Source organism: Lathamus discolor, chromosome 4 (genome assembly GCF_037157495.1).
Source record: "Lathamus discolor isolate bLatDis1 chromosome 4, bLatDis1.hap1, whole genome shotgun sequence".
In the NCBI taxonomy this organism is placed as follows: domain Eukaryota; kingdom Metazoa; phylum Chordata; class Aves; order Psittaciformes; family Psittacidae; genus Lathamus; species Lathamus discolor.
Genome location: NC_088887.1, coordinates 19,801 through 88,990, shown reverse-complemented (window position 1 = coordinate 88,990; position 69,190 = coordinate 19,801). Strand labels below are relative to the sequence as shown.

The following is a 69,190-nucleotide window of genomic DNA, read 5'->3' as shown; positions in this document are numbered from 1 at the left end:
GACTGACAGGCGCCTCATCCAATGGGAGCCGTGGGGGGGCTGAGCGGAAACGGGGCGGGACGGAGAGTGACTGACAGGCGCCTCAGCCAATGGCAGCCGTGGGGGGGCTTAGCGGAAACGGGGCGGGACGGAGAGTGACTGACAGGCGCCTCAGCCAATGGCAGCCGTGGGGGGGCTGAGCGGAAACGGGGCGGGACGGAGAGTGACTGACAGGCGACTCAGCCAATGGCAGCCGTGGGGGGGCGGCGCGGAAGCGGGGCGGGACGGAGAGTGACTGACAGGCGCCTCAGCCAATGGGAGCCGTGGGGGGGCGGCGCGGAAGCGGGGCGGGACGGAGAGTGACTGACAGGCGCCTCAGCCAATGGGAGCCGTGGGGGGGCGGCGCGGAAACGGGGCGGGACGGAGAGTGACTGACAGGCGCCTGAGCCAATGGGAGCCGTGGGGGGGCGGCGCGGAAGCGGGGCGGGACGGAGAGTGACTGACAGGCGCCTCAGCCAATGGCAGCCGTGGGGGGGCTGAGCGGAAACGGGGCGGGACGGAGAGTGACTGACAGGCGCCTCAGCCAATGGCAGCCGTGGGGGGGCGGCGCGGAAGCGGGGCGGGACGGAGAGTGACTGACAGGCGCCTCAGCCAATGGCAGCCGTGGGGGGGCGGCGCGGAAACGGGGCGGGACGGAGAGTGACTGACAGGCGCCTCAGCCAATGGCAGCCGTGGGGGGGCTGAGCGGAAACGGGGCGGGACGGAGAGTGACTGACAGGCGCCTCAGCCAATGGCAGCCGTGGGGGGGCTGAGCGGAAACGGGGCGGGACGGAGAGTGACTGACAGGCGCCTCAGCCAATGGCAGCCGTGGGGGGGCGGCGCGGAAGCGGGGCGGGACGGAGAGTGACTGACAGGCGCCTCAGCCAATGGGAGCCGTGGGGGGGCGGCGCGGAAACGGGGCGGGACGGAGAGTGACTGACAGGCGCCTCAGCCAATGGGAGCCGTGGGGGGGCTGAGCGGAAACGGGGCGGGACGGAGAGTGACTGACAGGCGCCTCAGCCAATGGGAGCCGTGGGGGGGCGGCGCGGAAGCGGGGCGGGACGGAGAGTGACTGACAGGCGCCTCAGCCAATGGCAGCCGTGGGGGGGCGGTGCGGAAGCGGGGCGGGACGGAGAGTGACTGACAGGCGCCTCAGCCAATGGGAGCCGTGGGGGGGCGGCGCGGAAGCGGGGCGGGACGGAGAGTGACTGACAGGCGCCTTAGCCAATGGGAGCCGTGGGGGGGCGGCGCGGAAGCGGGGCGGGACGGAGAGTGACTGACAGGCGCCTCAGCCAATGGGAGCCGTGGGGGGGCGGCGCGGAAACGGGGCGGGACGGAGAGTGACTGACAGGCGCCTCATCCAATGGGAGCCGTGGGGGGGCTGAGCGGAAACGGGGCGGGACGGAGAGTGACTGACAGGCGCCTCAGCCAATGGCAGCCGTGGGGGGGCTTAGCGGAAACGGGGCGGGACGGAGAGTGACTGACAGGCGCCTCAGCCAATGGCAGCCGTGGGGGGGCTGAGCGGAAACGGGGCGGGACGGAGAGTGACTGACAGGCGACTCAGCCAATGGCAGCCGTGGGGGGGCGGCGCGGAAGCGGGGCGGGACGGAGAGTGACTGACAGGCGCCTCAGCCAATGGGAGCCGTGGGGGGGCGGCGCGGAAGTGGGGCGGGACGGAGAGTGACTGACAGGCGCCTCAGCCAATGGGAGCCGTGGGGGGGCGGCGCGGAAACGGGGCGGGACGGAGAGTGACTGACAGGCGCCTGAGCCAATGGGAGCCGTGGGGGGGCGGCGCGGAAGCGGGGCGGGACGGAGAGTGACTGACAGGCGCCTCAGCCAATGGGAGCCGTGGGGGGGCGGCGCGGAAACGGGGCGGGACGGAGAGTGACTGACAGGCGCCTCAGCCAATGGGAGCCGTGGGGGGGCTGAGCGGAAACGGGGCGGGACGGAGAGTGACTGACAGGCGCCTCAGCCAATGGGAGCCGTGGGGGGGCGGCGCGGAAACGGGGCGGGACGGAGAGTGACTGACAGGCGCCTCAGCCAATGGCAGCCGTGGGGGGGCTGAGCGGAAACGGGGCGGGACGGAGAGTGACTGACAGGCGCCTCAGCCAATGGGAGCCGTGGGGGGGCGGCGCGGAAACGGGGCGGGACGGAGAGTGACTGACAGGCGCCTGAGCCAATGGGAGCCGTGGGGGGGCGGCGCGGAAGCGGGGCGGGACGGAGAGTGACTGACAGGCGCCTCAGCCAATGGCAGCCGTGGGGGGGCTGAGCGGAAACGGGGCGGGACGGAGAGTGACTGACAGGCGCCTCAGCCAATGGCAGCCGTGGGGGGGCGGCGCGGAAACGGGGCGGGACGGAGAGTGACTGACAGGCGCCTCAGCCAATGGCAGCCGTGGGGGGGCGGCGCGGAAGCGGGGCGGGACGGAGAGTGACTGACAGGCGCCTCAGCCAATGGCAGCCGTGGGGGGGCGGCGCGGAAACGGGGCGGGACGGAGAGTGACTGACAGGCGCCTCAGCCAATGGCAGCCGTGGGGGGGCTGAGCGGAAACGGGGCGGGACGGAGAGTGACTGACAGGCGCCTCAGCCAATGGCAGCCGTGGGGGGGCTGAGCGGAAACGGGGCGGGACGGAGAGTGACTGACAGGCGCCTCAGCCAATGGCAGCCGTGGGGGGGCGGCGCGGAAGCGGGGCGGGACGGAGAGTGACTGACAGGCGCCTCAGCCAATGGGAGCCGTGGGGGGGCGGCGCGGAAACGGGGCGGGACGGAGAGTGACTGACAGGCGCCTCAGCCAATGGGAGCCGTGGGGGGGCTGAGCGGAAACGGGGCGGGACGGAGAGTGACTGACAGGCGCCTCAGCCAATGGGAGCCGTGGGGGGGCGGTGCGGAAGCGGGGCGGGACGGAGAGTGACTGACAGGCGCCTCAGCCAATGGCAGCCGTGGGGGGGCGGTGCGGAAGCGGGGCGGGACGGAGAGTGACTGACAGGCGCCTCAGCCAATGGGAGCCGTGGGGGGGCGGCGCGGAAGCGGGGCGGGACGGAGAGTGACTGACAGGCGCCTTAGCCAATGGGAGCCGTGGGGGGGCGGCGCGGAAGCGGGGCGGGACGGAGAGTGACTGACAGGCGCCTCAGCCAATGGGAGCCGTGGGGGGGCGGCGCGGAAACGGGGCGGGACGGAGAGTGACTGACAGGCGCCTCATCCAATGGGAGCCGTGGGGGGGCTGAGCGGAAACGGGGCGGGACGGAGAGTGACTGACAGGCGCCTCAGCCAATGGCAGCCGTGGGGGGGCTTAGCGGAAACGGGGCGGGACGGAGAGTGACTGACAGGCGCCTCAGCCAATGGCAGCCGTGGGGGGGCTGAGCGGAAACGGGGCGGGACGGAGAGTGACTGACAGGCGACTCAGCCAATGGCAGCCGTGGGGGGGCGGCGCGGAAGCGGGGCGGGACGGAGAGTGACTGACAGGCGCCTCAGCCAATGGGAGCCGTGGGGGGGCGGCGCGGAAGCGGGGCGGGACGGAGAGTGACTGACAGGCGCCTCAGCCAATGGGAGCCGTGGGGGGGCGGCGCGGAAACGGGGCGGGACGGAGAGTGACTGACAGGCGCCTGAGCCAATGGGAGCCGTGGGGGGGCGGCGCGGAAGCGGGGCGGGACGGAGAGTGACTGACAGGCGCCTCAGCCAATGGCAGCCGTGGGGGGGCTGAGCGGAAACGGGGCGGGACGGAGAGTGACTGACAGGCGCCTCAGCCAATGGCAGCCGTGGGGGGGCGGCGCGGAAGCGGGGCGGGACGGAGAGTGACTGACAGGCGCCTCAGCCAATGGCAGCCGTGGGGGGGCGGCGCGGAAACGGGGCGGGACGGAGAGTGACTGACAGGCGCCTCAGCCAATGGCAGCCGTGGGGGGGCTGAGCGGAAACGGGGCGGGACGGAGAGTGACTGACAGGCGCCTCAGCCAATGGCAGCCGTGGGGGGGCTGAGCGGAAACGGGGCGGGACGGAGAGTGACTGACAGGCGCCTCAGCCAATGGCAGCCGTGGGGGGGCGGCGCGGAAGCGGGGCGGGACGGAGAGTGACTGACAGGCGCCTCAGCCAATGGGAGCCGTGGGGGGGCGGCGCGGAAACGGGGCGGGACGGAGAGTGACTGACAGGCGCCTCAGCCAATGGGAGCCGTGGGGGGGCTGAGCGGAAACGGGGCGGGACGGAGAGTGACTGACAGGCGCCTCAGCCAATGGGAGCCGTGGGGGGGCGGTGCGGAAGCGGGGCGGGACGGAGAGTGACTGACAGGCGCCTCAGCCAATGGCAGCCGTGGGGGGGCGGTGCGGAAGCGGGGCGGGACGGAGAGTGACTGACAGGCGCCTCAGCCAATGGGAGCCGTGGGGGGGCGGCGCGGAAGCGGGGCGGGACGGAGAGTGACTGACAGGCGCCTCAGCCAATGGCAGCCGTGGGGGGGCGGCGCGGAAACGGGGCGGGACGGAGAGTGACTGACAGGCGCCTCAGCCAATGGGAGCCGTGGGGGGGCGGCGCGGAAGCGGGGCGGGACGGAGAGTGACTGACAGGCGCCTCAGCCAATGGCAGCCGTGGGGGGGCTGAGCGGAAACGGGGCGGGACGGAGAGTGACTGACAGGCGCCTGAGCCAATGGGAGCCGTGGGGGGGCGGCGCGGAAGCGGGGCGGGACGGAGAGTGACTGACAGGCGCCTCAGCCAATGGCAGCCGTGGGGGGGCTGAGCGGAAACGGGGCGGGACGGAGAGTGACTGACAGGCGCCTCAGCCAATGGGAGCCGTGGGGGGGCTGAGCGGAAACGGGGCGGGACGGAGAGTGACTGACAGGCGCCTCAGCCAATGGGAGCCGTGGGGGGGCTTAGCGGAAACGGGGCGGGACGGAGAGTGACTGACAGGCGCCTCAGCCAATGGGAGCCGTGGGGGGGCGGCGCGGAAACGGGGCGGGACGGAGAGTGACTGACAGGCGCCTCAGCCAATGGGAGCCGTGGGGGGGCTGAGCGGAAACGGGGCGGGACGGAGAGTGACTGACAGGCGCCTCAGCCAATGGGAGCCGTGGGGGGGCGGCGCGGAAACGGGGCGGGACGGAGAGTGACTGACAGGCGCCTCAGCCAATGGGAGCCGTGGGGGGGCTGAGCGGAAACGGGGCGGGACGGAGAGTGACTGACAGGCGCCTCAGCCAATGGGAGCCGTGGGGGGGCGGCGCGGAAGCGGGGCGGGACGGAGAGTGACTGACAGGCGCCTCAGCCAATGGCAGCCGTGGGGGGTCTGAGCGGAAACGGGGCGGGACGGAGAGTGACTGACAGGCGCCTCAGCCAATGGGAGCCGTGGGGGGGCTTAGCGGAAACGGGGCGGGACGGAGAGTGACTGACAAGCGCCTCAGCCAATGGGAGCCGTGGGGGGGCGGCGCGGAAGCGGGGCGGGACGGAGAGTGACTGACAGGCGCCTCAGCCAATGGCAGCCGTGGGGGGGCGGTGCGGAAGCGGGGCGGGACGGAGAGTGACTGACAGGCGCCTCAGCCAATGGGAGCCGTGGGGGGGCGGCGCGGAAGCGGGGCGGGACGGAGAGTGACTGACAGGCGCCTCAGCCAATGGCAGCCGTGGGGGGGCTGAGCGGAAACGGGGCGGGACGGAGAGTGACTGACAGGCGCCTTAGCCAATGGGAGCCGTGGGGGGGCGGCGCGGAAACGGGGCGGGACGGAGAGTGACTGACAGGCGCCTCAGCCAATGGCAGCCGTGGGGGGGCGGCGCGGAAACGGGGCGGGACGGAGAGTGACTGACAGGCGCCTCAGCCAATGGCAGCCGTGGGGGGGCTGAGCGGAAACGGGGCGGGACGGAGAGAGACTGACAGGCGCCTCAGCCAATGGGAGCCGTGGGGGGGCGGCGCGGAAGCGGGGCGGGACGGAGAGTGACTGACAGGCGCCTCAGCCAATGGGAGCCGTGGGGGGGCGGCGCGGAAACGGGGCGGGACGGAGAGTGACTGACAGGCGCCTCAGCCAATGGGAGCCGTGGGGGGGCTTAGCGGAAACGGGGCGGGACGGAGAGTGACTGACAGGCGCCTCAGCCAATGGCAGCCGTGGGGAGGCGGCGCGGAAGTGGGGCGGGACGGGGAGTGACTGACAGGCGCCTCAGCCAATGGGAGCCGTGGGGGGGCGGCGCGGAAGCGGGGCGGGACGGAGAGTGACTGACAGGCGCCTCAGCCAATGGCAGCCGTGGGGGGGCTGAGCGGAAACGGGGCGGGACGGAGAGTGACTGACAGGCGCCAGAGCCAATGGGAGCCGTGGGGGGGCGGCGCGGAAGCGGGGCGGGACGGAGAGTGACTGACAGGCGCCTCAGCCAATGGGAGCCGTGGGGGGGCGGCGCGGAACCGGGGCGGGACGGAGAGTGACTGACAGGCGCCTCAGCCAATGGGAGCCGTGGGGGGGCGGCGCGGAACCGGGGCGGGACGGAGAGTGACTGACAGGCGCCTCAGCCAATGGGAGCCGTGGGGGGGCTTAGCGGAAACGGGGCGGGACGGAGAGTGACTGACAGGCGCCTCAGCCAATGGCAGCCGTGGGGGAGCTGAGCGGAAACGGGGCGGGACGGAGAGTGACTGACAGGCGCCTCAGCCAATGGGAGCCGTGGGGGGGCGGCGCGGAAACGGGGAGGGACGGAGAGTGACTGACAGGCGCCTCAGCCAATGGGAGCCGTGGGGGGGCAGAGCGGAAACGGGGCGGGACGCAGAGTGACTGACAGGCGCCTCAGCCAATGGGCGCCGTGGGAGGGGGGGAGAGCGGAAACTGGGCGGGACTGAGTCCCCCCCATAGACTCCTACAGACCCCCATAAACCCATAGAGACCCCCACAGACCCTCATAAGCTCCCTATAGACCCCCCATGGACACCTATAAATCCCCTATAGACCCCCCCCAGACCCCCATAGACCCCCCCAGACCCCCATAAACCCCCTATAGACCCTCCACAGACCCCCATAAACACCCCATAGACCCAAACAGATGCCCCATAGACCCCCAATAGACCCCATAAACCCACTACAGACCCCCCCCAGACCCCCATAGCCCCCCACAAAGTGCCATAGACAGCCTATAGACCCCCATGGACCCCCCCAGACCCCCATAAACCCCAACAGATGCCCCACAGACCCACAATAGACCCCCACAAACCAACTATAGGACCCCACCAGACGCCCATAAACCCCCATAGACACCCTATAGACCCACCAGACCCCCATAAACCCCCTATAGACCCCCCATAGACGCCCATAAATCATCTATAGACCCCCCCAGACCCCCATAAATCCCCTATAGACCCCCCATAGACGCCCATAAACCCCAATAGACCCCCCAGACCACCATAAACCCCCCATAGACCCCAACAGATGCCCCATAGACCCCCAATAGAACCCCATAAACCCACTATAGACCCCCCCCAGACTCCTATAGACCCCCATAAACCCCTATAGACCCCCCACAGATCCCCCCAGACCCCCATAAACCCCCTATAGACCCCCAACAGGTGCTCCATAGACCCACAATAGACCCCCACAAACCCACTATAGACCCCCCCCAGACCCCCATAGCCTGTAGACCCCCATAGACCCCCATAAATCCCCTATAGACCCCACCCCGACCCCATAGACCCCCCCAGACCCCCATAAACCCCCTATAGACCCCCAACAGATGCCCCATAGACCCCCAACAGACCCCCATAAACCCACTATAGACCACCCACAGGCCCCCATAGACCCCTATAGACCTGCATAGACCCCCCCCTTGTCCCTTGACAGGACAAGGGGTAACGGGTTCAAACTGAAACAGGGGAAGTTTACATAGGATCTAAGGAGGAAATTCTCTCCTGTGAGGGTGCTGAGGCACTGGAATGGGTTGCCCAGGGAGGTTGTGAGTGCTCCATCCCTGGCGGTGTTCAAGGCCAGGCTGGATGAGGCCTTGGGTGGGATGGTTTAGTGTGAGGTGTCCCTGCCCACGGCAGGGGTTTGGACCCGGATGATCTGAAGGTTCCATCCAACCGTAACTATTGTATGATTCTATGATATGCATGTCTGTCCGTAATGAATATGTATGCTCAGTGACTACAGAAGGACGGCTTGTTTAGCAGTTCGGAGACACAGGTTCGGAGGAGCTGTCCCCCGTGTCTGCCGGCGCCGCAATAAAGAATACCTGCTTGAACCTTGAACCCTTTGTTGGCGAGTTTGTTCCTGGAGTTTTCTCCGACCCACCATCGACCCCCGTATCTCCCTAATCCCCCCATAGATGCCGACAGACCCCATTATGGGCCTCCAGACCCTCAACTCCCCCCATATCCCCCTCTAAACACCTCATATCCCCCCCATAGACCTCATAGAATCCCATTTACGGAGTCCAGCCATCCATATCGCCCCATAGACACCCTGTCTCCCCCCATATCCCCCAATGAATGCCATGTTGGCACTCCAGACTCCCATAGTCCCCCATAGACCTCCATAATAGGACTCGAGACCCTAAAATTCCCCTCATATTCCCCCATAGACCTCCATGTAGGGACTCCAAATCCCCCCATATCCTCCCATATTCCCCCACAGAACTCCATGAAGGGTCTCTAGAGCACTATAGGCCCCCATCTAGGGACTCCAGACGCCCATGTCCCACTTAATCACCCAACAGACCCCCAGAAAGGGTCTCCAAACCACCACAGAACCCCAAGTAGTGACTCCCGACGGCCGTATGCACCCTAATCCCCCCTCAGACCCCCATGGAGGGACTCCAGATGCCCAAATCCCCCCGTATTCTCCCACAGAACCCCATGGCGAGAATTCAGGGCCACAAATTCCCCCCATATTCCCCCACAGAACCCCATGAAGGGTCCCCAGACCACAATAGGCACCCATGTAGGAACTCCAGCCGCCCATGTCCCCCTTAATCCCCCAATAGACACACCATATCCCCCCACAGACTCCCATGAAGGGTCTCCAAACCAGCACAGAACCCCATGTAGTGACTCCAGACTGCCATATGCCCCCTAATCCCCCCTCAGACCCCCATGCAGGGACTCCAGACCCCCAAATCCCCCCCATCGACACCCATAATGTGACTCCAGACCCCCGTATCCTCCCATATTCCCCCATGGAACCCCATGAAGGATCGCCATCACACTATATACCCCCATGTAGGGTCTCCAGACTCCCAAATCCCCCCATAGATCCCCATAATTGTACTCCAGACCCCCAAAGCCCCATATAGACCCCCATGTAGGGACTCCAGAACCCCATATTCTCCCTAATCCCCCCCCAGAACCCCATGTAGGGTCTCCAGACCCCCAAATCCCCCCATAGATCCCCATAGTGGGACTCCAGACCCTCAAATCCCCCCACAGAATCCCATGTAGGGCAAAGGGGGGGGCCTTAGGGGAGAGCGGGAGGTAAGGGGAGGCAATGGGGAGGTAATAGGGAGTTAATAGAGGACAAGGGTGGAGCCGAGCCGAGCCGTGCCGAGCCGAGCCGAGCCGTGCCGAGCCGTGCCGAGCCGAGCCGAGCCGTGCCGTGCCGAGCCGTGCCGTGCCGTGCCGAGCCGAGCCGTGCCGAGCCGAGCCGTGCCGTGCCGAGCCGAGCCGTGCCGAGCCGTGCCGTGCCGAGCCGTGCCGAGCCGTTCCCAGTTATGGAGGGTAATGGGAGGAAATGGAGGGTGACAAGCGGGCACTGTTAGGTGTCGGCTCCTCTGGGACAACCTCGGAGCCACTCGGACACCAGCGGAGCCGAAGCTTTCCAGAAGGGAGCGGGGCCTCCCGCAGGGACCCGAGCGGAGCCGAAGCTTTCCGAAGGGAGCCGAGGGCGGCAGCGGTCGCCCGTGGAGGGGAGGGCCTCGCGGAGGGACCCGAGCGGAGCCGAACCTTTCCGAAAACAGCCGATGGCGGTAGCGGCCGCCCGCGGGGGGCGGGGCCTCGCGCAGGGACCCGAGCGGAGCCGAAGCTTTCCTGAGTGACTGACAGGCGCCGCAGCTAATGGGAACCGTGGGGGGGCGGCGCGGAAGCGGGGCGGGACAGAGAGTGACTGACAGGCGCCTCAGCCAATGGGAGCCGTGGGGGGGCGGTGCGGAAGCGGGGCGGGACGGAGAGTGACTGACAGGCGCCTCAGCCAATGGCAGCCGTGGGGGGGCGGCGCGGAAGCGGGGCGGGACGGAGAGTGACTGACAGGCGCCTCAGCCAATGGGTGCCATGGGGGGGCAGAGCGGAAACGGGGCGGGACGGAGAGTGACTGACAGGCGCCTCAGCCAATGGGAGCCGAGGGGGGGCGGAGCGGAAACGGGGCGAGACGGAGAGTGAGTTACAGACTCCGGCTCCGCAAGCACAGCCCTTCATGGGAAGGTCTTTGTGGGGGAATCAGCCCCAAATCAGCTGTTACCCCGTTTCTTCAGAGGATTGCCCCCCCAATCCTCTACTCACCTGCTCCTCTCTCGAATCACCGCACCCCAAACAACACCACCCACCCCCCACACTCCCGTTTTTAGTCCCCGCTGAAGGGGGATAAATCCCATAATGCTCCGCGCTAAAAGTGGGAATAGATCCCATAATCCTCTCCGCTAGGGGAATATATCCCATGAACCTCCGCACTAGGGGGTATATCCCATGATCCTCTGCGGTAAAAGGACTATATGTTCTGCTTACCGCAGAGGATTATGGGATATACTCCCCTGTCGCAAAGGCTCATGGGATATATCCCTCCTTTAGTGAGGAGGATTATGGGATATACCCCCCTTTAGCGCGTCTCTAAGCACGTTTCACCCGCTAAGACGCGGGTTCGGGTCCGGAGTGGGACGAATTCTGGACCTCCCCCCCCCCCCCAAAACAGGTCCCAAGCGTTTGGGAACCCCCAAAGCCCCCCCACAAATGTTTGGGGTCCCTCCATCCCAAATAACACCAGCAGGCGGCTGCAGTGATGGGGGTTTATTCCATTCGGGGGGGTCCAATGTACCGCGGGGGGGCGGAGCGGAAACGGGGCGGGACTGAAAGTGACTGACAGGCGCCTCAGCCCATGGGAGCCTGGGGGTGGCGATGCTTAACGGGGCCACTCACGGCCACCCCCCCCTCCGTCTAAAACACCTGCAGTACCGCGTTTTGGCCACAGGATGGCAGCAGCTAGCGCCGCACTGAGCCACTCACCTGCCCCCCCATCTCCAACACCTGCAGTACCGCGTTTTGGCCACAGGATGGCAGCAGCTAGCGCCGCACTGAGCCACTCACCTGCCCCCCCATCTCCAACACCTGCAGTACCGCGTTTTATCCACAGGATGGCAGCAGCGACCCGTGCCCAGTTTAGAAATAGACATAAATGGCTTAAAACAGGTTAGAAATGGGGGAAAGCGGGTTAGAAACAGAAAAAAAAATGGCTTAAAATGGGTAAGAAGTGGGAAATAATGTGTTTGAAGTGGCAAAAAATTGGTTAGAAATGAAGAAAAATGGTTTAGAAAGGGCCAAATGGCTTAAAAGAGGATAGAATCGGACACAAAAGGGTTACAAAGGGCTAAAAATGGCATAAATGATGTTAGAAGTGGCAAGGAATGGGTAAGAAATGGTCAAAACTGGCTTAAAACTGGTGACAAATGGGCAAAAATGCATTAGAAAAAGAAAAAAATGGTTTAAACAGAGTCAGAAACGGGCCAAAAAGAGGCAGAAATTGAAAAAAATGGCATTAAACAGGTTAGAAGTGGCCAAAACTGGGTTAGAAACGGTGAAAACAGTTTAGAAATTGCAAATAAAAGCTCAAAACGGCTTAGAAGTGGGCATAAAAGCGTTAAAATGGGTCAGAATTTGGCAAAAATGGGTTGGAAATGGCCAAAACCACTTCAGAAATACAAACACCCCCCCCCAAACCAACATTAAAATGGGCTAGAAATGGGAAAAATGTGTTTAAAAAAAAAGCCAAAATGTCTTAAAATGGGTTAGAAATTACAAAAAATGGCTCAAAACGGGTTAGAAATGGTCAGAAATCGGTTAGAAGTGGCAAAGAATGGCATAAAATGTGTTAGAAGTGGCCAAATTTGGGTTAGAGATGGCCAAAAATGGTTTAGAAATGGGAAAAAAAAAGTTTAAGATGGGTGAGAAATAGCCAAAAAATGGCTTAAACTGGTGAGAACAGGGCAAAAATGGGATAGAAATGGCCGTAAATGGCTCCTTCTTTCCCTCCCTCCTTCTTTCCTCTCCCTCCTTCCCTCTCTCCTTGCTTCCCTCCTTCCTTTTTTCCTTCCTTCCCTCCCTCCCTCCCTCCCCCCTTCCTTCCTTCGGAATGAGAGTGAATACAAGAGCAGAGGTTCTGAGACAATCTAATGGAAGAGAAGGTAAGAACACAGTTGAATACGGGGAAGAGAATAGAAGGGAAGAGGACCTAAGAGATTACTAGAGAAGAGCATCCGGGGAAAAGAATACCAGGGAACGTAAGAGATCTAACGGAATCTAAGATTAGAGAGCTGAAGAGCATCTCAGAAGAGAATATAGGGGGAAAGAGTATCATTGAATAGAAGAGAATCTAAGATTACAAGAGTAGAGAATCTAAGAGAAGCCAAGAGAGAAAAATTGAAGAGCACACAGGAAAAGGGAAGAGAAATTTAGAGAAGCTAAGAAAAGGAAATGAAGAGACTGTAAGAGTATACCAGCAAATAAAACAGAAGGGAATCTAAGAGAACAATATGTAAGCAAATACAGAAGAGAGACAGGAATAAGTGAAAACACTATACACTGTAAGACAATAGAGGAAAAAATAAGAAAACGTAGGACTACAAAAAAAGGGAAGAGAATATAAAAGAGGGAAGAGACTCTTAAGAGAGCAAAAGAGAAGGGAATAGAAGAGAAAGGAATATCTGAGAAGAGACTATAAGAGAATCTAAGATAAGGGAAGAGAACGTAAGAGGAGAGAATTTAAAAGAAAAGAGAAGGGAATAAAAGAGAAGAGAATATAAGGGAGAGGAAGAGACTAAGAGAATACAGGACAAGAGAAGAGAGTAAAGAGAAGGGAATAGAAGAAAATGCGAAAGGATACAAGAGAAGGGAGAAGAAGAGGATAGAGATTAGAAAAGACTAGGAGAATGGATGGAAAGAGAATATAAAAGAATCTGAGAAAACAGAACCAGAAGGGAAGGGAAGAGACTATAAGAAAATGGAAGAGACTATGAGAATAGAGGAGAACAGGAGAGAAAAGAGTACAAGAGACGGGAAGGGAAGGGAAGACAGACGGGAAGGGAAGAGACTGTAAGAGAGTATTAGAGAAGACAAAAGCAATGTGCTCCTGGCTTGGTAAGGTCTTTATTTTTTCAGGACAACTATCTGACTTCATTAAAAGCAGGAATCTTTAAATATAAATAGTCTTGTCTGTCGTGGAGCTCCAAACCTTTGCAGCAGTCATCCAGCTGTGAGAGGCAGCTGCACAAAGGGAATCCTTTCTCTAAGGCGAGCAGCTGAGCAGCGACCTGTTATAGCCACCCATCAATGTCTAGCTGCGCGGCAACACGAATGCCACCAACGGAGCAGATAAGCTCTGGCACCAGCCCCCGAACAGGAGGGGACGCTGCTGCGTGCACGGAACGCAGAGGCAGAGCGCTTGCTGCGTGTGCACCGAGTAGCAGTAACAAGAGTTTTCCATTCACATCCCCAGTGGCCTTACCTCTTCCTCCCGTGCCACTTTGCCGTGCTTCACTGCGGCACCCGAGGACCCTGTCCCTATACGGCTGGGTTCGTGAGCACACCGCGCACCGGGCAGCCCGCATCACCTGCGGGGCTCTGTGATCACCAGGCTGCGGCAAAGGCAGCAGTAGAGAGGGGTCCCTTGGAAATGTGCTGTCTGCCTGCAGGCACCGCGCTGTTACGGCACCTCCTTGAAATCGGGGGCTAAATACACATCTCTGTCCCTGCGAGTGGTGCCCGGGGCTGCCGGGAAAGCGAATCTGTGGACTAGGCTGCGTGTGCTCTGGTCTGTGAGCCCCCCGTCAGCTGTGGTACAGCGGAAGTCCTGTCACTGTAAAATGTTTGGCAGATAATACCCTTCAGGGAACTAGAAACCCGCACTGATGCTGCGTGCCTGGCAGGCTAGGAAAGGTAGATACATTTGGGGCTACGCACACGAAAGCTCTACACCCTGCTGCGGTTCAAGTGCCATTGTTCCTATAGGCAGATGGCAAAGCAGCCTCAGGCCTCCTGCTGGGCTCAGGGGTCCATCAGCTGCACCGGAGGAGCCTTGCTTTCAGGACGTGACACTCGCTATGCTGGTAAGTGACCAGTTCAAATAGGCTGAAATGCAAGCGAATTTGCCCAGAGCTGGGTGTTACTCCCGCTGGTACCGGTACCTGTGGTAGCAAACATTTAATGAGAACCACACGCTGAGCAGACCTCAGTATTTCAAACAAGCCCGTTTCCCCTCCCTGGCTGCATTACACTATGTTCCTCCAGATGAACCGAACGTCATGCCAGCAAAGCACTTTAGCTCAAGGTACCAAAGACGAGCTTCAGCAAGGGCGCAATCGCACCAGACACGCCAAAGAGCGTGAGGAGGAGAAGCCCCTCCGTAAGAAAGAAGGGTAGCTGTGGCTTTGGGGTTTTAAAGAGACCCTCAGCAGCTGCAGGGAAACACCTGCATGCCCTGGGGTTCTAACCATAGGATCACAGAACGGTTTTGGCTGGAAGGAACCTTTAAAGGTCACCTCGTCCAACCCCTCCCCTGCAACGAGCAGGGACATCTCCAACTACATCGGGGGGCTCAGAACCACATCCAGCCTGGCCTCGGATGTCTCCAGGGATGGTGCATCCACCACCTCTCCGGGCAACCTGTGCCAGTGCTTTACCACCCTCATTACAGAAAAATAATGGGACTGACCTGCAGTGCCCGGCTCGCTCTCCCTCCCTCGGGCCCTTGCCTTCCCCTCAGCAGTGCAGCTCCTCTGCTGCAGAGCTGGGATCCCCCTCAGGAAAATCAACTCTGAGCCCTGAAACTGCCCCACGAGTCTCCGCCCACACAAGCGGGTCAGGATAGCAACGCTTTGTCAAGCTGTCGCGCACATCACCTAGACGGAAGACACCGTAAACAAGGACAGCACACTGGGAGTACTCTGGTGGACTCCCATCGGGTTGGAAAGACTGCATGGGTACTAATTCAACAAAGACAATACCAAGAGCTGTAAACTCTGCTGGCAGTACCCGAACGTCAAGAGGAAACTGGGGAGCTGCATTGTTACAACATCCAACAGGATGATGAGAAAAACAGTGGTAATTCCCCGCAGAGCTGCTGCAAAACAGCCTGCAAGCAAACCGATTGCTGCTTAGGCAAAAAGCAATGCAATGGTCTCAAATCAGGAGAGCAAATCAAGCTGAGATTTCCTGTGACAATGCTTTCAATTACATGAATGTACTTGACTGGAAGGGAAAAAAACTTCTTGAATTAAGCACGCAAGCAAGTTGAACAAAATAATTCCCTCCTTGTTCAAGCAGAGGACGTGGTTTTGCCCCGATTTACCGGCCCCAGGTGTTCCTATAGGAGGATCTAGATCTGTCCAGCTGTTGAAGGGACACTCTGCATTTGTGCCAATGTAAGAGGAAACAAAGTCCTGCATCCAGATCTTGGGCCCCAACTCCAGAGGGACGTGGAGCCGCGCAAGTGAGCCAGAGGAAACCATGGAGATGCTGAGAGGCCTGGAGCACCTCTGCTCCGCAGCCAGGCTGAGAGAGATGGGCTTGTTCGGCCTGGAGAATAACAGGTTCCTTAAGGGGGGGAAACCTTAGAGCAGCTCCAGTGCCTACAGGGGCCACAAGAAACCTGGAGAGGGGCTTTGGACAAGGGCGTGTAGGGACAGGCCAAGGGGGAATGGCTTGAACCTGCCCGAGGGGAGACTGAGACGGGCTCTCAGGCAGAAGCTCTTCCCTGTGAGGGTGCTGAGGCGCTGGCACGGGGTGCCCAGAGAAGCTGTGGCTGCCCCGTCCCCGGCAGTGTTCTAGGCCAGGTAGGACACAGGGGCTTGGAGCAAGCTGCTCTAGTGTGAGGTGTCCCTGCCCGCCCGTGGGCAGGGGTTGGAACTGGATGAGCTTTAAGGTCCCTTCCAACATGAACCATTCCAGGATTCTGTAAAATGCAGAAGCGGGGAGGATAACTACAGGCAAACCACAGACCAATTGGTGAAAGCAGAGGGTAAATGCATTTCCTCTCTTGGCAACGTCCGAGGAGCATCTGCTACAATTACCAGACATACCTCCGCTCTCCTCTGTTGCTTCCCATTAGCAGAAACTTCTCTTTTCTTTCTGGTCTTGCAGCTGAAAGAAAGAGGTAAAAAAATCTTCTGGAGCTCCCGAAAGGGTCTGTTCCGGCACGCACAGTGTCCACGCGAGAGCACGCTGCTCTGAAACAGAAGGGTTCTTTTATTTACCGAACAACAAGAACCGGGTTTTTCTTCAGCTCAAGAAACCGCTGACGTGAGTCCACCACAGCACCAACACTGACGAGGCTGACAGGCTGGTGCGTCTAATACCAGCTATCACATCTTCCACCTCGCTTAGCTTAGGTTTCAGCACAGCTGCTGAGCACCACTGCTCGCCACCAAACACCGGTTTGGGAAGTGCCGAGTGGAAAGTTCTGCCGCCATTTATTTAGCCGGCAGATCGACACTGAAGACCAAACGGGGATAAAATCTGCTACGCAGGAGGAGGAGGTGCCAGAGAAACCCTTAAGTACCAGCAAGCTGGTGGCGCTGGGCACCAGCCCTGTACACGTAGCCTGTGCCCATCCTGCAGCCCCACAGGCTGGCCCTGCTCCTCCCGGCCGGGATGCCGGGCTGCACGGCCCCCACACGTCCTGCCTCTGCTGACACCTGCTGCCGACTCTGTGGCCCTAAACCTACAGGTAATACCACTTGGGGTTCATTCTCTCTTGCTCTCTGTGAACTGCTGCTCAGGGTCCTGCTGGGGCGGGAGGGAGCCATCAGGTACCTGGTTTCTGCGTGGCAGCGCAGCCCCTGCGATGCAGACATCCATGCAGGAGGTCGTCATCTCTTGCAGTTTCTGTGCTTACTCCAGCGTATTCTCTGGGCACTTTACCTGCAAGATCACAGCGCGTTATTTCCTAACAGTAGCTGGGAATCGGAAGCTAAACCCGTTCTAACACGGGAAACAAGTGACTCAAAAAACACCCCTTTTCTGACCAAATGAGCCCTTGCATCCACTCCCAGGGTCTCCCGAAGCAGTTCCGTGGTTAGGGTGGTGACATTACCGCTCTCAAGGGATGCGGTGACAGGTGAGCCTGAAAGAACACAGGTTTCAAGAAAAGAAAAGAACAAAGTGCTGTGCCTTAGGTCACTGTATTTGAGAGCTGTGAACAACAGCAGCAAGGGCAGAGCAGGCAGCTTCCAGATTTCTTTATGCTGTTTGGAATCAGCGAGGAAAAGGCCCTCACCTAAGCGCTGCGGCCCTCACCCAGAGCTCTTCGTCCCCAGAGGCAGTGTGTCCGCTCACTCTTTCTGGCTGTGCTTCCCTGCCAGGTCAGCTCGCTGCCCAGGGCCTGGCCAGCAGCGCCCACGGTTGCATTAACACCCCCGGGAAGTACTGCCCTGCCCAAGTCTAGTCTCCTACCTGTGCAGCATACATACTACATCTTTGCTGACAGCTACCCATCCCTTTGAGAGGGAAAACCACGGCTGTTGCCACACATGTGGCAGGTTTGAGGGCAGCTGATGCAGAAAATGCCACGCTGTACACCATGCTTCCCGCCCTGTTTTCTTCTTCTTCTCCTCCCTCTGCTCAGTCCAGGTCCCTTCCCTCACAGTGAATGAAGGTCCTCATTCTGCCTTTTAAAGTACGTTTTCAAAGAGAGCGAAAGAAACCAGACACAAACTGTGCCTGAACTGAAAAATCGCCCGCTGCTTCAGGCGGCTGCGTGAGCCTTGTCGCCCTTGCAGCTGTCAGCAAGTACACTGCTATTAACTACCCCTGGAAAGCAAAAGGCTTAGGGTCCCCGTTAGCCCGTTCGCCTTTACGGTGTGCTGTCAACGCTCACGACGGGCATCACTTACGTGTCCAGGCGAGAGGTGTTCAGCAAGGAAGACACCTTCTGCTTTCAGAAACAGCACAGAGGGCCTTCAAAAACGCTCTCTCCTGCAGGATCCCCTTCTGGGCTTCTGCATCTCACTGGTTATAATGAATGCCTGTTCCAAACAGATTACCATGAAAATGTTCCCTACTTTGAAGAGAGATGAAGCTTGAGCCGTATCAACCCGTTCTCCTACCGTTAACCCAGAAAGCAAACTACTTACTTGTTCTGCAACCCCTGTCACGTTCCTGGTTTCTGCCTGTTGACATGGGGCACCCTGCCCGACTTCCAATGAGCTCCACTGAAGTCGTCTACTCTGAAATACTGAAAAACAGTAATGCGTTTGTGTCTGTGGCCTCCTGGATAGGCCTCCTAGGATGGCAAATAAAACCTGCTGTTGAGATACCATTTGTTTGGGAGCACTGCTTAGAAGGGCTCATGGTGCCTGCACAACACACCACAGCTGGTGAGCAGGAACATTTACTCTTTCCAAGGGCAGCAAGTGAGCACATAATTTCTCCTGGCTATTTGCTGACCTGGTTATTTGAGCTCTGCAAGGCACTGCCTCTCCCCAGCTGTGGGGGAGAAACAGAGAGGGCTGGAGCTGGTGTACTTTCAAAGGCTCATTTTCATACTGGCCCCATTAGACATGTTTTGTACACTTAAGGCTTGTTCCAGCCTTTGCTAGTTCTCCCTGCTGCCTGTTGCGGTCGATTCTTGTTATCTTCTGGGCTCTTAACTTCCTCTTTGTGTCCAAATCACAGAGCTGCTGCAGGTGTTGGCTGTAGCACATTCCCTCACCTCCGAAGAGGTCTCCTGGCATGATTCCTGCAGCAGCATTGTTTTCAAAGCTAGCCAAGAGCTGCAGATGCACATTGATGCTGCAGCACTGTCCTATGGTTTGCTTGCTCAGGATGCTTTCGAGCCCCAGGAACCTGCACCCATGGAGCCATGTTTCCCTTGCAGGGAAAAACCTAAGACATCTCAGACCTCCCAGGTCTTTTCTGTCCATGAACGACTGCACCTGGAATATACTCCTGCATTAACTCCTCCAAAACAGGAGGGCAAACAGCAATACTGACCTTAGAGCCAGGGTAATCAAATCACTCACTAGAACCGGCCACACCTCACCTCTTTATTTCACATGGCTGCTGATCACACTTCCTGCCACGGCACTGGTGAGCCTGGAACTGTGGCAGAAGCTGTAACGCTTCTGAGACGCAAACCAGCTTTCACAACCCTTGAAAGGCAGCGTGCAGACCCCTGCCTCTGGTTCTTGCTGCAGACCGCTAAATGCTACCACCAAGGACATCATTCAGTAGCAGCTACAAGATTGCTCTGATCACTAATGAGAAATGAGGCAGAGACAGCTCAGGAATGAAGAAGAGGACAGCTGCCCTTTTGAGGCACATCTCCAAAAGCATTCTGAGCAGCAAGGATGCTGGCTGGCTGCCTTCTCCTGAGCACCACTATAAGGGGAAGGGATAAGAGCTGGGTTTAGGCATCCCTTTGCCATTATCACCTGGCTGTAACAGCTCACATAACTCCTAACTGCAGGATCCGAGGCTGGCCCAAAACAGAGGCACAAGCATTTTCCCCTGTTGTTGAGACAGCTCTGGAACCTCAAAAGGCCCCAGCTCTGCTCGACTTCAGGGCTGCACAGAAAGTGCCCAACCACTAGAGTGAAACCAGACCTCAGCTCAACTCAAAGCCGCACAAGGGGGATGGAGGAGGAAGGAAACACAAACTAGGGTTAAATGAAAGGGAAGGAGGAAAGAAACACAAGCGAGGCAAACTAACCACGGGTGTCAGTTCCGGTACTTTTGAAATGCCTTCAGCTCCACTGAAATAACTAGTATTCATGTTCTTACTCTGGTCACTTCCATGGGGGCGGGATAGGAAGCAGGGAGTTATTTAAACAAGAAATATCTTTTTTTCCGTGGAATTCCCATTCAGCTGCAGAGGGCTCATAAGAACAATTCTCACAGTCATGGCGAGGCTGCGAGGGCTGGAGCAGCTCTGCTCTGGAGCCAGGCTGAGAAAGCTGGATTGGGTCAGCCTGGAGAAGAGAAGGCTCCTTAAGGGGAGACCTTAGAGCAGCTCCAGTGCCTAAAGGGCTACAAGAAACCTGGAGTGGGGCTTGGGACAAGGACCTGCAGGGACAGGACAAGGGGAATTGGCTTTAAACCGGCCAAGGGGACACTGAGATTAGACATTAGGAAGAAATTCTTCCCTGGGAGGGTGCTGAAGCACTGGCACCCAGAGAAGCTGTGGCTGCCCCATCCCTGGCAGTGTTCAAGGCCAGGTTGGACAGAGGGGCTTGGAGCAACCTGCTCTAGTGGAAGGTGTCCCTGCCCAAGGCAGGGGGTTGGAACTGGATGAGCTTTAAGGTCCCTTCCAACCCAAACCATACCACGACATTTTTCCATCCCTGGTGATAGGCAGGCAGGTGTCAAGTCCCCCGCTCCCCATCCCTCTCTGGGGATGGGCACTCACTGTAGGGGCAGCTCTCCAGCGCACAGGGCAATTCTCCTTTTGGAGACAGCCTCCTGGAAGGATGCAGCCATTTCATCCTGTTTCAGGGAAACACCTCTCCATGTGCTATCATCACAACCGGCCACAAACTTCCCCTTTGTTGGGGGAAGAGAGGGAAACTGATGTGTTTGACTCCTGGAAAGGCTCTGGGCTGTGATGAGAAACATCCTGCACACAGGAAAAAAAAAAAAAAAAATCAAGTAGTTTTGGGAAGGCCTGGCAAACTGCTGGACCTCGAGAAGAGCTTCACAGAAACTGCACTTTCCTGTTATTGTCAATCATTTGGGCTATACAGGCTGAGATACCAGAACATTGGAGTTACTGCAGATAAAGACTGTGAAGGTAGCATTTTACCCTGGCTGCTCTCCTCAGCCAAAACCACTGCAGCAAGCTGGGTTAATGCGTGGATTCACATGCTGCCAGCACCAATGCAGCCTCTGCTGCTGCACCTTTCTCTGCACTGTCACCCCAGCTCTAAACCTGGCTCCCACCCACATTTGACTAGGGGCTCTTGTTCCTCTCAACACTCCCTCATGTTGTCTAGGCCTGAGGCTGCATTGAAGGTGCTGCTCAAATGCTAGAAACACCAGATGAAGGGACAACACTTGCAAGGGAGGCTCTTTAAGTAATACTTAAAAAACTAGTGCTCTGACCACTGTTAATTTTCTTGCAATGCACAAATGAGCACACCGGGGCAAGCTCTCCTCATTAAATTTCAGTGTGACAGAGCAGAATCTCACAGTGTTTGTCTTAAGTGATTCTCTTTTAATAGTAAAAATACATCGTTACTTTTACTGTTAAGCAGGTATCCTGCTTGTACAGGTTTACTAGATTATTTTCCATGATAGATAAAATAACCAACTAGAACAGTCAACAATGAGCAGTAACCTCCAGGTCTGTCACCTGCGTCAACTGCAGCTGGATAATATCTCTACCCTTTTCTTTATACAGCACTTGTGATTTTGGCAGAATAATGTTTTAAAATACATTGAGACATCGGTTAGCCAAATGCTTCCCTATGATTCTACGATACAACATTAGGTACAATGACCTACCTCCTTTCGCTAGGCAAAGCTCCAGGGTAATGGATATTTCGTAGTATCAGAATTAGCAGTGGAATTCAGAACGCTCTTTAGCCAGGCCCTGAAATATTTAACATGAAATAAGATACAACCTCCCCTACCTCGACTTCCAGACAATAACCCAGAAAGGACTGCTTCAGGGAAGCTTACTCTTGCCTACAGATAACAGCAAAAAAAGCATCTGAAGAAAATAACATTATTTTTCAAACCCTTTTTTTGCTCCCCCAAACACATTTTCTTGCTACTTTCTGTTGCCGGGTTTCCCTTTATAGAGAGCAATGATTTATGGGAGAACTCCTGACTTTCAACCAGCTGTAGCCACTGCTGAGATCAGGGAACAAACCTGACCTCAGTTAGGCAGGGAGTAATCTGCTTTCAATCCCTCCCCCCGCCGCGCCCCGCCCCCCCCCGCCTTAAATGAACACAGTATATTTGAAAGTATTTTTCTTGTATAAAAAAAAAAAAACCACAATCAGCAGAAGGATATGAGGGGAAACTACAAAAAATGAACAAACTAAGTGCTCAAAGGCAAAAAATGAGCACTTTTCCACCAACAAATCCTAGTCTAGTGAGTGTATGTGCTATATTTATTAAGTAAAACAGTACAGAAATGACTTGATGATTACACTGAAGCTGACTGAAGTTTCTGCATCTATTTTCACCTTCCACTTGTGCTGCTAGAATCACACAAACTTGCTCTAAGGTTAAAGAGCTGAGAGCACAGTGTCCCAGAACATTTCCTCTCTTAGTTGTGCACAGCGTTTGATTCATAACCCAGATCTTGTTTAAAGAGTCAGCTTCTGTCTGATTTCTATTGGTGTCAGTTCAAATCCTACCGCTGCAATAGGAAGTAAAAGAATTCTCTGGACTCCACCTCCAGAAGGCAGAGCCTTAAACGCCTGAAGCACACCTCCTCTGACCCTGAGACACACTCATTAATTCCGGGTGCCTCAGAGGTTAGACAACATTTAAACCAGCCCGGCAGTGGTGGACGGTTAGAGACAGCAGGCCCTCCAGCTCCTCCAGCTGAAACCAAGAAGTTTTGGGGAGGCGGTGGAAGACAAAGGGACAGTTTCCCTCGGCTGTGGGGTGTCTGGAGGTTTGCACAGGGACAGGGGAATTAGCTTCAGGTACCACAGATCTGACACAGTCTCAGAATCCAGACCCAGATAGTCAGAGATGACACGCTGCAGGCTGTCGTGTGCCAGTGGGATTGTTTTAAATATGCTGCCCTTTTAAGAGAAAGCAGTGAAGCTCTTGTGAAAACCACAAGTGATGACATTTGTCGTGGTTCATTCCACAGCCTCAGGTCAGCATTCAAGAAAATTCAGTGACCTGAATGTAAACAGGTCTACAAAAGATGCACAGAGTTTTTCATCTCAGTTCTGGGGCCCTCAAGGAGGGGGCATACACAGACAGAGAGAAAAATGCCTCTCCTTATCTTCATCAGGACTTAGTTATCGCCTTCCGCTTCCCCATTGTGAAGGCTGAACACAGAGCAAGCAGATTTCCAGGAACACAAGCGTTTTTCACTCTCATCACTACTGCGACTGCATTATGTCCCCTTACACACACACTAGTAGCCTTGCAGAAAAAGTATAAGGAGAATTTTGCTTACTTCTATGAGCGCCATATGCAGAGAAGATTTACCAAGGCAGAAACTGTAACAGGATCGTGACTGAATCTCCTGAATATCTATTAACAGATACCAAGTTTAAAGGGCACTCACTAAACGCTAACCATGTTTGCCTGAGCTGCAGGTACACCCTGAAGTCTCTCTGGAACCCAGTACGAGAAACAGTGAGGTCAGACCCGGGTATTCCTTTAATATGGTTGTAACAATGCCACATGCCTGTTAAAAAACAATCAAGATCAAGTGAGTGTTTCTGAAGAGTGCAAAGACAAGGCTGGGGTTGTTTTAAACCTTGACAAGTGAAGTGTTTTGCCCTCAGCACGTCAAGTAAGCGAAACCCAAACACGCATTACTGCGAGACTAGTCAGCTATGACATCACACCTATAGAAAAGCAAGATCAGTGCAAGTGAATGCCGACTAAGCACACCGTGATTAGATAGTTCAGGTTGCTACATCTGGTGCCAAGTACCAGCACAGATGGATTCTTACTAAATTTCGCTGCCATTTAAGCCCTTCTCGCTTAACCATGTTTAAACCTAGGCACTAGCTCTCCCAGCTACAGCATCCAATTGATGTAATCACTTACTTTCCGTGCCCAAAATTAAGCAATACGTAACTCAGCACATAACTCATTAAGCACATAACTCAGGAGCCTTAAGAACCGGCTTGACACGCTCTGCTCTACCACTGTGGAGAACTTAAGTACTAAAGGATACTTGCCACAGTACCACAACCACATGGAAGTACTCCATCACCTCCTGATACGTACGGACCTTGTGAGGACTGTTAACGTAAGGCTTGCAGAACTGCTTGAAGTAACTCCATTGATTGGGTTTGTATCTGTAGGAAGCCTGAACGTCAGCGTAGGTCACAAACCTGCCTGGGCTCTCTGAGACACAAAGCTGCAAGAAAAGAAGGGTTTGAAATACCATAACTTCAACATGCACACTCTGTGCTTAAAGACAACGCCATCTTTGGGCGACAGTGTCGTGGTTTAAACCCAGTCAGCCATAAATCAGCCATGCAGTCTCTCTCTCACTTCCTCCCTTTTCTTCCCCCTGCTCCCAGAGGGACGGGAAGGAGAATCGAAAGAATATAACTCTCACGGGTTGAGATAAGAACAGTTTAGTAACTAAGGTATAACACAGATCACTACTGCTACCACCAACAATAATGACAAAGGAAATAACAAGGGAAGAGTATACAACACCTCACCACTCGCCAATCGAAAACTCACCTCATCCAGCCTGACCAAACACCTACCGATACCTTGTCCAACCACGCAGTGAACTAGCCCTACTGGGTAACTCTCAGGTACATCCTGGGCATGACTTGCTGTGGTATGGAATACTTCTTTGGTTGGTTTGGGTCAGGTGTCCTGTCTCTGCTTCCTCCTGGCTTCCCCTCCTGCCTGGCAAAGCATGAGGCTCAGAAAGTCCTTGCTCAGACTAAACATCTGAGCCGTAACTAAAGACATCGGTGTTATCAGTGCTGTGCCCAGGCCAAAAGTCAAAAACACAGCGCTGCACCAGCTACTAAGAAGCAGCAAAAAATGACTGCTACTGCTGAACCCAGGACAGACAGACACGCTCTGCAGTTAAAAAGAATGCTATCTTTATACAACCTATGAAATTAAGCCACTGCAAACTGCTGTTGCAGTTAAACAGTAAGCTGGGGTACCAAATGTCTGCCAGAGAGTTCTGAAATCGAAACCTAAAAGGACATAAGTAAAGAAAGGGGCCTACTGGACACCTGCACAGGCAACGCATGGCCAGAAGCCTGTCCACAGAGCACCAGGACAGTCTAGAAACAAGAGACTTTCCCAGAAACAAGTCCTGGAACGCTCATTTTCAGCCGCACGCAGCGACCAGCCAGGTCAGACATACTCTGTCCTGTAGGGTGCAGGATGCACAGGCTGCGCACTGGGCCATCCACAGCTGTCTCATACATTAAAAGCACGAGGATTCAAAGGGCGTTTGTAAAGCTTTAACGAGACAAACTCCGTTTCATCTTCAGACGGCATACTTTTTAGATGGAAGAAAATTCCGTGAGCAACCCTTAGACCAACTGCTGCCACATCTAAGGCCTTCAGCTCAACGGCCAGGGCAAATCAGCAGCAGACCACATAAAGATTCTGCCTGTTCTCAACAGGTTGAGACTTTAAATCATTCAGCATAAACAGAGAAGCCCTAAAGCCACCCAGTCTGGTAGCTCGATGCGTCTCCTGCTACAAGCACCCTGCAACACAGACTGAGATCGGGATCGGCTCCCTCACAACGCTGTCTCTGCATCTGGAATACTAAGCATTTATGAAGAAACCTGATGACTTTACTGCAGCAAGGCTGGTGTCCAAAGCGGGGGAAACCAGAAGAGCAGCAGCAGCAACTGAAGTCAACAGAAAGGCTGTGATGAGCTGGCTGGGGTCCCCCAGGGCACAACACAGTCTATTTGTAGAACAAAAGGAGCACAATGAGCCCTGCCCCTGCTGCTGCTGCTGCTGCTGCTGCTGCAGACCTCACTCGTTCCATGGAGAGAGAATTTCAGTCTCCAGATCTTTCAGCATCTTAATGCTACAGTGAACAGCCTCATTTCCAAACTAACTGCAAGCTTAGATCCGAGGAAATAAACAGGGGATTCCTTGGCTACTTTCTAAATGGCTATTTCCATCTTCCCCCCTTTCCCTACCAATGAAGGTACGGTGTGAATTAAGGGCCCTCCGGGTCACCCGCCCCCCTCCCCCCCCGTTTATTTACTTCCCCCCAGTACCGAGCACGACGTGCTGCGGTACGTATGGAATACGCCTTTGGCTAGCCCAGGTCCGGCGTCCTGCCTCTGCTCCCTCCCGGCTTCTTGTGCCCCTCCTCACTGGCAGAGCACGAGGAACCGAGCAACCACGGAAACGTCAGTGCGTTACCAGCGTTATTCTCAGAGGAAAGGCAAAACTCAGCCCTGCACCAGATCCTAGGAAGAGAATTAACTCTGCTGCAGCTGAAACCAGGGCAAAAGGGGAGAGACAAGCACAGCGGCAGGGCGCAGGATGCCGGTCAGGAGCTTCCGAGGCGCCTGCGATTCATCAACGGAGACGAAGGCAGAATCAAGCGCGCCGGGGGCTCCTCACCCGGCTCATCCCCAGCAGCCGCAACCCTGCCGCACTGGGCGCTGTGAAGCTTTCCGCGCCGGGCGGCCAGAGGGCAGGAGACGCCCCTCTGCGCCCGCCCGAGCGGGCCCGCCTCCCCGATAACCCCGGCCTCCCAGTGGGCTCGGATCTCACCTGCTGCCGCCGCTGCCGGGACCCGGACCCGGGCCTTGCCCGCCGCCATGCTGCTCCCGGCAGCTGCGCCTGCGACACCGAAACGACGCGCGGAGGGACCGGGGCCGGCGCGCGAACGCCGGGCTGCGGCCACGAGCACCCCTCGAGCCCACCCGCACCCCAACGCGGGTCCCCCGCAGCCATTGTTCACCGGAAGCCAGCAGCCACCACGTGACCCCGGCCACTTCCGGGGGCAGCAGCGGGGAGGACCGCGGGCGCTCATTCGCGGAGGCGGGGCTGCAGTACCGAACTCCGGGCACAGGATGGCAGCAGCGAGAGCGCCGGGCGCCACACGGCACCTCCCCCATACCCCCGCTGGACCGATTTTTGCGGGGATTTCCCCTCCCGGCATCCCCCCCGCCCCAACCCTTGCAGACCCAGAACGAAGGGGGTTGGAGTACTTTGGGGCCACCACAGCGGCTCCGGCTCCGCAAGCACAGCCCTTCATGGGAAGGTCTTTGTGGGGGAATCAGCCCCAAATCAGCTGTTACCCCCTTTCTTCAGAGGATTGCCCCCCCAATCCTCTACTCACCTGCTCCTCTCTCGAACCACCGCACCCCAAACAACACCACCCACCCCCACACTCCCGTTTTTAGTCCCCGCTGAAGGGGGATAAATCCCATAATGCTCCGCGCTAAAAGGGGGAATAGATCCCATAATCCTCTCCGCTAGGGGAATATATCCCATGAACCTCCGCACTAGGGGGTATATCCCATGATCCTCTGGGGTAAAGGGACTATATGTCGCAAAGGCTCATGGGATATATCCCTCCTTTAGTGAGGAGGATTATGGGATATACCCCCCTTTAGCGCGTCTCTAAGCACGTGGCAACCGCTAAGACGCGGGTTCGGGTCCAGAGTGGGACGAATTCTGGACCTCCCCCCCCCCCCCCCCCCCCCCAAACAGGTCCCAAGCATTTGGGAACCCCCAAAGCCCCCCCACAAATGTTTGGGGTCCCTCCATCCCAAATAACACCAGGAGGCGGCTGCAGTGATGGGGGTTTATTCCATTCGGTGGGATCCAATGTACCGGGGGGGGGCGGAGCGGAAACGGGGCGGGACTGAGAGTGACTGACAGGCGCCTCAGCCAATGGGAGCCGTAAGGGGGCAGAGCGGAAACGGGGCGGGACGCAGTGTGACTGACAGGCGCCTCAGCCAATGGGTGCCGTGGGGGGGGGCAGAGCGGAAACGGGGAGGAAATAGGGCGGGTCTAAGAGTGACTGACAGGCGCCTCTGCCAATGGGAGCCGTGGGGGGGCGGGGCGGAAACGGGGCGGGACTGAGCGTGACTGACAGGCGCCTCAGCCAATGGGAGCCGTGGGGGGGGCAGAGCGGAAACGGGGCGGGACGCAGAGTGACTGACAGGCGCCTCAGCCAATGGGCGCCGTGGGAGGGGGGAGAGCGGAAACTGGGCGGGACTGAGTCCCCCCCATAGACTCCTACAGACCCCCATAAACCCATAGAGACCCCCACAGACCCTCATAAGCTCCCTATAGACCCCCCATGGACACCTATAAATCCCCTATAGACCCCCCCCAGACCCCCATAGACCCCCCCAGACCCCCATAAACCCCCTATAGACCCTCCACAGACCCCCATAAACACCCCATAGACCCAAACAGATGCCCCATAGACCCCCAATAGACCCCATAAACCCACTACAGACCCCCCCCAGACCCCCATAGCCCCCCACAAAGTGCCATAGACAGCCTATAGACCCCCATGGACCCCCCCAGACCCCCATAAACCCCAACAGATGCCCCACAGACCCACAATAGACCCCCACAAACCAACTATAGGACCCCACCAGACGCCCATAAACCCCCATAGACACCCTATAGACCCACCAGACCCCCATAAACCCCCTATAGACCCCCCATAGACGCCCATAAATCATCTATAGACCCCCCCAGACCCCCATAAATCCCCTATAGACCCCCCATAGACGCCCATAAACCCCAATAGACCCCCCAGACCACCATAAACCCCCCATAGACCCCAACAGATGCCCCATAGACCCCCAATAGAACCCCATAAACCCACTATAGACCCCCCCCAGACTCCTATAGACCCCCATAAACCCCTATAGACCCCCCACAGATCCCCCCAGACCCCCATAAACCCCCTATAGACCCCCAACAGGTGCTCCATAGACCCACAATAGACCCCCACAAACCCACTATAGACCCCCCCCAGACCCCCATAGCCTGTAGACCCCCATAGACCCCCATAAATCCCCTATAGACCCCACCCCGACCCCATAGACCCCCCCAGACCCCCATAAACCCCCTATAGACCCCCAACAGATGCCCCATAGACCCCCAACAGACCCCCATAAACCCACTATAGACCACCCACAGGCCCCCATAGACCCCTATAGACCTGCATAGACCCCCCCCTTGTCCCTTGACAGGACAAGGGGTAACGGGTTCAAACTGAAACAGGGGAAGTTTACATAGGATCTAAGGAGGAAATTCTCTCCTGTGAGGGTGCTGAGGCACTGGAATGGGTTGCCCAGGGAGGTTGTGAGTGCTCCATCCCTGGCGGTGTTCAAGGCCAGGCTGGATGAGGCCTTGGGTGGGATGGTTTAGTGTGAGGTGTCCCTGCCCACGGCAGGGGTTTGGACCCGGATGATCTGAAGGTTCCATCCAACCGTAACTATTGTATGATTCTATGATATGCATGTCTGTCCGTAATGAATATGTATGCTCAGTGACTACAGAAGGACGGCTTGTTTAGCAGTTCGGAGACACAGGTTCGGAGGAGCTGTCCCCCGTGTCTGCCGGCGCCGCAATAAAGAATACCTGCTTGAACCTTGAACCCTTTGTTGGCGAGTTTGTTCCTGGAGTTTTCTCCGACCCACCATCGACCCCCGTATCTCCCTAATCCCCCCATAGATGCCGACAGACCCCATTATGGGCCTCCAGACCCTCAACTCCCCCCATATCCCCCTCTAAACACCTCATATCCCCCCCATAGACCTCATAGAATCCCATTTACGGAGTCCAGCCATCCATATCGCCCCATAGACACCCTGTCTCCCCCCATATCCCCCAATGAATGCCATGTTGGCACTCCAGACTCCCATAGTCCCCCATAGACCTCCATAATAGGACTCGAGACCCTAAAATTCCCCTCATATTCCCCCATAGACCTCCATGTAGGGACTCCAAATCCCCCCATATCCTCCCATATTCCCCCACAGAACTCCATGAAGGGTCTCTAGAGCACTATAGGCCCCCATCTAGGGACTCCAGACGCCCATGTCCCACTTAATCACCCAACAGACCCCCAGAAAGGGTCTCCAAACCACCACAGAACCCCAAGTAGTGACTCCCGACGGCCGTATGCACCCTAATCCCCCCTCAGACCCCCATGGAGGGACTCCAGATGCCCAAATCCCCCCGTATTCTCCCACAGAACCCCATGGCGAGAATTCAGGGCCACAAATTCCCCCCATATTCCCCCACAGAACCCCATGAAGGGTCCCCAGACCACAATAGGCACCCATGTAGGAACTCCAGCCGCCCATGTCCCCCTTAATCCCCCAATAGACACACCATATCCCCCCACAGACTCCCATGAAGGGTCTCCAAACCAGCACAGAACCCCATGTAGTGACTCCAGACTGCCATATGCCCCCTAATCCCCCCTCAGACCCCCATGCAGGGACTCCAGACCCCCAAATCCCCCCCATCGACACCCATAATGTGACTCCAGACCCCCGTATCCTCCCATATTCCCCCATGGAACCCCATGAAGGATCGCCATCACACTATATACCCCCATGTAGGGTCTCCAGACTCCCAAATCCCCCCATAGATCCCCATAATTGTACTCCAGACCCCCAAAGCCCCATATAGACCCCCATGTAGGGACTCCAGAACCCCATATTCTCCCTAATCCCCCCCCAGAACCCCATGTAGGGTCTCCAGACCCCCAAATCCCCCCATAGATCCCCATAGTGGGACTCCAGACCCTCAAATCCCCCCACAGAATCCCATGTAGGGCAAAGGGGGGGGCCTTAGGGGAGAGCGGGAGGTAAGGGGAGGCAATGGGGAGGTAATAGGGAGTTAATAGAGGACAAGGGTGGAGCCGAGCCGAGCCGTGCCGAGCCGAGCCGAGCCGTGCCGAGCCGTGCCGAGCCGAGCCGAGCCGTGCCGTGCCGAGCCGTGCCGTGCCGTGCCGAGCCGAGCCGTGCCGAGCCGAGCCGTGCCGTGCCGAGCCGAGCCGTGCCGAGCCGTGCCGTGCCGAGCCGTGCCGTGCCGAGCCGTGCCGAGCCGTGCCGAGCCGTGCCGTGCCGAGCCGTGCCGAGCCGTTCCCAGTTATGGAGGGTAATGGGAGGAAATGGAGGGTGACAAGCGGGCACTGTTAGGTGTCGGCTCCTCTGGGACAACCTCGGAGCCACTCGGACACCAGCGGAGCCGAAGCTTTCCAGAAGGGAGCGGGGCCTCCCGCAGGGACCCGAGCGGAGCCGAAGCTTTCCGAAGGGAGCCGAGGGCGGCAGCGGTCGCCCGTGGAGGGGAGGGCCTCGCGGAGGGACCCGAGCGGAGCCGAAGCTTTCCGAAAACAGCCGATGGCGGTAGCGGCCGCCCGCGGGGGGCGGGGCCTCGCGCAGGGACCCGAGCGGAGCCGAAGCTTTCCTGAGTGACTGACAGGCGCCGCAGCTAATGGGAACCGTGGGGGGGCGGCGCGGAAGCGGGGCGGGACGGAGAGTGACTGACAGGCGCCTCAGCCAATGGGAGCCGTGGGGGGGCGGTGCGGAAGCGGGGCGGGACGGAGAGTGACTGACAGGCGCCTCAGCCAATGGCAGCCGTGGGGGGGCGGCGCGGAAGCGGGGCGGGACGGAGAGTGACTGACAGGCGCCTCAGCCAATGGGAGCCGTGGGGGGGCTGAGCGGAAACGGGGCGGGACGGAGAGTGACTGACAGGCGCCTCAGCCAATGGGTGCCATGGGGGGGCAGAGCGGAAACGGGGCGGGACGGAGAGTGACTGACAGGCGCCTCAGCCAATGGGAGCCGAGGGGGGGCGGAGCGGAAACGGGGCGAGACGGAGAGTGAGTTACAGACTCCGGCTCCGCAAGCACAGCCCTTCATGGGAAGGTCTTTGTGGGGGAATCAGCCCCAAATCAGCTGTTACCCCGTTTCTTCAGAGGATTGCCCCCCCAATCCTCTACTCACCTGCTCCTCTCTCGAATCACCGCACCCCAAACAACACCACCCACCCCCCACACTCCCGTTTTTAGTCCCCGCTGAAGGGGGATAAATCCCATAATGCTCCGCGCTAAAAGTGGGAATAGATCCCATAATCCTCTCCGCTAGGGGAATATATCCCATGAACCTCCGCACTAGGGGGTATATCCCATGATCCTCTGCGGTAAAAGGACTATATGTTCTGCTTACCGCAGAGGATTATGGGATATACTCCCCTGTCGCAAAGGCTCATGGGATATATCCCTCCTTTAGTGAGGAGGATTATGGGATATACCCCCCTTTAGCGCGTCTCTAAGCACGTTTCACCCGCTAAGACGCGGGTTCGGGTCCGGAGTGGGACGAATTCTGGACCTCCCCCCCCCCCCCAAAACAGGTCCCAAGCGTTTGGGAACCCCCAAAGCCCCCCCACAAATGTTTGGGGTCCCTCCATCCCAAATAACACCAGCAGGCGGCTGCAGTGATGGGGGTTTATTCCATTCGGGGGGGTCCAATGTACCGCGGGGGGGCGGAGCGGAAACGGGGCGGGACTGAAAGTGACTGACAGGCGCCTCAGCCCATGGGAGCCTGGGGGTGGCGATGCTTAACGGGGCCACTCACGGCCACCCCCCCCTCCGTCTAAAACACCTGCAGTACCGCGTTTTGGCCACAGGATGGCAGCAGCTAGCGCCGCACTGAGCCACTCACCTGCCCCCCCATCTCCAACACCTGCAGTACCGCGTTTTGGCCACAGGATGGCAGCAGCTAGCGCCGCACTGAGCCACTCACCTGCCCCCCCATCTCCAACACCTGCAGTACCGCGTTTTATCCACAGGATGGCAGCAGCGACCCGTGCCCAGTTTAGAAATAGACATAAATGGCTTAAAACAGGTTAGAAATGGGGGAAAGCGGGTTAGAAACAGAAAAAAAAATGGCTTAAAATGGGTAAGAAGTGGGAAATAATGTGTTTGAAGTGGCAAAAAATTGGTTAGAAATGAAGAAAAATGGTTTAGAAAGGGCCAAATGGCTTAAAAGAGGATAGAATCGGACACAAAAGGGTTACAAAGGGCTAAAAATGGCATAAATGATGTTAGAAGTGGCAAGGAATGGGTAAGAAATGGTCAAAACTGGCTTAAAACTGGTGACAAATGGGCAAAAATGCATTAGAAAAAGAAAAAAATGGTTTAAACAGAGTCAGAAACGGGCCAAAAAGAGGCAGAAATTGAAAAAAATGGCATTAAACAGGTTAGAAGTGGCCAAAACTGGGTTAGAAACGGTGAAAACAGTTTAGAAATTGCAAATAAAAGCTCAAAACGGCTTAGAAGTGGGCATAAAAGCGTTAAAATGGGTCAGAATTTGGCAAAAATGGGTTGGAAATGGCCAAAACCACTTCAGAAATACAAACACCCCCCCCCAAACCAACATTAAAATGGGCTAGAAATGGGAAAAATGTGTTTAAAAAAAAAGCCAAAATGTCTTAAAATGGGTTAGAAATTACAAAAAATGGCTCAAAACGGGTTAGAAATGGTCAGAAATCGGTTAGAAGTGGCAAAGAATGGCATAAAATGTGTTAGAAGTGGCCAAATTTGGGTTAGAGATGGCCAAAAATGGTTTAGAAATGGGAAAAAAAAAGTTTAAGATGGGTGAGAAATAGCCAAAAAATGGCTTAAACTGGTGAGAACAGGGCAAAAATGGGATAGAAATGGCCGTAAATGGCTCCTTCTTTCCCTCCCTCCTTCTTTCCTCTCCCTCCTTCCCTCTCTCCTTGCTTCCCTCCTTCCTTTTTTCCTTCCTTCCCTCCCTCCCTCCCTCCCCCCTTCCTTCCTTCGGAATGAGAGTGAATACAAGAGCAGAGGTTCTGAGACAATCTAATGGAAGAGAAGGTAAGAACACAGTTGAATACGGGGAAGAGAATAGAAGGGAAGAGGACCTAAGAGATTACTAGAGAAGAGCATCCGGGGAAAAGAATACCAGGGAACGTAAGAGATCTAACGGAATCTAAGATTAGAGAGCTGAAGAGCATCTCAGAAGAGAATATAGGGGGAAAGAGTATCATTGAATAGAAGAGAATCTAAGATTACAAGAGTAGAGAATCTAAGAGAAGCCAAGAGAGAAAAATTGAAGAGCACACAGGAAAAGGGAAGAGAAATTTAGAGAAGCTAAGAAAAGGAAATGAAGAGACTGTAAGAGTATACCAGCAAATAAAACAGAAGGGAATCTAAGAGAACAATATGTAAGCAAATACAGAAGAGAGACAGGAATAAGTGAAAACACTATACACTGTAAGACAATAGAGGAAAAAATAAGAAAACGTAGGACTACAAAAAAAGGGAAGAGAATATAAAAGAGGGAAGAGACTCTTAAGAGAGCAAAAGAGAAGGGAATAGAAGAGAAAGGAATATCTGAGAAGAGACTATAAGAGAATCTAAGATAAGGGAAGAGAACGTAAGAGGAGAGAATTTAAAAGAAAAGAGAAGGGAATAAAAGAGAAGAGAATATAAGGGAGAGGAAGAGACTAAGAGAATACAGGACAAGAGAAGAGAGTAAAGAGAAGGGAATAGAAGAAAATGCGAAAGGATACAAGAGAAGGGAGAAGAAGAGGATAGAGATTAGAAAAGACTAGGAGAATGGATGGAAAGAGAATATAAAAGAATCTGAGAAAACAGAACCAGAAGGGAAGGGAAGAGACTATAAGAAAATGGAAGAGACTATGAGAATAGAGGAGAACAGGAGAGAAAAGAGTACAAGAGACGGGAAGGGAAGGGAAGACAGACGGGAAGGGAAGAGACTGTAAGAGAGTATTAGAGAAGACAAAAGCAATGTGCTCCTGGCTTGGTAAGGTCTTTATTTTTTCAGGACAACTATCTGACTTCATTAAAAGCAGGAATCTTTAAATATAAATAGTCTTGTCTGTCGTGGAGCTCCAAACCTTTGCAGCAGTCATCCAGCTGTGAGAGGCAGCTGCACAAAGGGAATCCTTTCTCTAAGGCGAGCAGCTGAGCAGCGACCTGTTATAGCCACCCATCAATGTCTAGCTGCGCGGCAACACGAATGCCACCAACGGAGCAGATAAGCTCTGGCACCAGCCCCCGAACAGGAGGGGACGCTGCTGCGTGCACGGAACGCAGAGGCAGAGCGCTTGCTGCGTGTGCACCGAGTAGCAGTAACAAGAGTTTTCCATTCACATCCCCAGTGGCCTTACCTCTTCCTCCCGTGCCACTTTGCCGTGCTTCACTGCGGCACCCGAGGACCCTGTCCCTATACGGCTGGGTTCGTGAGCACACCGCGCACCGGGCAGCCCGCATCACCTGCGGGGCTCTGTGATCACCAGGCTGCGGCAAAGGCAGCAGTAGAGAGGGGTCCCTTGGAAATGTGCTGTCTGCCTGCAGGCACCGCGCTGTTACGGCACCTCCTTGAAATCGGGGGCTAAATACACATCTCTGTCCCTGCGAGTGGTGCCCGGGGCTGCCGGGAAAGCGAATCTGTGGACTAGGCTGCGTGTGCTCTGGTCTGTGAGCCCCCCGTCAGCTGTGGTACAGCGGAAGTCCTGTCACTGTAAAATGTTTGGCAGATAATACCCTTCAGGGAACTAGAAACCCGCACTGATGCTGCGTGCCTGGCAGGCTAGGAAAGGTAGATACATTTGGGGCTACGCACACGAAAGCTCTACACCCTGCTGCGGTTCAAGTGCCATTGTTCCTATAGGCAGATGGCAAAGCAGCCTCAGGCCTCCTGCTGGGCTCAGGGGTCCATCAGCTGCACCGGAGGAGCCTTGCTTTCAGGACGTGACACTCGCTATGCTGGTAAGTGACCAGTTCAAATAGGCTGAAATGCAAGCGAATTTGCCCAGAGCTGGGTGTTACTCCCGCTGGTACCGGTACCTGTGGTAGCAAACATTTAATGAGAACCACACGCTGAGCAGACCTCAGTATTTCAAACAAGCCCGTTTCCCCTCCCTGGCTGCATTACACTATGTTCCTCCAGATGAACCGAACGTCATGCCAGCAAAGCACTTTAGCTCAAGGTACCAAAGACGAGCTTCAGCAAGGGCGCAATCGCACCAGACACGCCAAAGAGCGTGAGGAGGAGAAGCCCCTCCGTAAGAAAGAAGGGTAGCTGTGGCTTTGGGGTTTTAAAGAGACCCTCAGCAGCTGCAGGGAAACACCTGCATGCCCTGGGGTTCTAACCATAGGATCACAGAACGGTTTTGGCTGGAAGGAACCTTTAAAGGTCACCTCGTCCAACCCCTCCCCTGCAACGAGCAGGGACATCTCCAACTACATCGGGGGGCTCAGAACCACATCCAGCCTGGCCTCGGATGTCTCCAGGGATGGTGCATCCACCACCTCTCCGGGCAACCTGTGCCAGTGCTTTACCACCCTCATTACAGAAAAATAATGGGACTGACCTGCAGTGCCCGGCTCGCTCTCCCTCCCTCGGGCCCTTGCCTTCCCCTCAGCAGTGCAGCTCCTCTGCTGCAGAGCTGGGATCCCCCTCAGGAAAATCAACTCTGAGCCCTGAAACTGCCCCACGAGTCTCCGCCCACACAAGCGGGTCAGGATAGCAACGCTTTGTCAAGCTGTCGCGCACATCACCTAGACGGAAGACACCGTAAACAAGGACAGCACACTGGGAGTACTCTGGTGGACTCCCATCGGGTTGGAAAGACTGCATGGGTACTAATTCAACAAAGACAATACCAAGAGCTGTAAACTCTGCTGGCAGTACCCGAACGTCAAGAGGAAACTGGGGAGCTGCATTGTTACAACATCCAACAGGATGATGAGAAAAACAGTGGTAATTCCCCGCAGAGCTGCTGCAAAACAGCCTGCAAGCAAACCGATTGCTGCTTAGGCAAAAAGCAATGCAATGGTCTCAAATCAGGAGAGCAAATCAAGCTGAGATTTCCTGTGACAATGCTTTCAATTACATGAATGTACTTGACTGGAAGGGAAAAAAACTTCTTGAATTAAGCACGCAAGCAAGTTGAACAAAATAATTCCCTCCTTGTTCAAGCAGAGGACGTGGTTTTGCCCCGATTTACCGGCCCCAGGTGTTCCTATAGGAGGATCTAGATCTGTCCAGCTGTTGAAGGGACACTCTGCATTTGTGCCAATGTAAGAGGAAACAAAGTCCTGCATCCAGATCTTGGGCCCCAACTCCAGAGGGACGTGGAGCCGCGCAAGTGAGCCAGAGGAAACCATGGAGATGCTGAGAGGCCTGGAGCACCTCTGCTCCGCAGCCAGGCTGAGAGAGATGGGCTTGTTCGGCCTGGAGAATAACAGGTTCCTTAAGGGGGGGAAACCTTAGAGCAGCTCCAGTGCCTACAGGGGCCACAAGAAACCTGGAGAGGGGCTTTGGACAAGGGCGTGTAGGGACAGGCCAAGGGGGAATGGCTTGAACCTGCCCGAGGGGAGACTGAGACGGGCTCTCAGGCAGAAGCTCTTCCCTGTGAGGGTGCTGAGGCGCTGGCACGGGGTGCCCAGAGAAGCTGTGGCTGCCCCGTCCCCGGCAGTGTTCTAGGCCAGGTAGGACACAGGGGCTTGGAGCAAGCTGCTCTAGTGTGAGGTGTCCCTGCCCGCCCGTGGGCAGGGGTTGGAACTGGATGAGCTTTAAGGTCCCTTCCAACATGAACCATTCCAGGATTCTGTAAAATGCAGAAGCGGGGAGGATAACTACAGGCAAACCACAGACCAATTGGTGAAAGCAGAGGGTAAATGCATTTCCTCTCTTGGCAACGTCCGAGGAGCATCTGCTACAATTACCAGACATACCTCCGCTCTCCTCTGTTGCTTCCCATTAGCAGAAACTTCTCTTTTCTTTCTGGTCTTGCAGCTGAAAGAAAGAGGTAAAAAAATCTTCTGGAGCTCCCGAAAGGGTCTGTTCCGGCACGCACAGTGTCCACGCGAGAGCACGCTGCTCTGAAACAGAAGGGTTCTTTTATTTACCGAACAACAAGAACCGGGTTTTTCTTCAGCTCAAGAAACCGCTGACGTGAGTCCACCACAGCACCAACACTGACGAGGCTGACAGGCTGGTGCGTCTAATACCAGCTATCACATCTTCCACCTCGCTTAGCTTAGGTTTCAGCACAGCTGCTGAGCACCACTGCTCGCCACCAAACACCGGTTTGGGAAGTGCCGAGTGGAAAGTTCTGCCGCCATTTATTTAGCCGGCAGATCGACACTGAAGACCAAACGGGGATAAAATCTGCTACGCAGGAGGAGGAGGTGCCAGAGAAACCCTTAAGTACCAGCAAGCTGGTGGCGCTGGGCACCAGCCCTGTACACGTAGCCTGTGCCCATCCTGCAGCCCCACAGGCTGGCCCTGCTCCTCCCGGCCGGGATGCCGGGCTGCACGGCCCCCACACGTCCTGCCTCTGCTGACACCTGCTGCCGACTCTGTGGCCCTAAACCTACAGGTAATACCACTTGGGGTTCATTCTCTCTTGCTCTCTGTGAACTGCTGCTCAGGGTCCTGCTGGGGCGGGAGGGAGCCATCAGGTACCTGGTTTCTGCGTGGCAGCGCAGCCCCTGCGATGCAGACATCCATGCAGGAGGTCGTCATCTCTTGCAGTTTCTGTGCTTACTCCAGCGTATTCTCTGGGCACTTTACCTGCAAGATCACAGCGCGTTATTTCCTAACAGTAGCTGGGAATCGGAAGCTAAACCCGTTCTAACACGGGAAACAAGTGACTCAAAAAACACCCCTTTTCTGACCAAATGAGCCCTTGCATCCACTCCCAGGGTCTCCCGAAGCAGTTCCGTGGTTAGGGTGGTGACATTACCGCTCTCAAGGGATGCGGTGACAGGTGAGCCTGAAAGAACACAGGTTTCAAGAAAAGAAAAGAACAAAGTGCTGTGCCTTAGGTCACTGTATTTGAGAGCTGTGAACAACAGCAGCAAGGGCAGAGCAGGCAGCTTCCAGATTTCTTTATGCTGTTTGGAATCAGCGAGGAAAAGGCCCTCACCTAAGCGCTGCGGCCCTCACCCAGAGCTCTTCGTCCCCAGAGGCAGTGTGTCCGCTCACTCTTTCTGGCTGTGCTTCCCTGCCAGGTCAGCTCGCTGCCCAGGGCCTGGCCAGCAGCGCCCACGGTTGCATTAACACCCCCGGGAAGTACTGCCCTGCCCAAGTCTAGTCTCCTACCTGTGCAGCATACATACTACATCTTTGCTGACAGCTACCCATCCCTTTGAGAGGGAAAACCACGGCTGTTGCCACACATGTGGCAGGTTTGAGGGCAGCTGATGCAGAAAATGCCACGCTGTACACCATGCTTCCCGCCCTGTTTTCTTCTTCTTCTCCTCCCTCTGCTCAGTCCAGGTCCCTTCCCTCACAGTGAATGAAGGTCCTCATTCTGCCTTTTAAAGTACGTTTTCAAAGAGAGCGAAAGAAACCAGACACAAACTGTGCCTGAACTGAAAAATCGCCCGCTGCTTCAGGCGGCTGCGTGAGCCTTGTCGCCCTTGCAGCTGTCAGCAAGTACACTGCTATTAACTACCCCTGGAAAGCAAAAGGCTTAGGGTCCCCGTTAGCCCGTTCGCCTTTACGGTGTGCTGTCAACGCTCACGACGGGCATCACTTACGTGTCCAGGCGAGAGGTGTTCAGCAAGGAAGACACCTTCTGCTTTCAGAAACAGCACAGAGGGCCTTCAAAAACGCTCTCTCCTGCAGGATCCCCTTCTGGGCTTCTGCATCTCACTGGTTATAATGAATGCCTGTTCCAAACAGATTACCATGAAAATGTTCCCTACTTTGAAGAGAGATGAAGCTTGAGCCGTATCAACCCGTTCTCCTACCGTTAACCCAGAAAGCAAACTACTTACTTGTTCTGCAACCCCTGTCACGTTCCTGGTTTCTGCCTGTTGACATGGGGCACCCTGCCCGACTTCCAATGAGCTCCACTGAAGTCGTCTACTCTGAAATACTGAAAAACAGTAATGCGTTTGTGTCTGTGGCCTCCTGGATAGGCCTCCTAGGATGGCAAATAAAACCTGCTGTTGAGATACCATTTGTTTGGGAGCACTGCTTAGAAGGGCTCATGGTGCCTGCACAACACACCACAGCTGGTGAGCAGGAACATTTACTCTTTCCAAGGGCAGCAAGTGAGCACATAATTTCTCCTGGCTATTTGCTGACCTGGTTATTTGAGCTCTGCAAGGCACTGCCTCTCCCCAGCTGTGGGGGAGAAACAGAGAGGGCTGGAGCTGGTGTACTTTCAAAGGCTCATTTTCATACTGGCCCCATTAGACATGTTTTGTACACTTAAGGCTTGTTCCAGCCTTTGCTAGTTCTCCCTGCTGCCTGTTGCGGTCGATTCTTGTTATCTTCTGGGCTCTTAACTTCCTCTTTGTGTCCAAATCACAGAGCTGCTGCAGGTGTTGGCTGTAGCACATTCCCTCACCTCCGAAGAGGTCTCCTGGCATGATTCCTGCAGCAGCATTGTTTTCAAAGCTAGCCAAGAGCTGCAGATGCACATTGATGCTGCAGCACTGTCCTATGGTTTGCTTGCTCAGGATGCTTTCGAGCCCCAGGAACCTGCACCCATGGAGCCATGTTTCCCTTGCAGGGAAAAACCTAAGACATCTCAGACCTCCCAGGTCTTTTCTGTCCATGAACGACTGCACCTGGAATATACTCCTGCATTAACTCCTCCAAAACAGGAGGGCAAACAGCAATACTGACCTTAGAGCCAGGGTAATCAAATCACTCACTAGAACCGGCCACACCTCACCTCTTTATTTCACATGGCTGCTGATCACACTTCCTGCCACGGCACTGGTGAGCCTGGAACTGTGGCAGAAGCTGTAACGCTTCTGAGACGCAAACCAGCTTTCACAACCCTTGAAAGGCAGCGTGCAGACCCCTGCCTCTGGTTCTTGCTGCAGACCGCTAAATGCTACCACCAAGGACATCATTCAGTAGCAGCTACAAGATTGCTCTGATCACTAATGAGAAATGAGGCAGAGACAGCTCAGGAATGAAGAAGAGGACAGCTGCCCTTTTGAGGCACATCTCCAAAAGCATTCTGAGCAGCAAGGATGCTGGCTGGCTGCCTTCTCCTGAGCACCACTATAAGGGGAAGGGATAAGAGCTGGGTTTAGGCATCCCTTTGCCATTATCACCTGGCTGTAACAGCTCACATAACTCCTAACTGCAGGATCCGAGGCTGGCCCAAAACAGAGGCACAAGCATTTTCCCCTGTTGTTGAGACAGCTCTGGAACCTCAAAAGGCCCCAGCTCTGCTCGACTTCAGGGCTGCACAGAAAGTGCCCAACCACTAGAGTGAAACCAGACCTCAGCTCAACTCAAAGCCGCACAAGGGGGATGGAGGAGGAAGGAAACACAAACTAGGGTTAAATGAAAGGGAAGGAGGAAAGAAACACAAGCGAGGCAAACTAACCACGGGTGTCAGTTCCGGTACTTTTGAAATGCCTTCAGCTCCACTGAAATAACTAGTATTCATGTTCTTACTCTGGTCACTTCCATGGGGGCGGGATAGGAAGCAGGGAGTTATTTAAACAAGAAATATCTTTTTTTCCGTGGAATTCCCATTCAGCTGCAGAGGGCTCATAAGAACAATTCTCACAGTCATGGCGAGGCTGCGAGGGCTGGAGCAGCTCTGCTCTGGAGCCAGGCTGAGAAAGCTGGATTGGGTCAGCCTGGAGAAGAGAAGGCTCCTTAAGGGGAGACCTTAGAGCAGCTCCAGTGCCTAAAGGGCTACAAGAAACCTGGAGTGGGGCTTGGGACAAGGACCTGCAGGGACAGGACAAGGGGAATTGGCTTTAAACCGGCCAAGGGGACACTGAGATTAGACATTAGGAAGAAATTCTTCCCTGGGAGGGTGCTGAAGCACTGGCACCCAGAGAAGCTGTGGCTGCCCCATCCCTGGCAGTGTTCAAGGCCAGGTTGGACAGAGGGGCTTGGAGCAACCTGCTCTAGTGGAAGGTGTCCCTGCCCAAGGCAGGGGGTTGGAACTGGATGAGCTTTAAGGTCCCTTCCAACCCAAACCATACCACGACATTTTTCCATCCCTGGTGATAGGCAGGCAGGTGTCAAGTCCCCCGCTCCCCATCCCTCTCTGGGGATGGGCACTCACTGTAGGGGCAGCTCTCCAGCGCACAGGGCAATTCTCCTTTTGGAGACAGCCTCCTGGAAGGATGCAGCCATTTCATCCTGTTTCAGGGAAACACCTCTCCATGTGCTATCATCACAACCGGCCACAAACTTCCCCTTTGTTGGGGGAAGAGAGGGAAACTGATGTGTTTGACTCCTGGAAAGGCTCTGGGCTGTGATGAGAAACATCCTGCACACAGGAAAAAAAAAAAAAAAAATCAAGTAGTTTTGGGAAGGCCTGGCAAACTGCTGGACCTCGAGAAGAGCTTCACAGAAACTGCACTTTCCTGTTATTGTCAATCATTTGGGCTATACAGGCTGAGATACCAGAACATTGGAGTTACTGCAGATAAAGACTGTGAAGGTAGCATTTTACCCTGGCTGCTCTCCTCAGCCAAAACCACTGCAGCAAGCTGGGTTAATGCGTGGATTCACATGCTGCCAGCACCAATGCAGCCTCTGCTGCTGCACCTTTCTCTGCACTGTCACCCCAGCTCTAAACCTGGCTCCCACCCACATTTGACTAGGGGCTCTTGTTCCTCTCAACACTCCCTCATGTTGTCTAGGCCTGAGGCTGCATTGAAGGTGCTGCTCAAATGCTAGAAACACCAGATGAAGGGACAACACTTGCAAGGGAGGCTCTTTAAGTAATACTTAAAAAACTAGTGCTCTGACCACTGTTAATTTTCTTGCAATGCACAAATGAGCACACCGGGGCAAGCTCTCCTCATTAAATTTCAGTGTGACAGAGCAGAATCTCACAGTGTTTGTCTTAAGTGATTCTCTTTTAATAGTAAAAATACATCGTTACTTTTACTGTTAAGCAGGTATCCTGCTTGTACAGGTTTACTAGATTATTTTCCATGATAGATAAAATAACCAACTAGAACAGTCAACAATGAGCAGTAACCTCCAGGTCTGTCACCTGCGTCAACTGCAGCTGGATAATATCTCTACCCTTTTCTTTATACAGCACTTGTGATTTTGGCAGAATAATGTTTTAAAATACATTGAGACATCGGTTAGCCAAATGCTTCCCTATGATTCTACGATACAACATTAGGTACAATGACCTACCTCCTTTCGCTAGGCAAAGCTCCAGGGTAATGGATATTTCGTAGTATCAGAATTAGCAGTGGAATTCAGAACGCTCTTTAGCCAGGCCCTGAAATATTTAACATGAAATAAGATACAACCTCCCCTACCTCGACTTCCAGACAATAACCCAGAAAGGACTGCTTCAGGGAAGCTTACTCTTGCCTACAGATAACAGCAAAAAAAGCATCTGAAGAAAATAACATTATTTTTCAAACCCTTTTTTTGCTCCCCCAAACACATTTTCTTGCTACTTTCTGTTGCCGGGTTTCCCTTTATAGAGAGCAATGATTTATGGGAGAACTCCTGACTTTCAACCAGCTGTAGCCACTGCTGAGATCAGGGAACAAACCTGACCTCAGTTAGGCAGGGAGTAATCTGCTTTCAATCCCTCCCCCCGCCGCGCCCCGCCCCCCCCCGCCTTAAATGAACACAGTATATTTGAAAGTATTTTTCTTGTATAAAAAAAAAAAAACCACAATCAGCAGAAGGATATGAGGGGAAACTACAAAAAATGAACAAACTAAGTGCTCAAAGGCAAAAAATGAGCACTTTTCCACCAACAAATCCTAGTCTAGTGAGTGTATGTGCTATATTTATTAAGTAAAACAGTACAGAAATGACTTGATGATTACACTGAAGCTGACTGAAGTTTCTGCATCTATTTTCACCTTCCACTTGTGCTGCTAGAATCACACAAACTTGCTCTAAGGTTAAAGAGCTGAGAGCACAGTGTCCCAGAACATTTCCTCTCTTAGTTGTGCACAGCGTTTGATTCATAACCCAGATCTTGTTTAAAGAGTCAGCTTCTGTCTGATTTCTATTGGTGTCAGTTCAAATCCTACCGCTGCAATAGGAAGTAAAAGAATTCTCTGGACTCCACCTCCAGAAGGCAGAGCCTTAAACGCCTGAAGCACACCTCCTCTGACCCTGAGACACACTCATTAATTCCGGGTGCCTCAGAGGTTAGACAACATTTAAACCAGCCCGGCAGTGGTGGACGGTTAGAGACAGCAGGCCCTCCAGCTCCTCCAGCTGAAACCAAGAAGTTTTGGGGAGGCGGTGGAAGACAAAGGGACAGTTTCCCTCGGCTGTGGGGTGTCTGGAGGTTTGCACAGGGACAGGGGAATTAGCTTCAGGTACCACAGATCTGACACAGTCTCAGAATCCAGACCCAGATAGTCAGAGATGACACGCTGCAGGCTGTCGTGTGCCAGTGGGATTGTTTTAAATATGCTGCCCTTTTAAGAGAAAGCAGTGAAGCTCTTGTGAAAACCACAAGTGATGACATTTGTCGTGGTTCATTCCACAGCCTCAGGTCAGCATTCAAGAAAATTCAGTGACCTGAATGTAAACAGGTCTACAAAAGATGCACAGAGTTTTTCATCTCAGTTCTGGGGCCCTCAAGGAGGGGGCATACACAGACAGAGAGAAAAATGCCTCTCCTTATCTTCATCAGGACTTAGTTATCGCCTTCCGCTTCCCCATTGTGAAGGCTGAACACAGAGCAAGCAGATTTCCAGGAACACAAGCGTTTTTCACTCTCATCACTACTGCGACTGCATTATGTCCCCTTACACACACACTAGTAGCCTTGCAGAAAAAGTATAAGGAGAATTTTGCTTACTTCTATGAGCGCCATATGCAGAGAAGATTTACCAAGGCAGAAACTGTAACAGGATCGTGACTGAATCTCCTGAATATCTATTAACAGATACCAAGTTTAAAGGGCACTCACTAAACGCTAACCATGTTTGCCTGAGCTGCAGGTACACCCTGAAGTCTCTCTGGAACCCAGTACGAGAAACAGTGAGGTCAGACCCGGGTATTCCTTTAATATGGTTGTAACAATGCCACATGCCTGTTAAAAAACAATCAAGATCAAGTGAGTGTTTCTGAAGAGTGCAAAGACAAGGCTGGGGTTGTTTTAAACCTTGACAAGTGAAGTGTTTTGCCCTCAGCACGTCAAGTAAGCGAAACCCAAACACGCATTACTGCGAGACTAGTCAGCTATGACATCACACCTATAGAAAAGCAAGATCAGTGCAAGTGAATGCCGACTAAGCACACCGTGATTAGATAGTTCAGGTTGCTACATCTGGTGCCAAGTACCAGCACAGATGGATTCTTACTAAATTTCGCTGCCATTTAAGCCCTTCTCGCTTAACCATGTTTAAACCTAGGCACTAGCTCTCCCAGCTACAGCATCCAATTGATGTAATCACTTACTTTCCGTGCCCAAAATTAAGCAATACGTAACTCAGCACATAACTCATTAAGCACATAACTCAGGAGCCTTAAGAACCGGCTTGACACGCTCTGCTCTACCACTGTGGAGAACTTAAGTACTAAAGGATACTTGCCACAGTACCACAACCACATGGAAGTACTCCATCACCTCCTGATACGTACGGACCTTGTGAGGACTGTTAACGTAAGGCTTGCAGAACTGCTTGAAGTAACTCCATTGATTGGGTTTGTATCTGTAGGAAGCCTGAACGTCAGCGTAGGTCACAAACCTGCCTGGGCTCTCTGAGACACAAAGCTGCAAGAAAAGAAGGGTTTGAAATACCATAACTTCAACATGCACACTCTGTGCTTAAAGACAACGCCATCTTTGGGCGACAGTGTCGTGGTTTAAACCCAGTCAGCCATAAATCAGCCATGCAGTCTCTCTCTCACTTCCTCCCTTTTCTTCCCCCTGCTCCCAGAGGGACGGGAAGGAGAATCGAAAGAATATAACTCTCACGGGTTGAGATAAGAACAGTTTAGTAACTAAGGTATAACACAGATCACTACTGCTACCACCAACAATAATGACAAAGGAAATAACAAGGGAAGAGTATACAACACCTCACCACTCGCCAATCGAAAACTCACCTCATCCAGCCTGACCAAACACCTACCGATACCTTGTCCAACCACGCAGTGAACTAGCCCTACTGGGTAACTCTCAGGTACATCCTGGGCATGACTTGCTGTGGTATGGAATACTTCTTTGGTTGGTTTGGGTCAGGTGTCCTGTCTCTGCTTCCTCCTGGCTTCCCCTCCTGCCTGGCAAAGCATGAGGCTCAGAAAGTCCTTGCTCAGACTAAACATCTGAGCCGTAACTAAAGACATCGGTGTTATCAGTGCTGTGCCCAGGCCAAAAGTCAAAAACACAGCGCTGCACCAGCTACTAAGAAGCAGCAAAAAATGACTGCTACTGCTGAACCCAGGACAGACAGACACGCTCTGCAGTTAAAAAGAATGCTATCTTTATACAACCTATGAAATTAAGCCACTGCAAACTGCTGTTGCAGTTAAACAGTAAGCTGGGGTACCAAATGTCTGCCAGAGAGTTCTGAAATCGAAACCTAAAAGGACATAAGTAAAGAAAGGGGCCTACTGGACACCTGCACAGGCAACGCATGGCCAGAAGCCTGTCCACAGAGCACCAGGACAGTCTAGAAACAAGAGACTTTCCCAGAAACAAGTCCTGGAACGCTCATTTTCAGCCGCACGCAGCGACCAGCCAGGTCAGACATACTCTGTCCTGTAGGGTGCAGGATGCACAGGCTGCGCACTGGGCCATCCACAGCTGTCTCATACATTAAAAGCACGAGGATTCAAAGGGCGTTTGTAAAGCTTTAACGAGACAAACTCCGTTTCATCTTCAGACGGCATACTTTTTAGATGGAAGAAAATTCCGTGAGCAACCCTTAGACCAACTGCTGCCACATCTAAGGCCTTCAGCTCAACGGCCAGGGCAAATCAGCAGCAGACCACATAAAGATTCTGCCTGTTCTCAACAGGTTGAGACTTTAAATCATTCAGCATAAACAGAGAAGCCCTAAAGCCACCCAGTCTGGTAGCTCGATGCGTCTCCTGCTACAAGCACCCTGCAACACAGACTGAGATCGGGATCGGCTCCCTCACAACGCTGTCTCTGCATCTGGAATACTAAGCATTTATGAAGAAACCTGATGACTTTACTGCAGCAAGGCTGGTGTCCAAAGCGGGGGAAACCAGAAGAGCAGCAGCAGCAACTGAAGTCAACAGAAAGGCTGTGATGAGCTGGCTGGGGTCCCCCAGGGCACAACACAGTCTATTTGTAGAACAAAAGGAGCACAATGAGCCCTGCCCCTGCTGCTGCTGCTGCTGCTGCTGCTGCAGACCTCACTCGTTCCATGGAGAGAGAATTTCAGTCTCCAGATCTTTCAGCATCTTAATGCTACAGTGAACAGCCTCATTTCCAAACTAACTGCAAGCTTAGATCCGAGGAAATAAACAGGGGATTCCTTGGCTACTTTCTAAATGGCTATTTCCATCTTCCCCCCTTTCCCTACCAATGAAGGTACGGTGTGAATTAAGGGCCCTCCGGGTCACCCGCCCCCCTCCCCCCCCGTTTATTTACTTCCCCCCAGTACCGAGCACGACGTGCTGCGGTACGTATGGAATACGCCTTTGGCTAGCCCAGGTCCGGCGTCCTGCCTCTGCTCCCTCCCGGCTTCTTGTGCCCCTCCTCACTGGCAGAGCACGAGGAACCGAGCAACCACGGAAACGTCAGTGCGTTACCAGCGTTATTCTCAGAGGAAAGGCAAAACTCAGCCCTGCACCAGATCCTAGGAAGAGAATTAACTCTGCTGCAGCTGAAACCAGGGCAAAAGGGGAGAGACAAGCACAGCGGCAGGGCGCAGGATGCCGGTCAGGAGCTTCCGAGGCGCCTGCGATTCATCAACGGAGACGAAGGCAGAATCAAGCGCGCCGGGGGCTCCTCACCCGGCTCATCCCCAGCAGCCGCAACCCTGCCGCACTGGGCGCTGTGAAGCTTTCCGCGCCGGGCGGCCAGAGGGCAGGAGACGCCCCTCTGCGCCCGCCCGAGCGGGCCCGCCTCCCCGATAACCCCGGCCTCCCAGTGGGCTCGGATCTCACCTGCTGCCGCCGCTGCCGGGACCCGGACCCGGGCCTTGCCCGCCGCCATGCTGCTCCCGGCAGCTGCGCCTGCGACACCGAAACGACGCGCGGAGGGACCGGGGCCGGCGCGCGAACGCCGGGCTGCGGCCACGAGCACCCCTCGAGCCCACCCGCACCCCAACGCGGGTCCCCCGCAGCCATTGTTCACCGGAAGCCAGCAGCCACCACGTGACCCCGGCCACTTCCGGGGGCAGCAGCGGGGAGGACCGCGGGCGCTCATTCGCGGAGGCGGGGCTGCAGTACCGAACTCCGGGCACAGGATGGCAGCAGCGAGAGCGCCGGGCGCCACACGGCACCTCCCCCATACCCCCGCTGGACCGATTTTTGCGGGGATTTCCCCTCCCGGCATCCCCCCCGCCCCAACCCTTGCAGACCCAGAACGAAGGGGGTTGGAGTACTTTGGGGCCACCACAGCGGCTCCGGCTCCGCAAGCACAGCCCTTCATGGGAAGGTCTTTGTGGGGGAATCAGCCCCAAATCAGCTGTTACCCCCTTTCTTCAGAGGATTGCCCCCCCAATCCTCTACTCACCTGCTCCTCTCTCGAACCACCGCACCCCAAACAACACCACCCACCCCCACACTCCCGTTTTTAGTCCCCGCTGAAGGGGGATAAATCCCATAATGCTCCGCGCTAAAAGGGGGAATAGATCCCATAATCCTCTCCGCTAGGGGAATATATCCCATGAACCTCCGCACTAGGGGGTATATCCCATGATCCTCTGGGGTAAAGGGACTATATGTCGCAAAGGCTCATGGGATATATCCCTCCTTTAGTGAGGAGGATTATGGGATATACCCCCCTTTAGCGCGTCTCTAAGCACGTGGCAACCGCTAAGACGCGGGTTCGGGTCCAGAGTGGGACGAATTCTGGACCTCCCCCCCCCCCCCCCCCCCCCCAAACAGGTCCCAAGCATTTGGGAACCCCCAAAGCCCCCCCACAAATGTTTGGGGTCCCTCCATCCCAAATAACACCAGGAGGCGGCTGCAGTGATGGGGGTTTATTCCATTCGGTGGGATCCAATGTACCGGGGGGGGGCGGAGCGGAAACGGGGCGGGACTGAGAGTGACTGACAGGCGCCTCAGCCAATGGGAGCCGTAAGGGGGCAGAGCGGAAACGGGGCGGGACGCAGTGTGACTGACAGGCGCCTCAGCCAATGGGTGCCGTGGGGGGGGGCAGAGCGGAAACGGGGAGGAAATAGGGCGGGTCTAAGAGTGACTGACAGGCGCCTCTGCCAATGGGAGCCGTGGGGGGGCGGGGCGGAAACGGGGCGGGACTGAGCGTGACTGACAGGCGCCTCAGCCAATGGGAGCCGTGGGGGGGGCAGAGCGGAAACGGGGCGGGACGCAGAGTGACTGACAGGCGCCTCAGCCAATGGGCGCCGTGGGAGGGGGGAGAGCGGAAACTGGGCGGGACTGAGTCCCCCCCATAGACTCCTACAGACCCCCATAAACCCATAGAGACCCCCACAGACCCTCATAAGCTCCCTATAGACCCCCCATGGACACCTATAAATCCCCTATAGACCCCCCCCAGACCCCCATAGACCCCCCCAGACCCCCATAAACCCCCTATAGACCCTCCACAGACCCCCATAAACACCCCATAGACCCAAACAGATGCCCCATAGACCCCCAATAGACCCCATAAACCCACTACAGACCCCCCCCAGACCCCCATAGCCCCCCACAAAGTGCCATAGACAGCCTATAGACCCCCATGGACCCCCCCAGACCCCCATAAACCCCAATAGATGCCCCACAGACCCACAATAGACCCCCACAAACCAACTATAGGACCCCACCAGACGCCCATAAACCCCCATAGACACCCTATAGACCCACCAGACCCCCATAAACCCCCTATAGACCCCCCATAGACGCCCATAAATCATCTATAGACCCCCCCAGACCCCCATAAATCCCCTATAGACCCCCCATAGACGCCCATAAACCCCAATAGACCCCCCAGACCACCATAAACCCCCCATAGACCCCAACAGATGCCCCATAGACCCCCAATAGAACCCCATAAACCCACTATAGACCCCCCCCAGACTCCTATAGACCCCCATAAACCCCTATAGACCCCCCACAGATCCCCCCAGACCCCCATAAACCCCCTATAGACCCCCAACAGGTGCTCCATAGACCCACAATAGACCCCCACAAACCCACTATAGACCCCCCCCAGACCCCCATAGCCTGTAGACCCCCATAGACCCCCATAAATCCCCTATAGACCCCACCCCGACCCCATAGACCCCCCCAGACCCCCATAAACCCCCTATAGACCCCCAACAGATGCCCCATAGACCCCCAACAGACCCCCATAAACCCACTATAGACCACCCACAGGCCCCCATAGACCCCTATAGACCTGCATAGACCCCCCCCTTGTCCCTTGACAGGACAAGGGGTAACGGGTTCAAACTGAAACAGGGGAAGTTTACATAGGATCTAAGGAGGAAATTCTCTCCTGTGAGGGTGCTGAGGCACTGGAATGGGTTGCCCAGGGAGGTTGTGAGTGCTCCATCCCTGGCGGTGTTCAAGGCCAGGCTGGATGAGGCCTTGGGTGGGATGGTTTAGTGTGAGGTGTCCCTGCCCACGGCAGGGGTTTGGACCCGGATGATCTGAAGGTTCCATCCAACCGTAACTATTGTATGATTCTATGATATGCATGTCTGTCCGTAATGAATATGTATGCTCAGTGACTACAGAAGGACGGCTTGTTTAGCAGTTCGGAGACACAGGTTCGGAGGAGCTGTCCCCCGTGTCTGCCGGCGCCGCAATAAAGAATACCTGCTTGAACCTTGAACCCTTTGTTGGCGAGTTTGTTCCTGGAGTTTTCTCCGACCCACCATCGACCCCCGTATCTCCCTAATCCCCCCATAGATGCCGACAGACCCCATTATGGGCCTCCAGACCCTCAACTCCCCCCATATCCCCCTCTAAACACCTCATATCCCCCCCATAGACCTCATAGAATCCCATTTACGGAGTCCAGCCATCCATATCGCCCCATAGACACCCTGTCTCCCCCCATATCCCCCAATGAATGCCATGTTGGCACTCCAGACTCCCATAGTCCCCCATAGACCTCCATAATAGGACTCGAGACCCTAAAATTCCCCTCATATTCCCCCATAGACCTCCATGTAGGGACTCCAAATCCCCCCATATCCTCCCATATTCCCCCACAGAACTCCATGAAGGGTCTCTAGAGCACTATAGGCCCCCATCTAGGGACTCCAGACGCCCATGTCCCACTTAATCACCCAACAGACCCCCAGAAAGGGTCTCCAAACCACCACAGAACCCCAAGTAGTGACTCCCGACGGCCGTATGCACCCTAATCCCCCCTCAGACCCCCATGGAGGGACTCCAGATGCCCAAATCCCCCCGTATTCTCCCACAGAACCCCATGGCGAGAATTCAGGGCCACAAATTCCCCCCATATTCCCCCACAGAACCCCATGAAGGGTCCCCAGACCACAATAGGCACCCATGTAGGAACTCCAGCCGCCCATGTCCCCCTTAATCCCCCAATAGACACACCATATCCTCCCACAGACTCCCATGAAGGGTCTCCAAACCAGCACAGAACCCCATGTAGTGACTCCAGACTGCCATATGCCCCCTAATCCCCCCTCAGACCCCCATGCAGGGACTCCAGACCCCCAAATCCCCCCCATCGACACCCATAATGTGACTCCAGACCCCCGTATCCTCCCATATTCCCCCATGGAACCCCATGAAGGATCGCCATCACACTATATACCCCCATGTAGGGTCTCCAGACTCCCAAATCCCCCCATAGATCCCCATAATTGTACTCCAGACCCCCAAAGCCCCATATAGACCCCCATGTAGGGACTCCAGAACCCCATATTCTCCCTAATCCCCCCCCAGAACCCCATGTAGGGTCTCCAGACCCCCAAATCCCCCCATAGATCCCCATAGTGGGACTCCAGACCCTCAAATCCCCCCACAGAATCCCATGTAGGGCAAAGGGGGGGGCCTTAGGGGAGAGCGGGAGGTAAGGGGAGGCAATGGGGAGGTAATAGGGAGTTAATAGAGGACAAGGGTGGAGCCGAGCCGAGCCGTGCCGAGCCGAGCCGAGCCGTGCCGAGCCGTGCCGAGCCGAGCCGTGCCGTGCCGAGCCGTGCCGTGCCGTGCCGAGCCGAGCCGTGCCGAGCCGAGCCGTGCCGTGCCGAGCCGAGCCGTGCCGAGCCGTGCCGTGCCGAGCCGTGCCGTGCCGAGCCGTGCCGAGCCGTGCCGAGCCGTGCCGTGCCGAGCCGTGCCGAGCCGTTCCCAGTTATGGAGGGTAATGGGAGGAAATGGAGGGTGACAAGCGGGCACTGTTAGGTGTCGGCTCCTCTGGGACAACCTCGGAGCCACTCGGACACCAGCGGAGCCGAAGCTTTCCAGAAGGGAGCGGGGCCTCCCGCAGGGACCCGAGCGGAGCCGAAGCTTTCCGAAGGGAGCCGAGGGCGGCAGCGGTCGCCCGTGGAGGGGAGGGCCTCGCGGAGGGACCCGAGCGGAGCCGAAGCTTTCCGAAAACAGCCGATGGCGGTAGCGGCCGCCCGCGGGGGGCGGGGCCTCGCGCAGGGACCCGAGCGGAGCCGAAGCTTTCCTGAGTGACTGACAGGCGCCGCAGCTAATGGGAACCGTGGGGGGGCGGCGCGGAAGCGGGGCGGGACGGAGAGTGACTGACAGGCGCCTCAGCCAATGGGAGCCGTGGGGGGGCGGTGCGGAAGCGGGGCGGGACGGAGAGTGACTGACAGGCGCCTCAGCCAATGGCAGCCGTGGGGGGGCGGCGCGGAAGCGGGGCGGGACGGAGAGTGACTGACAGGCGCCTCAGCCAATGGGAGCCGTGGGGGGGCTGAGCGGAAACGGGGCGGGACGGAGAGTGACTGACAGGCGCCTCAGCCAATGGGTGCCATGGGGGGGCAGAGCGGAAACGGGGCGGGACGGAGAGTGACTGACAGGCGCCTCAGCCAATGGGAGCCGAGGGGGGGCGGAGCGGAAACGGGGCGAGACGGAGAGTGAGTTACAGACTCCGGCTCCGCAAGCACAGCCCTTCATGGGAAGGTCTTTGTGGGGGAATCAGCCCCAAATCAGCTGTTACCCCGTTTCTTCAGAGGATTGCCCCCCCAATCCTCTACTCACCTGCTCCTCTCTCGAATCACCGCACCCCAAACAACACCACCCACCCCCCACACTCCCGTTTTTAGTCCCCGCTGAAGGGGGATAAATCCCATAATGCTCCGCGCTAAAAGTGGGAATAGATCCCATAATCCTCTCCGCTAGGGGAATATATCCCATGAACCTCCGCACTAAGGGGTATATCCCATGATCCTCTGCGGTAAAAGGACTATATGTTCTGCTTACCGCAGAGGATTATGGGATATACTCCCCTGTCGCAAAGGCTCATGGGATATATCCCTCCTTTAGTGAGGAGGATTATGGGATATACCCCCCTTTAGCGCGTCTCTAAGCACGTTTCACCCGCTAAGACGCGGGTTCGGGTCCGGAGTGGGACGAATTCTGGACCTCCCCCCCCCCCCCAAAACAGGTCCCAAGCGTTTGGGAACCCCCAAAGCCCCCCCACAAATGTTTGGGGTCCCTCCATCCCAAATAACACCAGCAGGCGGCTGCAGTGATGGGGGTTTATTCCATTCGGGGGGGTCCAATGTACCGCGGGGGGGCGGAGCGGAAACGGGGCGGGACTGAAAGTGACTGACAGGCGCCTCAGCCCATGGGAGCCTGGGGGTGGCGATGCTTAACGGGGCCACTCACGGCCACCCCCCCCTCCGTCTAAAACACCTGCAGTACCGCGTTTTGGCCACAGGATGGCAGCAGCTAGCGCCGCACTGAGCCACTCACCTGCCCCCCCATCTCCAACACCTGCAGTACCGCGTTTTGGCCACAGGATGGCAGCAGCTAGCGCCGCACTGAGCCACTCACCTGCCCCCCCATCTCCAACACCTGCAGTACCGCGTTTTATCCACAGGATGGCAGCAGCGACCCGTGCCCAGTTTAGAAATAGACATAAATGGCTTAAAACAGGTTAGAAATGGGGGAAAGCGGGTTAGAAACAGAAAAAAAAATGGCTTAAAATGGGTAAGAAATGGGAAATAATGTGTTTGAAGTGGCAAAAAATTGGTTAGAAATGAAGAAAAATGGTTTAGAAAGGGCCAAATGGCTTAAAAGAGGATAGAATCGGACACAAAAGGGTTACAAAGGGCTAAAAATGGCATAAATGATGTTAGAAGTGGCAAGGAATGGGTAAGAAATGGTCAAAACTGGCTTAAAACTGGTGACAAATGGGCAAAAATGCATTAGAAAAAGAAAAAAATGGTTTAAACAGAGTCAGAAACGGGCCAAAAAGAGGCAGAAATTGAAAAAAATGGCATTAAACAGGTTAGAAGTGGCCAAAACTGGGTTAGAAACGGTGAAAACAGTTTAGAAATTGCAAATAAAAGCTCAAAACGGCTTAGAAGTGGGCATAAAAGCGTTAAAATGGGTCAGAATTTGGCAAAAATGGGTTGGAAATGGCCAAAACCACTTCAGAAATACAAACACCCCCCCCCCAAACCAACATTAAAATGGGCTAGAAATGGGAAAAATGTGTTTAAAAAAAAAGCCAAAATGTCTTAAAATGGGTTAGAAATTACAAAAAATGGCTCAAAACGGGTTAGAAATGGTCAGAAATCGGTTAGAAGTGGCAAAGAATGGCATAAAATGTGTTAGAAGTGGCCAAATTTGGGTTAGAGATGGCCAAAAATGGTTTAGAAATGGGAAAAAAAAAGTTTAAGATGGGTGAGAAATAGCCAAAAAATGGCTTAAACTGGTGAGAACAGGGCAAAAATGGGATAGAAATGGCCGTAAATGGCTCCTTCTTTCCCTCCCTCCTTCTTTCCTCTCCCTCCTTCCCTCTCTCCTTGCTTCCCTCCTTCCTTTTTTCCTTCCTTCCCTCCCTCCCTCCCTCCCCCCTTCCTTCCTTCGGAATGAGAGTGAATACAAGAGCAGAGGTTCTGAGACAATCTAATGGAAGAGAAGGTAAGAACACAGTTGAATACGGGGAAGAGAATAGAAGGGAAGAGGACCTAAGAGATTACTAGAGAAGAGCATCCAGGGGAAAAGAATACCAGGGAACGTAAGAGATCTAACGGAATCTAAGATTAGAGAGCTGAAGAGCATCTCAGAAGAGAATATAGGGGGAAAAAGTATCATTGAATAGAAGAGAATCTAAGATTACAAGAGTAGAGAATCTAAGAGAAGCCAAGAGAGAAAAATTGAAGAGCACACAGGAAAAGGGAAGAGAAATTTAGAGAAGCTAAGAAAAGGAAATGAAGAGACTGTAAGAGTATACCAGCAAATAAAACAGAAGGGAATCTAAGAGAACAATATGTAAGCAAATACAGAAGAGAGACAGGAATAAGTGAAAACACTATACACTGTAAGACAATAGAGGAGAAAATAAGAAAACGTAGGACTACAAAAAAAGGGAAGAGAATATAAAAGAGGGAAGAGACTCTTAAGAGAGCAAAAGAGAAGGGAATAGAAGAGAAAGGAATATCTGAGAAGAGACTATAAGAGAATCTAAGATAAGGGAAGAGAACGTAAGAGGAGAGAATTTAAAAGAAAAGAGAAGGGAATAAAAGAGAAGAGAATATAAGGGAGAGGAAGAGACTAAGAGAATACAGGACAAGAGAAGAGAGTAAAGAGAAGGGAATAGAAGAAAATGCGAAAGGATACAAGAGAAGGGAGAAGAAGAGGATAGAGATTAGAAAAGACTAGGAGAATGGATGGAAAGAGAATATAAAAGAATCTGAGAAAACAGAACCAGAAGGGAAGGGAAGAGACTATAAGAAAATGGAAGAGACTATGAGAATAGAGGAGAACAGGAGAGAAAAGAGTACAAGAGACGGGAAGGGAAGGGAAGACAGACGGGAAGGGAAGAGACTGTAAGAGAGTATTAGAGAAGACAAAAGCAATGTGCTCCTGGCTTGGTAAGGTCTTTATTTTTTCAGGACAACTATCTGACTTCATTAAAAGCAGGAATCTTTAAATATAAATAGTCTTGTCTGTCGTGGAGCTCCAAACCTTTGCAGCAGTCATCCAGCTGTGAGAGGCAGCTGCACAAAGGGAATCCTTTCTCTAAGGCGAGCAGCTGAGCAGCGACCTGTTATAGCCACCCATCAATGTCTAGCTGCGCGGCAACACGAATGCCACCAACGGAGCAGATAAGCTCTGGCACCAGCCCCCGAACAGGAGGGGACGCTGCTGCGTGCACGGAACGCAGAGGCAGAGCGCTTGCTGCGTGTGCACCGAGTAGCAGTAACAAGAGTTTTCCATTCACATCCCCAGTGGCCTTACCTCTTCCTCCCGTGCCACTTTGCCGTGCTTCACTGCGGCACCCGAGGACCCTGTCCCTATACGGCTGGGTTCGTGAGCACACCGCGCACCGGGCAGCCCGCATCACCTGCGGGGCTCTGTGATCACCAGGCTGCGGCAAAGGCAGCAGTAGAGAGGGGTCCCTTGGAAATGTGCTGTCTGCCTGCAGGCACCGCGCTGTTACGGCACCTCCTTGAAATCGGGGGCTAAATACACATCTCTGTCCCTGCGAGTGGTGCCCGGGGCTGCCGGGAAAGCGAATCTGTGGACTAGGCTGCGTGTGCTCTGGTCTGTGAGCCCCCCGTCAGCTGTGGTACAGCGGAAGTCCTGTCACTGTAAAATGTTTGGCAGATAATACCCTTCAGGGAACTAGAAACCCGCACTGATGCTGCGTGCCTGGCAGGCTAGGAAAGGTAGATACATTTGGGGCTACGCACACGAAAGCTCTACACCCTGCTGCGGTTCAAGTGCCATTGTTCCTATAGGCAGATGGCAAAGCAGCCTCAGGCCTCCTGCTGGGCTCAGGGGTCCATCAGCTGCACCGGAGGAGCCTTGCTTTCAGGACGTGACACTCGCTATGCTGGTAAGTGACCAGTTCAAATAGGCTGAAATGCAAGCGAATTTGCCCAGAGCTGGGTGTTACTCCCGCTGGTACCGGTACCTGTGGTAGCAAACATTTAATGAGAACCACACGCTGAGCAGACCTCAGTATTTCAAACAAGCCCGTTTCCCCTCCCTGGCTGCATTACACTATGTTCCTCCAGATGAACCGAACGTCATGCCAGCAAAGCACTTTAGCTCAAGGTACCAAAGACGAGCTTCAGCAAGGGCGCAATCGCACCAGACACGCCAAAGAGCGTGAGGAGGAGAAGCCCCTCCGTAAGAAAGAAGGGTAGCTGTGGCTTTGGGGTTTTAAAGAGACCCTCAGCAGCTGCAGGGAAACACCTGCATGCCCTGGGGTTCTAACCATAGGATCACAGAACGGTTTTGGCTGGAAGGAACCTTTAAAGGTCACCTCGTCCAACCCCTCCCCTGCAACGAGCAGGGACATCTCCAACTACATCGGGGGGCTCAGAACCACATCCAGCCTGGCCTCGGATGTCTCCAGGGATGGTGCATCCACCACCTCTCCGGGCAACCTGTGCCAGTGCTTTACCACCCTCATTACAGAAAAATAATGGGACTGACCTGCAGTGCCCGGCTCGCTCTCCCTCCCTCGGGCCCTTGCCTTCCCCTCAGCAGTGCAGCTCCTCTGCTGCAGAGCTGGGATCCCCCTCAGGAAAATCAACTCTGAGCCCTGAAACTGCCCCACGAGTCTCCGCCCACACAAGCGGGTCAGGATAGCAACGCTTTGTCAAGCTGTCGCGCACATCACCTAGACGGAAGACACCGTAAACAAGGACAGCACACTGGGAGTACTCTGGTGGACTCCCATCGGGTTGGAAAGACTGCATGGGTACTAATTCAACAAAGACAATACCAAGAGCTGTAAACTCTGCTGGCAGTACCCGAACGTCAAGAGGAAACTGGGGAGCTGCATTGTTACAACATCCAACAGGATGATGAGAAAAACAGTGGTAATTCCCCGCAGAGCTGCTGCAAAACAGCCTGCAAGCAAACCGATTGCTGCTTAGGCAAAAAGCAATGCAATGGTCTCAAATCAGGAGAGCAAATCAAGCTGAGATTTCCTGTGACAATGCTTTCAATTACATGAATGTACTTGACTGGAAGGGAAAAAAACTTCTTGAATTAAGCACGCAAGCAAGTTGAACAAAATAATTCCCTCCTTGTTCAAGCAGAGGACGTGGTTTTGCCCCGATTTACCGGCCCCAGGTGTTCCTATAGGAGGATCTAGATCTGTCCAGCTGTTGAAGGGACACTCTGCATTTGTGCCAATGTAAGAGGAAACAAAGTCCTGCATCCAGATCTTGGGCCCCAACTCCAGAGGGACGTGGAGCCGCGCAAGTGAGCCAGAGGAAACCATGGAGATGCTGAGAGGCCTGGAGCACCTCTGCTCCGCAGCCAGGCTGAGAGAGATGGGCTTGTTCGGCCTGGAGAATAACAGGTTCCTTAAGGGGGGGAAACCTTAGAGCAGCTCCAGTGCCTACAGGGGCCACAAGAAACCTGGAGAGGGGCTTTGGACAAGGGCGTGTAGGGACAGGCCAAGGGGGAATGGCTTGAACCTGCCCGAGGGGAGACTGAGACGGGCTCTCAGGCAGAAGCTCTTCCCTGTGAGGGTGCTGAGGCGCTGGCACGGGGTGCCCAGAGAAGCTGTGGCTGCCCCGTCCCCGGCAGTGTTCTAGGCCAGGTAGGACACAGGGGCTTGGAGCAAGCTGCTCTAGTGTGAGGTGTCCCTGCCCGCCCGTGGGCAGGGGTTGGAACTGGATGAGCTTTAAGGTCCCTTCCAACATGAACCATTCCAGGATTCTGTAAAATGCAGAAGCGGGGAGGATAACTACAGGCAAACCACAGACCAATTGGTGAAAGCAGAGGGTAAATGCATTTCCTCTCTTGGCAACGTCCGAGGAGCATCTGCTACAATTACCAGACATACCTCCGCTCTCCTCTGTTGCTTCCCATTAGCAGAAACTTCTCTTTTCTTTCTGGTCTTGCAGCTGAAAGAAAGAGGTAAAAAAATCTTCTGGAGCTCCCGAAAGGGTCTGTTCCGGCACGCACAGTGTCCACGCGAGAGCACGCTGCTCTGAAACAGAAGGGTTCTTTTATTTACCGAACAACAAGAACCGGGTTTTTCTTCAGCTCAAGAAACCGCTGACGTGAGTCCACCACAGCACCAACACTGACGAGGCTGACAGGCTGGTGCGTCTAATACCAGCTATCACATCTTCCACCTCGCTTAGCTTAGGTTTCAGCACAGCTGCTGAGCACCACTGCTCGCCACCAAACACCGGTTTGGGAAGTGCCGAGTGGAAAGTTCTGCCGCCATTTATTTAGCCGGCAGATCGACACTGAAGACCAAACGGGGATAAAATCTGCTACGCAGGAGGAGGAGGTGCCAGAGAAACCCTTAAGTACCAGCGAGCTGGTGGCGCTGGGCACCAGCCCTGTACACGTAGCCTGTGCCCATCCTGCAGCCCCACAGGCTGGCCCTGCTCCTCCCGGCCGGGATGCCGGGCTGCACGGCCCCCACACGTCCTGCCTCTGCTGACACCTGCTGCCGACTCTGTGGCCCTAAACCTACAGGTAATACCACTTGGGGTTCATTCTCTCTTGCTCTCTGTGAACTGCTGCTCAGGGTCCTGCTGGGGCGGGAGGGAGCCATCAGGTACCTGGTTTCTGCGTGGCAGCGCAGCCCCTGCGATGCAGACATCCATGCAGGAGGTCGTCATCTCTTGCAGTTTCTGTGCTTACTCCAGCGTATTCTCTGGGCACTTTACCTGCAAGATCACAGCGCGTTATTTCCTAACAGTAGCTGGGAATCGGAAGCTAAACCCGTTCTAACACGGGAAACAAGTGACTCAAAAAACACCCCTTTTCTGACCAAATGAGCCCTTGCATCCACTCCCAGGGTCTCCCGAAGCAGTTCCGTGGTTAGGGTGGTGACATTACCGCTCTCAAGGGATGCGGTGACAGGTGAGCCTGAAAGAACACAGGTTTCAAGAGAAGAAAAGAACAAAGTGCTGTGCCTTAGGTCACTGTATTTGAGAGCTGTGAACAACAGCAGCAAGGGCAGAGCAGGCAGTTTCCAGATTTCTTTATGCTGTTTGGAAACAGCGAGGAAAAGCCCCTCACCTAAGCGCTGTGGCCCTCACCCAGAGCTCTTCGACCCCAGAGGCAGTGTGTCCGCTCACTCTTTCTGGCTGTGCTTCCCTGCCAGGTCAGCTCGCTGCCCAGGGCCTGGCCAGCAGCGCCCACGGTTGCATTAACACCCCCGGGAAGTACTGCCCTGCCCAAGTCTAGCCTCCTACCTGTGCAGCATACATACTACATCTTTGCAGCATACATACTACATCTTTGCTGACAGCTACCCATCCCTTTGAGAGGGAAAACCACGGCTGTTGACCAGCCAGGTCAAACATATTCTGTCCTGTAGGGTGATGGACACATGCTGCACACTGGGCCATCCACAGCTGTCTCATACATTAAAAGCACTAGGATTCAAAAGGCATTTGTAAAGCTTTAACGAGACAAACTCCATTTCATCTTCAGACGGCATAATTTTTATATGGCAGAAAGTTCCATGAGCAACCCTTAGACCAACTGCTGCCACAACTAAAGCCTTCAGCTCGACGACCAGGGCAAATCAACAGCAGAGCACATAAAGATTTTGTCTGTTCTCAACAGGTTGAGACTTTAAAATCATTCAGCATAAACAGAGCAGCCCTAAAGCCACCCAGTCTGGTAGCTCGATGCGTCTCCTGCTACAAGCACCTCCCAAGACAGATTGAGATCTGGATCAGCTCCCTCACAACGCTGTCTCTGCATCCAGAATACCAAGCATTTATGAAGAAACCTGATGGCTACTGCAGCAAGGCTGGTGTCCAAACCAGGGGAAACCAGGGGAGCAGCAGCAGCAACTGCAGTCCTCACTGACAGTCTCAAGGGAAAGGCTGCGATGAGCTGGCTGGGGTCCCCTAGGGCACAACGCGGCAAGGTCTATTTGCAGAACAAAAGGAGGGCAATGAGCCCTGCCCCTGCTGCCGCAGACCTGACTCATTTCATGGAGGGAGAATTTCAGGCTCCAGATCTCTCAGCACCTTCAAGCTCCAGTGAACAGTCTCATTTCCAAGCCACCCGCACGTTTAGATCAGAGGAAAGAAACAGGGAATTCCGTGGCTGCTTCCTAATCGGGTGTTTCCACCTCCGCCCCTTCCCCTGCCAGTGAAGGCACAGTGTGAATTAAGGACCTCCGGGTAACCCCCGCCCCGGGTCTTTACTCCCCCCAGTACCGAGCCCCTGGCGCTGTGAGGCTTCCCGCGCGGGCAGCCAGCGGGCAGGAGCCGCCCCTCTGCGCCCGCCCAAGGCACGGACGGACGGGCGGGCCGCCGGGCCCGCTCGCCTCCCCGATAACCCCGGCGCGCTCGGACCTCAGCTGCTGCCGCCGCTGCCGGGACCCGGACCCGGACCCTGCCCGCCGCCATGCTGCTCCCGGGCGCTGCGCATGCGGCACCGAAACGGCGCGCGGAGGGACCGGAGCCGGCGCGCCAACACCGGGCTGCGGCCACGAGCACCCCGCGGGCATGCCCGCACACCAACCCGCAACCGCGGCGGCCACCACGTGACACGGGCCACTTCCGGGGACAGCAGCGGGGACAAAGGGAGCACCACGGCTCATGCGCGGAGCCCGGGCTGCAGTACCGAACTCTGGACACAAGATGGCAGCAGCGAGACACCCGGGCGCCACACCGCCCCCCCCAGCCCATCATGGTGTGGTCGTTATGTGATCGCTATGGGGTCTGTACGAGTCTCTACCGATTGCTGTGCATCTCTGCCACAGCTCCTTGATGCAAGACTACTTTCATCACGTTGACAACTGATTCATAACAGATAACTGAAAAAACAACTGCAAAATTACCACCGAGTTGCTAAAAAACAACTCAGTTAATACCCACACAACCTTTTATCTCTAAAGACTATTGATAAGCCCAGAACCTGTAACCTCCATCCCAAGAAAACGCACAAGATTTGCCGCTAATCGTAGTACACACAGACTTGCACTACAGATGCTCCACCTGGCCCAACTACTGACCATGAGCAGAGCAACTCAAGGCAATCACACACACACACAAAGAACACTACAGACTCTGAGAAACCGAAAAGAGAGAAAAATCTGAAGAAGTAGACTACCTCCCAGATGGAACACTACATCCACCCAGATCACCTGCACAGCTGCAAGAGCAACGCAACAGGTCTCCTCAGGAGCCTGAGAACAAAGTCCGACATGACCATGTGTTTCCAAAAACAACCACAAAACCTGACATGATGGACATGCAAAAAGCATGAAGACCCATGAGCACGACCCAAAATTCAAGACCCAAGAGCATGAAAATGCACAGACTATGTCCTAACCAATGAAACAGGATGCCAAGATAACAGAGATACGAAAGCAGCCTGGAGACACTCAGACACTCTGGCTCAGACACTGACTCTTGATATACTATCACACCCACTCACAAGCAGACTCTCTGGCCCTGACTCATTAATTACAAGCTTATTCCCAGAGCTCTTCTGTCCATTCACACAGATCACGAGGAGTAGACAGCTACACTGATTATAGAAACCCACCACCTACGTTCCAGAGCGCAAGAGCTCCAGCTAAAAGAAAACCAGAGACAAACAGAGAACTCTCAACTAGTTTATTAACATGGGATACTATAGAGATAGTGAAGGATACTTCTCATGGTTGCTTATCTTACTGTCATGGGTTCTTTTTGGCACCCAACGTGGAGCTCGAAGGGTTGAGATAACGACAGATCTGACAAGATTAATAGTAAAACAACCGTGGTGGTTTATACAAGGTCAGCCATAAATCACGCAATTGCTCTCTCACTCCCCCCCCTTCTTGCCCTCCCCCTACTCCTGGGGGGACAGAGAGGAGAATCGAAAAGAATGCAAATCCCACAAGTTGAGTTAAGAAGAGTTATTAATTAAGGTAGAACACAAGTCACTACTGCTACCACCAATAATGATAATAATAAGGGAAATAACAAGGGAAGAGAATACAACACCTCACCACCAGTCGACAGATAACTCGCCTGCCCCCCAGCCAAACCGAGCACCAACCCATACCTCATCCCACCCTGCAGTCTCTAGCCCTTCCAGGTAACTCACAGTTAGATCCTGGGCATGATGTGCTGTGGTACGGAATACCTCTTTGGCTAGCTTGGGTCAGGTGTCCTGTTCTCTGCTTCCTCCCGGCTTTCCCTCCTCCCTGGCAGAGCATGAGGATCAGAAAGTCCTTGGTCAGACTAAAACATTTGTGTTATCAGCTCTGTTCCCAGGCTGGAAGTCAAAACACAGTGCTGCACCAGCTACTAAGAAAGAGAAAAAAAGACTGATACTGCTGAACCCATGAGAACAGACTTACGAACCCCAAGGACCCTGTGAAGACCATACACAAACCAGCTCCGAGAATCATCATGGCCGTGTGAGGTGGCAGGCTCAACCTTAGCGGGCGTCCCCGCGCAGGCAACGGTCGCCTGGGTGGGATGAGCTTCTGCCTCCCTCACACGGCATGAGGCTCGGGCTTCCATACTCGCAAGCAGGCACGCTCTTTGCCACGCAGGGGGCCAGCCCACGTCGCAAGAAGTGGCCGACAATGTCTAGGAAGGTCTGCAAGGGTCAGCACTTTTCCAGGCAGTTCTAAAGCACAACTTCCCGGGCAGGCACCAAAGCCGGACTTTTCGGGAAAAGCCCAAGCAGTACACCACAAGAGGGAGCCAAAGAGAACTAACAGTACTTGCCCATCTTGGTGTGTTTCACCACGGACCATTACTTCCTATTGTCCCCGACACAACACCCCAGACTCTGACCATTTACCTCCAGGCACCCTCTACTGTGTCCTCAGACATTCTGGTTCAAATACTACATTGGAATGCTACATCTCAAACCCCTTCCTGCCACTCTGACATTGTCCCCCACGCCCTCACCTCCGACAGGAGGCCCTCTACTTAGCGTGCGTAGTGCCGTGTGTCTCGAGGCGGCCTCACTGCTCGGAACTCCCACAGCAGATGACAGCCATGTTGCTGCCCTTGCCAAGTTGCTCTTCATCATCTGACAGAAACAAAAAAAGGGCAACACGTTGTGCTGGCCGTCCTCTCCAGCATCCCAGCCATCTATGCCAGCCTTTCCTGTAACTCTACTTCGCCTTTACATTATGCTCACCTACTCCCAATCTATTGCAGAATACAATGCTGGGCTTCTCCTGCACTCTAGGACCTAGGAGCACAATAGAAAGAAATGACCATGGTGCTTGTAGAAAATGACCAACCCCACAACCATTATTGTTACCTCTCCGACTCACCTCAAATACTCATCTGACTGCAGAAGTAGAACGCAAGACCTGCAATAACCAACACTACTACTGAACCTTTTGCCATGTTATTCTCAGCTCTTACTCACCACTCACGCAGACAACCTTCTCACAGCCCTCCTCAGCTGGCAGCTTCACCTCTCTTGATTTAAGTGTGGCACCTAAAAAAGAAATGGAAACAGGCACTCATGGAGAGAAAAACAGAAGCTTTGGCCGACCCTGAAATAAGTTGCTACTGGGGTGTTCCAAGCATGGCTCACCTTGACTGAGTCATCTGAATGTTATTTTTCAGCTCGAGTGTGAGGATGAGTTTGAGCCAGGGAGTCTTAGCCAGGTAGTCAGAACCAGGAATTCTGTGTTAGAATCAACGTTAGATTTGTGTGGATGCATGAGCCAGTCAGTGTCGGACTGAGCCTAAGTGAGTGTGAGGAGAAGTCAGCGCCAGAGAATGTCTGTGCAGCTTAAACGTGAGTATGAGTCTGAGCCAGTCTGTGTGAGAGGGAGCCTGCACTGTCTGCCAGTCTTGAATATGAGTCTAAGCCAATGAAAGCCAGAAAATTAAAGCTGGGGAGCAGGCAATGAACCAGAACCAGATGAAACAAGACCCAGCTGTGGATCGTCAGGGTGCTTTTATCCCAGCTGGGGGCTTGCCCCACCCCTGACCCAGGGCACTGAGGGAAGGGCTGGGGGTGACACCCTCCCTCCCTAACACAGTCAAGCTGTAGCCGCCCTACCCATGTAAGCTCATGCTACAGAGTAACCCCCTGCCTTTCCCTCAGCCCCATGCTACATTTCAAACCCCTTCCTGCCATCCGGACCTTGTCCCCCACCCTCCAGTCCCAAGCAGCAGTCCCTCTACTTAGCTTCCATAGTGCCATGGGTTTCAAGCTGGCCTTGATGCTCAGAACACCCACATCAGAGTCCTGTGATCTTGCCACAGCTGCCAAGTTTCTCTTTATCACCTGCAGCAAACAAACGAGCAAACAGGAACACACTGTGCTGGCCACCATCATCACCACCACCCCACCCACCAGTGCTGGCCTGCTCTGTAACAGCCCTCTTCCTCCTTCAAAGCTCATCAACATTGTGCTTGCCTGTTCCAAACCCGCAGTGGAGTCCGACACTGAGCCTCTCCTCACCTCCAGGTCCTAGGAGTACAATAGAGACAAATGATCACCCTGCTTGCAAAAAGGGACCGACCCCACTATCCTTCTCCTTACCTGTCTGACTCACTTCAAGCACTCATCCGACTCCAAAGGTAGAGGGCAGCCCTGCAACACCGAGCACAAATACTGAACCCCTTTGCCATGCTCTTCTCAACAATTAAGCACCCCCAACACACACAACCCCCGATCTTCTCACAGCCCTCCTGAGTTTGCAGCTTCACCTCCCTCGAGTTATCTGCAGCACCTAGAAAAGAAAAGGGAACATGCACACACTGACAGAGATACAGAAGCTGCACCCTTCCCTCAGGAAGTCCCATCTCTCTCTCCTGTCACTTTACTACTCATCCACTAGCCCTCAGAGCTTTTCCATCCCTTTATTCTAACGTGTACACCCCCTGGAATACACCACCAACAAAAAGTAATTGCAGCTTTATGAAAATGACAAGACCCTAAAATAAATTGCTGCTTGGGTGGTCTAAGCTTTGCTCACCTTGGCTAAATCACCTGAATGTCTTTGTTTAGTTAGAATGTGAGAGCGAGTCTGAACCAGGAAGCCTGTGTTAGTCTCGATGTGAGACTCGTGTGGTTGGGTGAGCCAGTCAATGCCAAATTGAGCCTAAATCTGAACTAGAGTGTCTGTGCTGTTTAAGTATATGAGCCTGAGCCAGTCTGTGTGGAAGAAAACCTCTTTGAGACTAAGCCCTAGAATGTGAGACAGAAAACCCCCACCCAGTCTGAAACCAAGTATAGTTTTGAGCCCAGCTTCATAAAAGTGAAGCTATGGAATCTGAGAATTTTGAATGTAAATCTAAGCCCCAAAAAGAAACCCAAGAAGTTAAAATCAGAGAGCAGCCAAGAAACCAAACCCAAAACAACAAAAACCAGGTGCACCTTGTCAGGCTGTTTTTATCCCAGCAGCTGGTTTGCCCCACACCTGAGCCAGGGCACTGGGGGGGTTGTGGGTAGGGCCTGGGGTATATAAGGCACAGCTTCGGAGTAAGTGTCTTCTTTAGGATTTGTTGCTATTCAAGGTGAGGTCTTTGGGGTGTTTTGTGGTTTTAATGATGTGTGTATTGCTTTGTTTTTTGAGTTCTTTGAAATGATTTTTTCTGAGCTAAATTTTTTAAGCCATCTTTGGTTTTGCATCTTCTTGTATTAATGAATTTTTTTGTGCTGTGGTTTTACTTAAGATGCTGTTGTTATTGGTGGTGTTCAGGTAAGTGTTTTTATTGCTCTTAGCCACAGAACTTAAAGAAAAATTTGTTTACAGTTTATGTTCTTATTACTTGTCTTTTATTTCTCATAAAATAGTTATAACAGTGGTTACTAAACAAACATTCCATTTATATGTTTAAGAGTTACTTCAAGAGTGCCTTTGGGTTTGTGCTCTTTCAAAAACTAAGTTGGACACTTGGGTCTAAAGAATACCAAACATAATATTAATGTTCTTTTGGGATGTAGTGACTGTTAAATAACTGATGACTTTTGGCAGGGAAAGATAAAAGAATGCTTTTCAGCTTGTATATTTCTCATTTTAAAACTCTAAATTACAGAGTGCTTGTTCATTACAGTCTGCATATAATAAATATTTCTGGGAATTTCCTTGTCTTAGTCTACAGAATGTTGTGTGGCAGTTCTTTTATTTTTTCCTTTTACTCCTGTTACTGCAAATGATAAAAATAAATTGGGTGGGTGCAGTAAACACCCATGTGTCCAGTGTGGGAGATCTGAGCAACAACTTTAGTTTGAGACTTATGACACTATAAAAACTAAGCAGAAAGAAAAGTTTTCCACAGAACAGACGGGGGAAACAGCATCAGGATAGCAGAAAGAGATTTGAAATACACCATGGGGATGAGAAAAATTAAGTGGGACTTTTTTTAGCACCATCTCATAGTGGGCAGGGTAGTACAGCTTGACTGTTTTAATGAGTGCATTAGCTTGTGAGCTGTTTTGGTGCTTCCAACTCACTGCTAGAACTGAAAGTGTTAAGCTTGTTCTTGGAACTTAGTCCTTTATATACTGAGTGCTTGTGTTGGCTGGTTAAAAGCTGGTCAGGCATTCGTGTTCCTTACTTACAAACATAAAGCAGAGGACAGCTTTTTTTTCAGTCACATCAGCAGGAGCCTTCTAAGGGTTTCATCCAGCTTCCAGTTCCAGCTATGAAAAGGTAAAGGGTTTCATTTTGTGTGATGCCCTCATGTTTAGAAGAACATGGCAAAAAGATTTAGTATTTGTTTGGTATTGCAGGTCTTGTCTTTTATGTTGGGAGTCAGACGAGTGCTTGAAGTGAGTCAGAGGGATAAGCAGAAGGATTGTGGAGTTGATCACTTACGCAAGAACCATGGCAATTGGCTTCTGTTGAACTCCTAGGGCACGCAGGGGAGAAGAGGCCCTGCATCAGACTCTGGAGTTGCTTTGAGACAAGCAAACATGGTGTGAGGAGCTTGGGAGGAGGCAGAAGGAAGGTAAGGAAAAGGCTGGGCTGGATGCCTGGGGTGCTGGAGATGATGGCCAGCACAACGTGTTGCCCTTTTTTTGCTTCTGTCAGATAATGAAGAGCAACTTGGCAAGGGCAGCAACATGACTGGCGTCTGCTGTGGGAGTTCTGAGCAGAGAAGCGGCCTCGACACGAATGGCAATACGCAAGGTAAGTAGAGGGCCTCCTGTAGGAGGCGAGGGCGTGGGGGACAATGTCAGAATGGCAGGAAGGGGTTTGAGATGTAGCATTCCAATGTAGTATTTGAGTCAGAATGTCTGAGGACACAGTAGAGGGTGCCTGGAGGCAAATGGTTAGCTCTAGAAAAAGCCAAAATGTGCTGGAGTGGGCTAAACTGTTCTTGGGTGGGCTTAATTGCACTGGACTGAGCTAAAGTGGGCTGGACTGGTCTGAATTGGGTCAAAGTAGTGCCAAGCCATGCTGTGTAGCAAACGAGCCGTTTTGCCTGTAGCAAGCGAGGGTGGGCTGCGCTCTGCTGGGCTGGACAAGGCTAAACTGGGCTGGACTGGTCTGAAGTGGGCCAAAGTGGTCTAAACTCTCCTGAAGTGGGCCAAACTGGGCTGAACGGTGCTGGAGTGGCTGAAGTGGGCTGAAGGGGGCTTCACTGGGTTAGACAGATCTGAGCTTGTCTGAAAGTGACTGGACTGGGCCGAATTGGAGTAAATTTTGCTGGGCTGGGCTGAACTGAGGTAAAGTGGCTTGAAGTGGCTGATCATGTCTTGGCTGGGCTGTGCTAAACCAGGCTGAACTGTGCTAAAGTGGGCCTAATTGGGCTCAGCTTGTCTGCGCTGAGCTGCAGTGGGCTGGGCTGTAAAGTGGGCTGAACTGGGTTAAATTGGGCAGGGATAAGATGGATTGGGCTAAAGTGGGCTGGACTGAGCTGGCCTAAAGTACGCTACGTTGGTCTGGGAAGGGCTAAAGTGGGCTAAACTGTAGTGGGCTGGGCTGCGTTGGGCTAAAGTGGGCTGGACTGGTCTGAATTGGGCTTAACTGTGACAAAGTGTTCTGGATAGATGTGAATTGGGATAAACTAGGCTGAACTGGTCTAAAGTGTGCTGGGCTGGCCTGAAGTGGGCTGAAGTGTGCTCAAAAGGGCTATGGTGTGCTGGATGGTCTGAATTGGGCTAAACGCTGCAGAACTGTGCTAAATTGGTTGGGACAGGTCTGAAC

The 69,190-nt window shown here is 54.4% G+C and overlaps 2 protein-coding genes and 3 long non-coding RNA genes across 49 annotated transcripts; 2 read left to right on the top strand and 3 right to left on the bottom strand.

Annotated features, from left to right (window-relative positions):
- Positions 1-13,272: 13,272 nt before the first annotated feature.
- LOC136012878 (choline transporter-like protein 5-B) lies at positions 13,273-31,969 on the bottom strand. 23 transcript variants are annotated; one of them, XM_065675928.1, is made up of 10 exons: positions 26,573-26,794; positions 24,071-24,203; positions 23,408-23,519; positions 21,641-21,728; positions 18,457-20,753; positions 18,274-18,374; positions 18,034-18,165; positions 16,222-17,264; positions 13,650-14,328; positions 13,273-13,455 (listed from the first exon to the last, which is right to left on the bottom strand). In XM_065675928.1, the coding sequence occupies exons 1-4, from the start codon at positions 26,753-26,755 to the stop codon at positions 21,650-21,652; spliced, it is 507 nt and encodes a 168-aa protein (XP_065532000.1). In that variant the 5' UTR covers positions 26,756-26,794; the 3' UTR covers positions 13,273-13,455; positions 13,650-14,328; positions 16,222-17,264; positions 18,034-18,165; positions 18,274-18,374; positions 18,457-20,753; positions 21,641-21,649. The 23 variants fall into 23 exon arrangements, 6 of the variants coding, with proteins under 6 accessions (XP_065532000.1, XP_065532002.1, XP_065532001.1 ...); XM_065675930.1 differs by having other exon boundaries at positions 13,273-14,000; positions 14,105-14,328; XM_065675929.1 differs by having other exon boundaries at positions 13,273-14,328; positions 16,222-16,282; positions 16,955-17,264.
- Positions 16,712-18,458, top strand: LOC136012880 (uncharacterized). Its single transcript, XR_010612034.1, has 2 exons — positions 16,712-16,868; positions 18,179-18,458. It is a non-coding gene; the product is annotated as an uncharacterized LOC136012880 (long non-coding RNA).
- Positions 31,970-34,622: 2,653 nt separating the features above from the next.
- On the bottom strand, positions 34,623-53,268 carry LOC136012875 (choline transporter-like protein 5-B). 23 transcript variants are annotated; one of them, XM_065675921.1, is made up of 10 exons: positions 47,923-48,144; positions 45,421-45,553; positions 44,758-44,869; positions 42,991-43,078; positions 39,807-42,103; positions 39,624-39,724; positions 39,384-39,515; positions 37,572-38,614; positions 35,000-35,678; positions 34,623-34,805 (listed from the first exon to the last, which is right to left on the bottom strand). In XM_065675921.1, the coding sequence occupies exons 1-4, from the start codon at positions 48,103-48,105 to the stop codon at positions 43,000-43,002; spliced, it is 507 nt and encodes a 168-aa protein (XP_065531993.1). In that variant the 5' UTR covers positions 48,106-48,144; the 3' UTR covers positions 34,623-34,805; positions 35,000-35,678; positions 37,572-38,614; positions 39,384-39,515; positions 39,624-39,724; positions 39,807-42,103; positions 42,991-42,999. The 23 variants fall into 23 exon arrangements, 6 of the variants coding, with proteins under 6 accessions (XP_065531993.1, XP_065531995.1, XP_065531994.1 ...); XM_065675923.1 differs by having other exon boundaries at positions 34,623-35,350; positions 35,455-35,678; XM_065675922.1 differs by having other exon boundaries at positions 34,623-35,678; positions 37,572-37,632; positions 38,305-38,614.
- On the top strand, positions 38,062-39,808 carry LOC136012877 (uncharacterized). The gene is made up of 2 exons (XR_010612016.1): positions 38,062-38,218; positions 39,529-39,808. It is a non-coding gene; the product is annotated as an uncharacterized LOC136012877 (long non-coding RNA).
- Positions 53,269-65,447: 12,179 nt separating the features above from the next.
- On the bottom strand, positions 65,448-66,379 carry LOC136012874 (uncharacterized). Its single transcript, XR_010611998.1, has 3 exons — positions 66,011-66,379; positions 65,575-65,764; positions 65,448-65,502 (listed from the first exon to the last, which is right to left on the bottom strand). It is a non-coding gene; the product is annotated as an uncharacterized LOC136012874 (long non-coding RNA).
- Positions 66,380-69,190: the final 2,811 nt, after the last annotated feature.

Bases quoted from the DNA above. Each gene is read 5' to 3' on its own strand.
- LOC136012878 (XM_065675927.1), bottom strand. From the start codon at position 26,755: ATGGCTGCGGGGGACCCGCGTTGGGGTGCGGGTGGGCTCGAGGGGTGC. The intron at 23,520-24,070 runs GTACGTATCAGG...GTTTTTTAACAG, and splicing joins TAACAGTCCTCACAAGGTCC to GCATGTGGCATTGTTACAAC. The intron at 21,729-23,407 runs GTTAGCGTTTAG...TAAATATTTCAG, and splicing joins CTGCAGCTCAGGCAAACATG to GGCCTGGCTAAAGAGCGTTC.
- LOC136012875 (XM_065675920.1), bottom strand. From the start codon at position 48,105: ATGGCTGCGGGGGACCCGCGTTGGGGTGCGGGTGGGCTCGAGGGGTGC. The intron at 45,554-47,922 runs GTGAGATCCGAG...CTTTTCTTGCAG, and splicing joins CCCGGCAGCGGCGGCAGCAG to CTTTGTGTCTCAGAGAGCCC. The intron at 44,870-45,420 runs GTACGTATCAGG...GTTTTTTAACAG, and splicing joins TAACAGTCCTCACAAGGTCC to GCATGTGGCATTGTTACAAC.